General features: G+C 42.1%; 1 protein-coding gene across 1 annotated transcript; it reads left to right on the top strand.

The window, feature by feature from the left end:
- The first annotated feature begins 15,641 nt into the window (after positions 1-15,641).
- BCHE (butyrylcholinesterase) lies at positions 15,642-46,024 on the top strand. Its single transcript, XM_062499136.1, has 4 exons — positions 15,642-15,705; positions 22,818-24,339; positions 39,519-39,685; positions 45,903-46,024. The coding sequence occupies exons 1-4, from the start codon at positions 15,642-15,644 to the stop codon at positions 46,022-46,024; spliced, it is 1,875 nt and encodes a 624-aa protein (XP_062355120.1).
- The last annotated feature ends 26,065 nt before the right edge of the window (positions 46,025-72,089 follow it).

The raw sequence follows: 72,089 nt of genomic DNA, 5'->3' as shown, positions 1-72,089 counted from the left end.
TTTTTTGTTTTGTTTTGTTTTTAATTCTTTTTTCCATGAAACATGTTAACCATTTGGGGTGGTTTTGAAGAATAAGCAGATATTTTACTAAGTTGTTTATTTTTTTTTTTAATAATCACACATCCACCTCTGAATCCATTAGTATCTCTATTGGCAGACTCATAAATCTTCATCTGTGTGAAGGTTCCTCCACTGTTTTTTCCAGTTGGCTCCACTTGCTGGCTTATTTCCACACAGAACATCTGCACACGTGTTATTTAAACCTTCACAACAAAGTTCACTTTGGATTTAAAGAATCTTCTTGATGCCATTCATTCACACATAAGTGCAACATTTTCCACAGCACCGCACAGTTCCCTATTTTTATTTTTTTTTTTTAATATATATACGAGGGGAAAATATGTTTTATCTATCTTGCAGAGCTTCAGACTGGCAGGATGTTTAAAAGAAAAAAAATGTCTTTGCTCTGATTTATGAGAAATCACAAGTAATACAGATTCCCCCCCTCAGGATATTTCTGATGAAGTGGAACCACATTGAGATTGAGCTCCCTCCCCGTGTGCCCTGCCTGTCTTGTGGGTGCTGTTGCAATTTGAGGCACAGCAGCTCGCGAGCCTGAGCTGAAGAAAGCACAAGGATTTATTGCAGAAGGGAAGTGCAGAGTATTTGCTGAGTAAGCCAGGACTTCTTGCATTATGCCAGGAATTTAAAGGGACAAAAAAAATCCGTCCCAGCAGCAAATCTCGGGGCACTCCACATTAACCTCTCTGTATGTCAAGAATTAGATCTTTTTTCTTCTCCCTTGTTTTTCCTATCTCACTGATGTGTTTTAATCCAAATTTACCTTTTACTCCGCAGTTTTCAAATTCCCCTAATAGCTTTTGGGGATGGATTGGGACAAAAGCCTTCTAAAACCACCCCTGGATGATCTTCAGACTGCTTTTATTGTGTGGGTCTTCCTGATAGCACTCAGCAGATCTGTGGGGTAAGGTTTTGAACAAGTCCAAAGGGAGGGCGAGGATTACCCCCTCTGTCCCCACTTTGTGGATATTCTGGAGTTTAATATTCACATTTATCAGCCCGTCCGAGACTCTGAGCTCAACAGAGCAGGAGCTGCTTGTCGATAATTTAGACAGGAGGAAATCTGAGAGCGTCCAATGTATAATTACCCTCTTTGTGAAAGGACAGGTTCACATCTCGGTGAAATAGATGGACAGGAGCAGGCTCTGATGTGCTGCTGTGAATTTCAGTAGCTAAAAAATCTGGTTGTATCCTTTGGGAGATTATTTTAGGAAAGAAAACCACTGTGCAGTACATAATCTGCTACTGAAGTTGTGCTCTACAAGCCAGGACAGCCCCAGCTCCCACCTGGGAGCTGAATAACCTGAGTTGTGTTCCTTGTGTTCTAACAGCTCCTGATCTGCTGTATTCCCGCCGAGGTGCATGAAAGAAAAGGATTCTTCCTCCTTCTTCTTTTCAAGCTGAGCTAAAAGCTTTTTTCCTTGGAGTGCTTTGAGGGGAGGTAGGAGATGTGGGTGTTGCAACAGCTGAGGAGGAAAGCACACAGGGTGGAAAAGCTGCTCAGCACAAGGGGAAAAGTTCAAGGGTATTTGGGGAAGAATCCTAAAATCCTTGAGAGTATTAAGAGGAGAATAAACAATCAGATGCTTAGAGGTGTAAATTCGACTAAATCATCTCCAAATGTGCCTCTCAATTATTTGCTCTGAAACTAAAGATTTGGGGTCCTGGTTTGGGTTTGTGTGGTGGGGTGGTCTCATCTGTAGTGTCACAAACCCGTAAAACTGCTTTTATCCAATTACCTGCATTTCTGAGGGAAAGAATCAGGATCCAGCCTTGAATCTTTGCCGGGTTTGCTTTTTCCTTTATCACATGGGAGGCTGGCAGGTGGTGGGTTCAAAAGCAAGCCGAAAGGAAGTTTTTCACGGCTCATGGCATTTCTCAGAAATGCAATGGATCTGGCGCCAGATGTTCCTGATGCTGAATGTTTACAAGGTTGCAAAAAAGTGCTCGGATGAATTCAAGGAAAAAAAAAAAAACTTCTGTGTGGCAGTAGGAGACAAAAACTTTACCTCTTACTGAGAGACAGGTTTTTGTTGGCTAAAAGGTTTTACTTGTGTGGCTCTGTGCTTGGCCTGCTCTTCTACTTCATTCTGCAAATTTCTCCAATATTTGGAGCAAGCCCAGGATGATCAGAGGGATGGAGCAGCTCTGCTGGGAGGAAGGGCTGGGAGAGCTGGGGTTGTTCATCCTGGAGAAGAGAAGACTCTGGGGAGACTTTATGTGGCCTTTCAGTCTCTGAAGTAGGACCTAAAATAAGGGTGGAAAGGGAATTTTCGTAAGGGCATGGAGTGACAGAACAAAGGGGGATGGCTTTAAAGCAAGAGAGGGGAGGTTTAGATGGGATTTGGGAAGGAATTGTTCCCTGGGAGGATGGGGAGGGCTGGCACAGAGCAGCTGTGGCTGCCCCTGGATCCCTGGAAGTGTCCCAGGCCAGGCTGGACATGGCTTGGACAGTGGGAGGTGTCCCTGCCCATGGCAGGGGATGGAACTGGAGGAGCTCTAAGGTCCCTTCCAACCCAAACCATTCTGTGACATTATGATTTGTTGATTTACCTTTGTTCAGATTCTGCATGGCCATTCTTGAATATCCTTTATTTAATGAAAAGTGTTGTTACTCCTCTGCAATTAACACATCATTTTAGTCACAAGGAGAGGGAAAGCAACTCTGGGTCACTCCACTACCTGAGGTGCTCAGTCTGTAGAAACAAAGCTGCTCAGTTTAGCTGTGGCTTACTTAGAAAACGTGCAATGGGAAACCTGAAAAGATTGATTTTGTTTACAAGTTTGCAAGAAAAATAAATAGGTTGGGTATAAACTATCATAAAACCTGCCAGTTTTTGGGTCAGCTGTGCAGTGTTTACATTCTAAGGCTATGCTTATGGCTGATTTATTTTTTATTATTTTTATTGTTTATTTTCGTTGTTTTAATACTTTTAATTTTAGTGTTTACTTTTATTCCATCCCCTACCTGAATTTCACGGCCAGCAAACACTGCTGGTAGCTTTCAAAGCGAGACAAAATCCGGAGGAAAATACTGAGCTGAATAATCACAAGTGAAAATGAGTCTGAGAGAATTGGTTTTCCAGGATTTCAGGGTCTTCCCAGACAAACTGCAGCCAGGAGCTGAGCACAGCATTGCTTAAGGGCAACAGCACAACCTGGTGGTTTCTGGTTATTCCAATGCATCGGGATCTGCGCAGGAATTTCCCTTCCCCAGGACCCAGCTCGGTGCCTGCACAGAACTGAAGACTGTTTTCATGAATTCGTTTGTAAGATTCCATTTTACCCGAGGTTTTCAGAATAAATAGAAAATAGCAGACTGCAAGGGCATATGCAAAAAAGATGAAGTAACAGGTCCTTCCCAATATCCCTGATTCTGAAACCTCAAGGTGCTGGGTGTGTCTGAATTTTAATATTTAAGATTTATTATTTAAGATAATAACTAGAGGGATGTAACTGGAGAAAAAAAATCAATATGTACTATGCAAAATTTGGGGGAAAAAGAAAAAAAGGACAAAAGGAAAGTGTGAGCAAAAAAAATGGAATTTTGCCTTGCTCTTTCTATTATGACAAAACCAAGCAAAGTATATAATGCATTTACATAGACTGAATATTCAGACACCCATAATAATATTTATTCTCTTTCTTGTGTGTCTTCAGGGTAAGTGATATTGGTCAGAGTGTAACTTCTGAGATGGCAATGAAATTAAACAGGTAGAAATGTGCTCAGAGAGAATTCTCAAATAAAATTAATTACACTTTCTGTTTTGCTTGGTTGTGAAGCACAGGCTGTGTGATTGCCAGCAATGCAGATGTGGGTGCTGAACAAAATAGCTTGCAAACGACATCTTGAGTTCATTTTCTGATTATGTAGGACAGGACAAAAGGCGCTGACTGTGACTAGAGAGGGGTTTCCAGCCCAGTGCTGGAGCTGCTCCTGACACTGGGCAAGGCTTTTCCATGAAATAACAGAGTTATAGAATGGTTTGGGTTTGAAGGCACCTTCAATTCCATCCAGTGCCACCCCTGCCTTGGGCAGAGACATTTTCCACCCTCCCAGGTTGCTCCAAACCCCATCCAGCCTGGCCTTGGACATTTCCAGGGCCTGGGAGTCCACACCTGTCTGGATATTCATCTAAACCAGAGGCTGCTCAGTCCTGCTTAACCTGCTAAAAAGAACCTTTGATTTTGCCTGTGTGACCCTGGAGCTGAGAGCAAAGGGATTTTCAAAGCCACTGGAGGACTGGAGTGCTTTGGGGCAAAAGGCTCATTATTTTTATGCAGCGAGCATTCCTATAGGATTGTGTCCCCACGGGAATGCTGAGGGGTCTCATTGCTTCCTGCAGTCCCTGGCTGAGGAATGACTCACAATCACTCTCCAGAAAGCACTGGAGCCTCCTGGAGGTGTGACTCATGCATTTCAACTGACTCTTAAGCTTTCTCTTAAGTTTCTCTAATGTTATTGTGACCCAATGCTATGAATTCTGCTGAAATTCATGAAAGCACTTATTATTCTGCTTTGCTTTATTACAGAAGAAATACATTGTTACATAAATAGGACAAAATACCCTAAGCACCAGTGAGGATATTTCTGAAAAAATTGTACAAAGAGCTTTGGAAAAGTGTAGAATGGGGAGGGAAGGAAGGAAGGAAGGAAGGAAGGAAGGAAGGAAGGAAGGAAGGAAGGAAGGAAGGAAGGAAGGAAGGAAGGAAGGAAGGAAGGAAGGAAGGAAGGAAGGAAGGAAGGAAGGAAGGAAGGAAGGAAGGAAGGAAGGAAGGAAGGAAGGAAGGAAGGAAGGAAGGAAGGAAGGAGTGAGAAAGAATTGTCTTCTTTTCCTTGAGTGCAGAATTAGAGAACAAAGTGATCAAAGACCGGGTGCTGCTGTTCACAGGCTTTCCCTGTATCCCAGTGAGGCACAGGGAGGTGATGCAGCTCCTGAATCCCTCAGGAGCAGCCATGGGAAGGATGTTGAGGAGTGCCTCAGCTAACCATAGCCACGGACACAAACCAAACCCCTGAGATGGAAGCTGTCCCAGATCCCACACGCCCTGCTGCAGACGGGAGGAACCAGAGTACATTTCAGATCTCTAAAAATCCTTGGCAAGCACAGGGATGTCAGGGCTCCCTGCCTGATGTGCTTTGATCACTCTGTAATTATTGCCCATCCGTTCAGACGCTGATTTGTGCTTTGCTCAGAAGCAGGAGACAGTGTTGATGCCTGGATGGAGAAGCTCAGATCAGCTGGGTTGAGCTGACATCTCCTCCTGCCTTGGCTGCTGCCTGGGGCAGCACTGACAGGGTTAATTCTCTACTCTCCTTCCCCTGCTGTTTCACAAAGTTATTCCGTATTTTCGTGTTAGCACAAAGGATTTGGCAGCAATAATTTAAGGTGCTACCAGGAACATCTTCCTATCATGGAATCGCTGAGGCTGGAAAAACCCTTCAGGACCCTGGAGTCCAGCCATTCCCTCAGCACTGCCAAGGCCACCACCAAACCATGTCCCCAGGTGCCCCACCCACACATTTTCTGAACATTTCCAGGGATGGTTCCATCGCCTTTCACCCCTTCAGTGAGGAAATCTTCCCTGCTACCCAGTCAAGCCTCCCCTGGGGCCACTGGAGGTCCTTCCCTCTGGTCCTGTCGCTTCTCACCTGGAAGACAAGGCTCACCTGGGTGTGACCCCCCCCTTTCAGGTACCTGTAGAGAGCAAAATGTTGACAAATGAGTGTCAAACACCCACTCAGAAAACAATCCCAGTTTTCCTGCTGTGATAAAAGAAAATTCTCCTCTTTCCTTGTTAAATTGAGGAATCATGGAGAGGGTCTGCACTGAGTTTGCCCCCAGACTGAAAGCTGCTTGCAGCACAAACAGAGGGTGAATCATCTTTTACCCAGAGGAGTACAAATTCCGTCGTACAAATGCACTGTGTTCCCATATTTGTCCCCCAAATTGTGTTCTCGCTGCTGTAAATTTTGTATTAAATTATTTAGGTCAGCTTAAATTTGGAAAGCTACAAAACGAGCACCGTTTTTTGCCTCATTTGCATGTCTGTGGTTGTTGTAACATGGTTTGCTTCCTAAATTAAAGTGATGCAAGCAGTCTGCCAGGGAAATGAGAAGCAATATTTTTTGGTTATATTTTTGAAAAGCTGGTTGTAGCACTCAGTCATTAACCCAAGAATAGGTGGACACGTGGAGGATAAAAATTCAGATTTCTTCCATCATGCAATGGATCTGTGGATGTTCTGTGTTGGAAGTTTCGTGATTTTCCTGTGAATGAAGAACATTTTGAGTCTTTGCTTAATGGTTTAAGCATATCAGTATCTGTGACCCTGTGATTAAGACCTGCCTAATGGCAGGTATTGTCAGGATCCAGGGGATCACATTAAAATCCATTAATAGCTCTGACATGATGCAGTCCAGCAGCTGCCCCGTGGAGAAACACTCCAGGCATGGTGTCAAAGGGACACAATGCTAATAACTGGGTTAGGAGGGCTTTATTTCATCCTGATGGATCCAGAGTCCTTCCTGTGCCTTCGTCAAGACTCCTCCTCAAGGTCTGCCCTCATCCCACCCCTTGTTCTCCCTGCTGCGAGATTCCAGCTGCTGACAAAAACTCCAGACCCCATTTCTGGCTGGCTCTGTCCCACCTCTCTGTTCCTCAGTGCTTCCCATGAACATTTCCACACAGCCCTGTCAGCTGCTGACCTTCCTGTGGGGGTACCCTGGGTTTCCCTGGGTGGGTCCCACCAGATGCCACTTGTCATAAGTGGGAAGGTGGTTTTTTTTTTCTTTTTTTTTTTTTTTTTTTTTTACTGAGGCTGCATGTAGCTGATCTTCCTTGCATGAATCCAGCCATGGGGTGACCAAGCTGGCCAAGAAAAATGTTCTGGTGGTGTTAGCACTGCAGGCTTTCTGCTTTCTTTTTGTTTATTTGTATATTTTTTAATTTTTTTCCTCCCACTCTGGAGAACCTCTGTGTTGATCCCAAAGACTGAATCCCCATTTCCCATGCACCAGATGCTCAGCACAAACTAAATTCCCCCAGCCCAGGCACCTGTCATGGTAAACCTGTCTCAGCATTAGCTGAAAATCATTTGCATGGTGGCACTCTGGGATCACCTAAGCCCAGAAGGGCCGTGATTTGGGAAACAGAGAAAGAGATGGATCCATTCACTTACGTTCCCTTTGGTCAAACAACTTGTTTCCTGTCTGTTCTGGTTTAATTATCCCTGCAACATTTGATAAATTTTACTCTTTGCCCATCTTCTCTGGAATAGCTTCCAGGTTTCTCTATAAAACATTCAGATTCAGGCCCTTTCCTATCTTGTGCACCAATACTTATTTTTTTGTACAGATTTTTATTGATTGCTTTCCTTGGTGTTATTTTGCTGTTTTACAGCTGCTGTTAACATTTACTAGAGGAATTACTTTACACTCTGCATGGAAGGACATCACTGCAGATATTCTGGCAACACGAAGAGTGGGTAAAATTTGGGGAGGGGCGTGCGGAATAAAAGGAGGAGGAGAGGAGAAAGGCAACATAGGAGAGTGAGAAAATTGCTTTTCCCTTTTCAGTGGTTAAGTCCTACCACTGGTAAATGCCCCTTCAGTGGGTAGGGCAGCTCATTTGTGCTACAGGTACAAATGGGCTTAATCAGAGGAGCAACCCCACAGGCACTTCCAATTCTTTGTGTGACATTCAAAACCTCCAGTGTTTTCAGCAGCTGGTGATGGGATTTACTCTTCTTCTTTTCTTTTTTTTTTTTTCCACTTTTCCTTTTTTGTGAACAGGAGAATTAAAATCACTTGAATGTTTTCACTGAGCAAGTCCTTGCCATCACGCTTTATTCCTCCAGGGGCACTGGGAAACAGACTGAGAGCCTTTGCCAGCCTTAATGATGCTGTGATTTTTATGGAAGCTGTGGGAAGACAATCCATGTGAAACTCAGCAGCACCCACCCACCCCCCCTGTGGGCTTTCTCCAGCGTGAGCAAGTTGTTGCTTTGGCAAAAATGAAGGCACAGGGGTTTGTGCCACGAGGTTCCATCTGGGCTTTCCTAATCCATGTCCAGGCAGAATCCTCACTGCAACCTTCGCTGGGATTGATTATTGTGCACACAAGATTCACAGCTGTGCTGGTGGCTCCAAGAAGCACTGGCAGCTCCTGGGCAGGCTGATCCTAAGGGATTTTCCTTCCCCAGGGGTGGCTGCCAGCTAAGGAAAATTCTGGAGAACATTTTTTGGTTATTGCCTGTAGTGATTTCTAGAAAATGCAGCCTCTGAATCCTAAGGGCTGACTTCTGTTTACTGTGGAGAATGGATGGAAATGATACTTTTATTCAAGATTACCATCAAAAGGTCCTTATTTTTGGTGATATATTGAGAGAAAATCTAGAAAACTGCAGCTATAAAAGTGGGGTATTTGAAACAAACCAAAAAAGATGGTGGTGTCCTGAAGTTCTGGGTGTCTGAATGCAATCCAGTCTTTTCTTATGGTCTCAGGCACATCTTTCAATTTCCCAGTCTCCTTGGTCTGACAACTTAAACAGAAAGTCTTTCAGGCCCTGGACTGTCTTCATGCATTTTGTACTGAACCTGCCTCCAGGCAAAAGGGAGAAAATGAGCAGAGAATCAGAACATTCCTGCAGCCACTAAAACTCCTCTCCCCACCTGAGGTCCGTGAGCTCTGCCAGGTTCTCCGGCACTGCACTGAAGTTTTCCTTTCCTGCTTTGACCTCTTGCCACTCCTGCTAAGGGAAAAACACTCAAAGATCATTTTTGGAGTTAAAATTCTGTGACATGATAGAGGGCAAGGGACTGGAAAAAATGGTGGTTTAGGTTTGTACGGTTTCCATCGTGCAAACAGAAGTTGGAGGAAGGAAAGAGAAGTTTATGGGGTGCATGAACCATCAGGGATCTTCATAGGGCAGGATAATTATGAGCAGAATGTGCTGTTATTAAGCTGATGAAAGACAACTCTAACTCCTCTAAAATAAAATATTTCCCAATAGCTCCCCATGGATAAGCTTTGGGATCAATGTGGCCTCAATATTTTGATTTTTACCCTCAAAATCCATACCAAGCAACATATTTTACACATCAGCTTACCTTTCACTTAATGTTGTGTACTCAATATATAAACATCCAGCAACACCTGAGGGAGTCTCCTGTACTTTAGCAGGAAGCCACCTGTTCTGACAGGGCTGGTTTTTCAAGCAGATGGCCCCGTGATGGATTATCAGCTCCTAGCCCATCGCGGCATCTTCCAGAACAATTTACACAGATGTTTATAATGAGATTTTCCTGCTTACACAACACTTGCACATCCACAGGACCAAGTGGCCTTCTCTTGAAAAGTCACCCAGCCTGAGAAGTTTGTTTTTCTGCGGGGAAAGAGGCTTTCCAAGCCCGTTTCCCAATGGGGTCTGGGCATGACTGTTTGGAAAAGGTCGACATGTGGTGCCCCATGAGGTAACAAAATAAGTGCAACCTCTTCCAGGCTCATCTCTTACACCCAAAGTTATATTTCTTTCACGAAACAAAAATGCCAAAAAGATCAAATCTGCTGGGAATTATAGAAAACAAAGGGGAAAATGGCTCTGGAATATTTTTTGTAATGAAGAGGAAAAATAAAGTGTGTGTTGCTATTGACCAACATATCACAGGATCATTCACATTGGAAAAGCCCTGTGAGATCAAGTCCAACCACAAACCCAGCATTGCCAAGCCCCCCACTAAACCATCCCCAAATCCCACATCCACACTTCTTTTAAATCCCTCCATCCCTGCTGTTTTCCTCCTGCTGGAGCACAGCTTTTGGGAATGTGCAGCCTGGCTGCATGGGGGCTGCAGTGACCTCTCAAACCTCCTCACCACAAACTTCACATCTACAGCAGGGGACCTGAGGCTTTATGTCACGACAGACACCCAATTATTCCCACTAAAATCCGTTGTTGGGACATATTCAGGATCCCTTTTATGGGGTCATGGATTGGGACACGCTGAACTTGTTCCCCCTGTAACTTCCCACCTGCAGGTCCCAGTCCTGGGAGTCAGGAACAATTTTTTCATTCCTATTTTCATCGTGCTGGATGAAATGGGAGTCTGAAAACTGCAGTGGCCTAGGCTGAACCTTTGAACATCCTTATGGCATTTCCAGCAGAGACTCTCTTGTTTCTCTTGTGGGTGCAGAAACTGAAAGGCAGAGGATCATGTTAGACAAAGCCTAAAATAGCGAGAATTGGGAGGACTGGGAAGAATTCCCACTTTTCAGATGCAAATTCTACTTAAGAGATTCAAATGAGCTCACTGATCCACCAAAGTTCTTAGTTATTCCCAGAGTTTTGGTATGAGAGGACATAAAATAGTGAATTTCAAGCTGCTGTGGTTAGGCGATCATAAGAATTCAAATATCTTTATTTTAAACAATTAGAGCTTTACTATCTATAAGAAAGAAACAGGAAACAGAAAGGGGAAAAGTTATACAGTCAGTTAATTAATGGTCTGCAGAAATCTGTGGAACCCAACTTATAATTTAATTAGTGTTTTTCTTGCAAGCTAAACACAAGGCTTCAGTAATGGTGTGCAAGTCCAATATTGAGTGCATACTAATAATTTTTTATTTTCTTCACTGAACCTGATCCCTATATGAGACAAAATACATAATTATGTAATACCACAAGGAATTAAGAACATGTGAACATTCAAAATAATAATAATAATAATAATAATAATAATAATAATAATATTGCCTTTAACTTTTCATTGGCTATATTTTCTCAGTGGCTCTGATTTCTCCAAGACATTTATACAAATACAGACCATAATTGTTCTAATAAAGAGGAAATTATACCGATCTATAATTAGAGTAATAAGCAGAAAGGTACAGCAGATCATAACTGAACCAATAAAGGAAAAATATAATCATGTTTAATGGCTTACATGAGTGTTAGTGTCTTCTGTACACTTAATAAATAGGTACCCATTTTCATGGCATGTGTCTGAAGCACCTTCCCTGATATTTTCAGATTACCCTTCAGATATATTGGTGGGTGCTTCTGCTGGTCCTGGAAGCCCCTCTGGCGTGAGTCCTTTTGGAATAAGCAGAATAACAGCAGAATTTCAGATGGGTTTGGCCATCAGCTACAATCATCAGTAGCAGCCCTTCATCCCTGTCCAGGGTTATTTAGGGTGTCCCTGGTTCAAATCCATGGATATGCAGATGGACAACCTCATAACAAGGGTGGGATTTGGAAAAAGAAATACAGAAATGGTTGAGAGGTGTAACCCTTCGGGGTCACAGTGGCAGGGCATGAAAAGATGCTCTGCAAGCAGGAAATGCTCAGAGGTCAAGGCAATGATTTATTTCCTAATATTCACAGCAGAATAACGTGGCTGCAAGCCCCGGAGCTGAGCATCAGTAATTCCTTGCTGCTGCTGCTGAGCTCCCACCTTCTGTGGGCTTTTTTGTTTTTAACCTGAAAATTTCACAGCTCACAGCTTTGACGTGTTTCCCCACGAGTCCTTGAGCTGCTAACTGTCCCCTTCTCAGCAATCTTCCCCCTGTCTGCAGTTTGACCTTCTGGAGCTTGTAGAGCTCAGGTTTACTTGTTTCCCTCACAGCTTTTTCTCACAACGTGGTGGTTTGCTCAGAGGTTCGAGCCAAGGTCACGCAGATGCTCGGAGTGGAAATCCAGCCAGGGATCAGAGAGAGAGCTGAGCCCTCCCAGGGGAGTTTAGCAAGGCTGAAGTTCAAAACAGCCTCTCCACATCTTCACAGAAATGACATCAAATATAGTTTGGATATAATTTGCCTTTTGATTTCCCTCTCAGCCATTAAAAAAATAAGGATGTTTCCTACTTTTACATAATGTGAGCATGTAAATATTTCCTCAGTGAGGTATGCTCACTCTTGATGTGTGACGTCCTATACTTTGAAGTGACACCTGCAAAGATTTTCAGCCCAGTTATCCTGGCAGGAGCCTCGGTGCTGTTTCTGAGCTGTGGATGGCTTGGAAAGGCAGGACCAAATCTGGTGAATGGAACTCTTCATGTGCAAGGTCAGAGAACACCTTGGGAGGGAGGCTCATGTCTTCCACAAGAAACATCTGACATATGTATTTTTCCAAACTTTTTTGTTCCGCAAAGATTTCTCAGCTTTGCTAAGTCCTGAAGATAAATGGAGAGAATTTGCAAGAGCACAGACAGGACAAGGGGGGATGGCCTCAAACTGAGAAAGAAGAGTTTTAGATGGGATTTGGGAAGGAATTTTCCCTGGGAGGATGGGCAGGCCCTAGCACAGAACAGCTGTGGCTGGCCCTGGATCCCTGGCAGTGCCCAAGGCCAGGTTGGACATTGGGCTTGGAGCAGCCCTGGGATGGTGGAAGGTTGTCCCTGCCATGGCAGGGGTGGCACTGGGTGGGATTTAAGGTCTCTTCCAACCCAAACCGTTCTGGGATTCCATGATTCTGTGATACTATGGAATGTGTGGCACTTAGGATATTAATAATATTTAGGTGACATCCTGAAGGGCAGTTAATAGTGAACTAAATCCTAACAATTCCTAAAATAATCCTAAAATATTATATTTTATAGTACATATTTTTATGTATTTCCATATATATTTATGTATGATACCTATTGTTCTCTGAGCTTCTTAGACTAACAAATATAAATTTTCTCTAGAGGTGAACTTAGCTTTCATTTCTACAGACACTTGAACATTTCTTTGATCAAAGCCCCTATGTCAACGTGGCAATGTTGTCACATGTACACATGAAATAACAAAAAGACACTTTTCTATTTTGTGGTGGTTTTTAAGAACTTTGCCCTAAATTTTAAAAATGACACAACCTTGTAAAACCTCATTAGATAGGTGAATAGAGATATTTTTATAAAGAAGGCAAAACTCATAAAAGTAGGAGTATAAGTACATATATGTATGTAGGTGTACAGCAAATATATATATATATATGTGTGTGTGTGTAAAAATATTTCACCCACTGCTCTGCACCTCCTTTTCTTCCCCTATCCCATAGGATCACTGAGAAAATTACGACTCTCCACACAATTACTGAGGGCATTAAATGTATTTAATCTCTAATTTTCGCACAGGTATTTTTAGCAAGCTAAGTAATAACTAAAAGAAGTGTTTCCTCTCACAGCACACAGTCGTGAAACTTTAATTTATATGTTAATTTTTTTAATTAAAGGGGGAGAAATATAGAATTTGGCTTAGTTTTCTTTAAAAGTACAGCATAATAGTCTAACATTAGGCTGAAGGACAATAGTGGAGAGGTCTGACAATTACCTGAAGACATCCAGGTAACCCCAAGGCTGGGGTTTCCTGGTGCCTTGGAAACAGCCTGAGACAGTGGATTCACTATCCCAGGGTCACCTTGTCAGAAACCTCCACATTCTGCATTTAGCAAAGCAGTGCCTTGGAGCAGAAGGCAGCTCCGGGTGCCTTGAGCTCTCTGAAGAGGAGCAGGGAGGGGAAGGCACAGCCTGGACAGCAAACGAAGGACAAAAACCACAATGTCTGAAAACAGATGAAGCCAGAGCAGCATTTTTAACGTTTGAATCTCCTGCTGCTTCTCTACTGCTCAAGGCAAAGAGGTTGAGAGCACAAGCATGGTCATAAGCATCTGAAATTTACTTTGAAGTGGCCTCTAACAAGATTTGGGGGTCATGATTCATCCCTCTGATGTCACAGAAATGGAGTGTGTGTCACCTGGCCATGTCCCCAAATGGGCTGAGACGGCAGCAGAGAAAAGCAGCAAAAGCTCAAACACTGAGGACTGCCTCAGTCTGAGTGGCACCATTTAGTATTTCCTGCGCGTGAAAGGTCTTGATCAGCAAGAGCTGTCTCCAGAAATAATTCTGAACAAATCCTATTTTATTATTAAATATTTCTATTGCACTGCTGAGTTAACAATCTTGGTGAGGAATTCTGAAATCCCACTGTATTGGACAGTTCTGTGCTGAAAGTCTAGGGACTTTTTCATAGAAATATGGAATACTCAAAAAGCTTGGGTTGAAGGGATCCTAAAAGTCAGCCAGTTCCAATTACTGCCATTGTGGTTTAGGTTTGGAGTGGGACATATTCTTTCCAGCGAACATATCCATGCAAAATACTTGTGGGAGGTCTGATCCTAAAGGATGCAGTAAAATTACCAGGAGAAATTAAATAATCCCGCTTTCTTGAACTTTCCTCTGCTAAAACACTAATTCCCACGCTGGTTTTAAAAACCCCACTTGTAATCTCCATACTAAGGTCTATAAACTTCATCCTTAACTTTTTATTTCTGCTTTATTCCTGTTCTTTGCGTTGCCAAATATTGCTTCTGTGTAATTGAAAGAGAGCTGTAGTTTGATTATTAAGCAGGACAGGTAATTGTGTTCAGCTCTAAAGGGGGAAGGAATTGTGGACAGCAGGGGGGGAAAAAAAGCTCAAATTGTGTGAAAAAAATGTGGGTTTTTTTCAGAGCAGAGCTAGAGAGCAGATGCTGCTGGGGTACAGCAGTCCCAGCTCCAAGGGCTGACTTTTTGGTTCCATGGAGTGCCTCAGGGGAGGGGGTTTGACAACAAAGTTTGTAAGGGTGTGGAAGTATTTTCATTTCCCCACCCCGCTGTTTTCATCTGCACCTTGCAGAATATTTGCATTTTATTGTTGTGTTGTCGGACACGTCCCCCAGCTGCTGCTCAGCCTGGCTTTGCACCTGCAGCGTGGAATTCTGGTGGGAACAGTGCCTGGGGATCTCAGGAAAGAGAAGGATATCAGGTGTGCTCGGCACCATGAGGGATTTCCTGTTTGAAGCCTAAGAAAAGAGAGCAATCAGCATGTGACACCACATGGGGCCCATTTTTAACCCTAAAATCAGAAGGGCACAATGCAGATCTGTGCCATGGCCTGGGTGGGCAGGAGCCAAGGGATGCAGCTGGTGCTTGCCAGTTGTTGACATGTCCAGGCAGGGCACATTCCTGTTTTATCTGCCACAGCTGCTAAAACCAAAAATAAGTACTTATTTACAATGAAAATCTGAGGTTTGAGTATTTAAAAAAAAAAAAAAAATACAGGTGAGAGAGCGGTCTAAGCAAGACAAAGGAGAGGCTTGAATTATTATATTTACGTTTCTATTTATTTTTATGAAATAGATGCCCCGTGCACGGGACAAATCCGTGTGCTGCCCCAGCCCTGTGCCTGGTTTTGCCCAGCCTGGGGTTGTCCCTGTCCCTGGAGCAGTTCCAGGGCTGCTCCGGGAGCAGATGCGGGATGGGAGGCAGAGGCTGCCTGCAGATCGAGTGGCTGCTGCCAGCTCTCGCGAGCTCCATGTCAGAAAGAGTTGATTATAATGTCAGCACTGGCCAATTTACGGGCTTAAAGCAGCAGCTGCAGCACTGCATCTCCCCCGAGGGATCCCAAGAACCCGACTTTAAGAAACTTGGTTGTTTCTTGTAATAGAAGTGGGGTAAGTGATTCTCCCTTTGCGCGTCTCTGCCTGCCAGGGTAATTCGCGGTTCAGCTTGATTTGCACGGGGATGGGGATCTCTGGAAATGCGCTGCTCTGCCCATTTGTTGCTCTCCGGGGGAAGCTGCCTCTGCTCTGCAAATGGAACAAGTGAGCAGCGTGTGTAGCAGACCTTGGCATTATTCAAGGGGTCCTGGGCTAAGTAAATTAAGCTGAGCTAGAAATCACTTACTAATTCAACCAGCTTTCCTATTTAAATAGTGATTATGTAGTCCGGTGTATAGATTTTTTTTTTTTTTTTTTGGCTGGGTAAAGATTAACAAAGGGGGAGGAAACGGGCATTGAAATGGTGTTCCCTCACTGAATAAGAATGCAAAACTAGAGACTGTTTCACTTTTGCTGGGGGAAACTACTACAGCAGCAGCAGCTTTTTAAAATATGCAAATACACTGTACGATATAACTCTGCTAGGTTGGTGTTGATGAGCTAAAGCAATCTTCTGACCTTTTTACTCTCATTGTAATAATCAAGTAATGTTTGTTTTGCTCGGTGTGCTTCACGTTGCTGAGTTTGGCTTAAAGCAGCATTAAAATCCTTATTAAATGTAATATTTGCCAGGCATTCAAGTTGTAAAAATAATCCTCTGTAACTTGCTACTTTTGTTAATATTGCAGAGTGACCTGAGAGTAGATGACTCCTCTCATTCAGTAGCACAAAACTTCTGTGTTTTCCAAGCTTGATACACTTTTTTCTTTGAAATGCCAGAGCTAATTTTAAAGGTACAAAACTGAATGTTTTGTTTTGCTTTGTTTTATTTTGTTTTTTTCACTAATACTATGGTGGAAAACAATTGCCTCTATATTTTGAAATGCTACATTGTTTTCCTCCCATATCTTTTTAATTGACAGGAAAGTGCAGGAGGAGAAGCAATTTTAATTACTATTTAGATGGATTAATCTTGATGAACTTTAAAGTGTCTTGCTTTTCTTAGAGTCATTTTCTCTTCCTAATGATGGTATTTTAAATATCTTATTAATTCCAGCTTGTTGTAGTTTGGTCATGATCAAATTCAACAAACAGTGTCACAAAAACAAGACTTAGAGAAATAACTTCTCCCATCTCATAGCATTACTGGGTCCTCCAAACCCTAACTGGATCCCTCCTCCATCCCTTCTCCATCATTATCCTTCTCCCAGCTCAAGTGGCTTTTCAGGATTTTGGTTTTGCTTTTGCAGGGGGCCTGAGAGAAGCCCTGGGATGTTGAACACTAATGATTTTTAAGCATAGATTTGGAGAGCAAACCAAATCATTCTTCTTACTTTTCCTTTCATGGCCTCTCTTAATTCTTCTGAAAGTTTTAAAATGAGATGTGCTGTGTTAAAAAAATAATCCCAAGTCTGTGTTAGTTTAGCATCTGGAAATATTCAGCAAACTGGGTAAGTTATGCCCAGTTCTCTCAAAGACAGTGGGACTTAAGCTTGAGTGTTTTAGCAAAGCGGGGTAAATACAGGCTCTTGTTTTGGTCTTTGTGGAGGTTTGGGGTGGATATCAGGAAAGGTTCTTTCCCCAGAGGGTGCTGGGCACTGCCCAGGCTCCCCAGGGAATGGGCACAGCCCTGAGGCTGCCAGAGCTCCTGAAGGTTTGGATAACGCTGTCAGGGATGCACAGGGTGGGATTGTTGGGATGTCTGTGTGTAGCAATAGGAAACAAAGCACGTGGACCCCCTTAGGCATCCAGAGGTCCCTTTATTGTAGAAAACACAGTCTTTTATATCTTTAATCTCCACCTGACAAAACTGAAACCAAACTGAGACCTAACAGAACTGAAGAGAAGGGCACCCCCTGGCTGGCACAGCTGCCATGCTGCTGTCCACACCTCCTTCCACACAGTCAGCTCCTTGCTCCTGCTCTGTCCATGCACAAAGCTGGACTTTTACTTGCAGCTAAATAAATGGTGTGTGGCTCTTGGCCTTTGAGAGTTTGTAGTCGCTCTCTGCCTCTCTTAACTAAACACGTGTATGCATCATTAACAGTCCACACAGTACTTGTTGCTGTGCGAGGCAAGAATAACTAACCACTCTAACACATGCAAAGGGTCTTTATCAGTAACAAACCATTGAAACAGAACAGGAAAAAGCTGAAATCTGCTAGCAGCTATGGCAAGGTGCACAGATTTATCAGGATCCCATCTCCAGTTTTGGAGGTTTTCTAGTGCTTGAGGGCAGTTTTACCTTCTGAGGTCAGCTGTTGAACCAAATGCAGGTGGGGTTTCCTCTGAGTAAGCCAAATAAAGGGTGTAAAAGTTCTGCAGATAAACCCAAAACAGGGCACAACTAATTCAAGGAACCTAGCAGTTTCTGTAATCCATTTAAAGTTAGGTGTCTTTAACATAAAGCCTTAAATGCTGAGGGCTGATGGTCTGCTGAGTATTTCTCCACCCCAGATAATGCCACAGGGACTCACACTGCATCTCTTCAGGTGCCACGATGAGTCCTGCATTTTGAATTGCCTCCATGACAGCTACCTGAATAGAACATAAGATGGATTGATGGTGAGCTGTGAGTAGAATGTCATCCATACCATGATATATGGTTGCAGCAGGAAATTCACGACGAACAGGATGCAGGGCAAGATCCACTACCCTTCAGGACATAGTTACACATGTCCTGTGGCAACACTGTCCAGTGAAATCTCTTCATTGGTTCTGTGTGATTTAAGGGAGGCGCCTAAAAAGCAAAGTGAGGTGCATCATCATGGTGTAGAGGGATGGTGAAAAAATCTTTTAGGTTTAAAATTACTAAGGGCCAACTGAGGGGAATCCTTGCGGGTGATTGAAGCCCAGGCTGCAGAGCCCTCATAGGTTCAATAATTACATTTATTGCCTGTAGATCCTGCAATAATCACCACTTGGCATTTTGTTTAGGTATACAGAATATTGGGGAGTTCCAGGGGCTAGAAGATGGGCAAATATGGCCCCAGGATAATTGCTCTTCCACAAGATGTCTTAAATTCAGTAGCCATTCTTTTCATAGGGACTATTGGTCCACCCACACAGGGTCTTCAGTCTACCATGTGAGTTTACATATGTACAGTATTTGATTTTGGAGCAGATGAGCAATGGCCCCTATGAAAAAGGCCCTCAAGTGACGTTGAGTCTATTTGTGTGGTTGTCCCAAATTGTTCCAGAACACCTCTTCCCCATAGTGTGCACGGTATAGAGGCAATGAACAGGGAAATCCAGGCAGTTTTCCCAAGGACAAGCTGGAGGTGAGTGTTTTGCCTAGGGTGCTGCATTCCTCCAACCCCAGTTAGGGAAAATGTAGGGCTAATTGTGGGCCAATCACTTGGCCATTCATTGCTTTTAATAATACAGACATCAGCTCCAGAGTCAACAAGCCCTTTACATTTTTTGCCATCTATAGTGTATGTTAAAGTTGGCTGAGCTGTTGTAATGGGATTTGTCCAGAAAATCTGTAGCTGACCTGTGTAATACCAAAGTTATTTGTGCCATGTTTGCCCTTGCCACTAGGGGTTTTGTTGGCAAAGGGAATCAGTTGTACTGTATGTTGACCTGCTGGTACAAAGTGGGGTGGCACGGGAGTCCATAACATAATTTGTATCTTACCCTCATAATCTAAATTAATAACTCCAAGCAGTACAAAAAGTCCCAGCCTAGTGGCAGAGGAGCGCCCTATTAGCAAAGTGTGAGTGTTATTACCAAGGAGTCCCCACACTCCAGTAGGAACTAAAGGTACTGAAGATGTTGTAAGAGTTATTGATTCTCTGGAGGTAAGGTCCAGCCTCACAATGCCTGTGGTAGCAGGCCGGAGCTCGCTTGCCAAATGTTTTGTCTCACATTCTTTTTCTTCTATGGGGTGCATGGACCTGTCTCCTGCCAGATGTTTCCCAGCTGTGTAGCCTTCCCTTTTACAGGGTGCAAGTATAGCAGTCAGCAGCCCAACAACACTTTCCCCTTCTACACTGGAGACAATCTCTAGGTGGTATTTTTATCCCATCCCCTTGTTGAGAGTAACCCTTTATAAAATGACCCATTGAACCACATTTAAAACAATTCTCCTCCTGTGTGTCCAAAACCCAGAAGTGATCTGCTAAAGCCGCTGCCAGAGAATTAGTATCATCTTCATTTTGGCATGCCCTAGCCATATCTGCTATATCACAGCAGCAAGCAGTGCTTTTCCACAATCTTCATTCGTGTTTGTGAAAGCAAGCTGCCACAACACAATATCTCTGGCCTTATTGTTATCAGCTTACCAGGAGAGCACGGCTTGTAGTCTGTCCAGGAACTGCACAAATGACTCTGCTGGACCCTGCAAAATCTTAGTGAAAGACATGTTAGAATCAACATGTTAGAATCGTCCCCGGGCATCACTGCGGGGCCTGCAGGGCTAGGTGAGTGGTGATATCATACACACAATGTGGGTAGCCTGCCTGGCTGTAGGGACTGAAAGCACCCTCTCTGGCCTCCTGTGCAACGATGACTGCTGGATTTCTGTCTTGCAGCACTTCCACCTGGGTCATACACAGTTCTCTCTTACCCAGACTGCAAGCTGCGTCGCTGTTAGAATCATTTTCATGCTTTTCTGTTGTGGGGTGTGAGGATGTACATGGTACTGATAGACTCTAGATAGCTTAGGCCGTGATGGGAGGATATGCTGCTTTCTTTAACCAGCATCCTCAGTGCTTTAATTACTTTATATCTAATTCTCTGTACAGCAGCCGTTGTTTTGGCACATATGGTACTGGGAGGCTGTAATCACCACCAAGTCACCCTCCTTCATGGTGGACTCCAGGCATTTTTGCCAATGCTGGACTACTGTGCTGCCATTTAGGGCAGGGAACAAGCCCATCGCCCGCTCGTGATGTGAGAGTTCTGTGCTGAGGGGTCCCCACACGCAGGGATTTTTATAGGTTTAAGGCAATTCCATGAGGCTGGGTTAATCTCAGGATAAGGCAATTCCACAGGGTTTGGGTCAATCTCAGGGTTGTACACGGGTTCTGGTGGTGCTGAGGGTTCAGGGGAATTAATTTCCAAAGCCACGAAATGATTGCCATTGGCACGACTTCCTATAACGGCCACCATGATTGTCCCCCATGCAGCAAGGTGCCCACGAGCTTTGCCACCGCTCTCCCCAGCAATATCAAAAAGTCTCTGCCCTACCACTTGCCAGACTTCTAATTGAAGGGGCCTGCTAAAGGGAAAATATGTAACTTGATTAGACACCCAGTCCAGCAGGGTACTTAGTTTCACTTCAGCCATATTAATAGATTGCTGATGTAGGAGCTACCATACCTGGCCCAAGCTTCTGCTTTGCTCAGAGGATATTCCACCTCCCGTATTTGCTCCCACTGGTGAGGTGCATGCACTTTTGGATTCCTGAGTTCCTTCCTGAACTCTTCCTGAATCCTTCCCTCGATCTTTTTTCCCAGACTCTTCCCAGCCAGTTCCTTGACCTAGTGGGAGTTGCTACCAGAGCCACCTTACAGGCCCCACTTTGGGCCAGCCATTTATAGCAATGGGAACAAAGTGACACAGACCCCCTTGTGCATCCGAAGGAGATCCCTTTATTGTAGAAATCACAGCTTTTTATACCTTTAACCTCTATCTGACACAACTGAAACCAACCGGAAGCCGAACAGAATTTAAAGAAACAGGGCACCCATTGGCTGGCACAGCTGCTGTGCTGGGGTCCGTGTGTTCTTCCATCCATCAGCTTCTGCTCTTGCGCTGTCCACGCGTTCCTCCAGCCAATCACAACCTCACTCCCTTCTGTCACTAACTGGCTCTCTCCTCACTCATAACTACCTCCCACCCTGCGGCAGAATTCCAACCATCCCTCCTGCAGCTGTGCCTTTACCACTTCCACAGTTGTAGCCCCATATCCTACATCTGTGCAGGGCCAGGAACTGGACTGGATGATCCTTGGGGGATCTGTCAGAATAGTCCATGATTCCATGCCTGGCACAGAGAGAGGGGAGCCAAAAAACACTGGATGTGTGACTGCGCCAGGGCGAGTTGCGCTGACCCAAACTCCTTGGGAGCTGCTAGACCCTGTGAGCTGACAAATCACATCTCTAATGTTTTACAAAAAAAAGTGGGCAATTGCACATTTCTGTTGGTCAAGATGAAGACTTGGTGGAGTGTAAGACCAACTCCGAAGTCTATCACCCCCATTTGCCACCTCATCTATTTTATTTTAACATAACAACCAGAGTGTAAATGTTTATGTTTTCTAAAATTTATTTATTTTCTGTCTTTAGATGAATGCTGAAAATATTGTCCCTGAAGACTTCTCCCTGCTCCTTTGATTCTGTCTCAAAGTTAGGAACCCCTTAGCACAAAACCTTCCCTGCCTCTCCTCTGCTGCATTTTCTTTCCAAGAACAGGCAAAAAAACCAGGAGGAGTTCAAATTAGGCCACAGCTGTATTTTCCAGAGAAATTGTCCTCATTCCTTCTACGGACAGGAGTGCTCCTCATTAACAAAGAATGGCCTGTTTAAAGGGATGGGACAGAGCATGCAATGTGTGACAGGGAAACAGGCAAAAAAAATAGAAGGGAGCTTTGTTGAGCATTTTTAGATATGTAAACCACAGAAATAGGTTTATGTAAAGAGGCTCTTTGTGAATTTTCAGTTTCAAGGGGATGGTGCTGAAAAGGTTGGGGTAAAGAAGATTGTTAGGGTGCTTAAATGTGGTACATAATCAACATTTATATACTTAGCTTTAAGGTAATACTGATTATGACTTGGAAAAATTCTCAGGAAGGAAAGAGCGATCCAAATTATTAGACATTATATATTCAAAAATCCTTGATGTTTTAGCATCTTAGTATTAAATCTAAATAGTAGAAGTATGACTGCTTCATATGAGTCTGCTGGTTGTAAATTTGGTTAAGATGCTCTAGAAGAACAAGATCTTAGAAAAAATTATTTTTAGATTTTGGTTGGTGGGTAAATCATCCACAGTGGTCAGAGCCTGTTTGTATGATTTCATCTCTCTTGGTTTGTTTTCCTCTGTTCTGCAGTTTTTAACGAGAGAATTTTTCTGATCAAATACTGAATACCGAACACAATCTTTGCAGCACAAATAACCAAGAAGAACTTACAGTTCAAAACTTCTGTGCTTTATGCAGCAGCACCTTATTTTCAGTGCCCCTGGGATGACCTACTCTTATTTAACAGACCATTTTGGTACTTATATATTGCAACGCTAATTCTGAATTTATTTTTTGTCCTGTCTTCCAGGCATCATGATTTGGATAAATGGTTTAAGTCTCTCCACCATATTCCTGATGGGGTTTCTTCTCCTGTCCATGTTCACCAGGAAGGTGGTACCTGAAGAGAACACCATTGAAACCAAGAAGGGCAAAGTCAGAGGGACCAGCCTGCAGGTGCTGGGGGGAACAGTCACAGCCTTCCTGGGAATCCCTTATGGGCAGCCCCCCATCGGGAGGCTGAGGTTCCAAAAGCCAGAACCTCGGGAGGAGTGGGCGGATGTTTGGGATGCCACCAAACACGCAAACTCCTGTTACCAGCCCATAGACACAACTTACCCAGGCTTTGCTGGGTCAGAGATGTGGAACCCAAAAACCAACCTGAGTGAGGACTGCTTATACCTGAATGTGTGGATTCCTTCTCCCAAGCCCAAGAACGCCACTGTCATGGTGTGGATTTACGGCGGCGGCTTCGAGTCTGGGTCCACTTCCCTGCCTGTCTACGATGGGAAGTTTCTGGCCAGGGTGGAAAGAGTGGTCGTGGTTTCCATGAACTACAGGGTTGGTGCTTTGGGATTTCTGTCCTTGCCAGGAAACCAGAAAGCTCCTGGAAATGCAGGTTTATTTGATCAAAGGTTGGCGCTTCAGTGGGTCCAGGAGAACATAGCAGCCTTTGGAGGCAATCCCAAAAGCGTGACTCTGTTTGGAGAGAGCGCTGGCTCGGCCTCTGTCACCTATCACCTCCTTTCTCCTGCAAGCCACCCTTTATTCACCAGGGCCATCCTGCAGAGTGGCTCTGCAAATGCCCCCTGGGCTGCAATTACATCTTCTGAAGCCAGGAACAGAGCAGTGGCTTTGGCCAAACAGCTCCAGTGTCCCACCAGTAACGAGTCAGAACTCATTTTCTGCCTCCAAGACAAGGACCCGAAGGAAATACTGGAGAATGAAATTTTTGTCGTTCCACATGGCTCTCTTCTACAAGTATATTTCTGTCCAAGCATAGATGGTGATTTTTTGGTGGACATGCCAGAAGTATTGATGGAGAATGGTCTTTTCAAACAGACCCAGGTTTTGGTGGGCGTTAATAAAGATGAAGGGTTATCATTTCTGGCATATGGAGTCCCTGGCCTTGACAAGGATAGCGATGGCTTGATCAATAAAACTCAGTTTGAAGCAGCTTTAACTCTGGCCTTCCCAGGAGTGAGCAAACTGGCGATAGAATCGATCATCTTCCACTACACAGACTGGGAAAACATGGCAAAGCCGGAGCACTACCGGGATGCCATCGATGACGTTATCGGGGACTACAACATCATCTGTCCTGTGGTGGAGTTCAGCACCAGCTTCGCCCGGCTGGGCCACCACGTGTTCTTTTATTTCTTTGAGCATCGCTCCTCCAAGCTGCCCTGGCCAGAGTGGATGGGGGTCATGCATGGCTACGAGATCGAGTTTGTTTTCGGGCTGCCCCTGGAGAGGAGAGTGAATTACACCAAAGCTGAGGAACTCCTGAGCCGCTCTATGATGAGATACTGGGCAACTTTCGCCAAAACTGGGTAAGTTTACTCTGCAAATTTGGTTGGTTTGTTGTTGCTTCACCAGGGGAAAAAGCTTGACTGGTCCAGTGCTGCTTGGAGCCTGGCTGGAACGATGGATACAGATTAATTGTTCAGTTATCCAGAATTCCTATTTTAGTTCTCACAAAAACACTGTATTAATAAAATAAACAGTTGATGTGTTGCTCCCTGTATTGGACAAGCTTAAGGGAACAGTGTTTATCCACCCATAAAAGCAAACACAAAACATTTCTTTGCCAGGGCAACAATTGTTCCAAAGGCAGGTAATGGTTTCAAGTGTTAGAAACAAAATATTTCAAGCCCTAGAAAGGACTCCCAGCAGTAGAAGTAGGAGGAAAAAAGCCCAATTTCCTTGAGGATGTAATTTTCTCAGAACATTCAGGTGTATAACAGGGAGGTGTGTTATGTTCACATGATGGAGAGATTGGGATTTCAGAAAGCCTTTCCTCCCTCTGTGCTGTGAGTGCAAGCCCGTGACAAATCACTCTCCAGTTCTAGTCCACTCATCTTCAGGTGAAATATGGCCCGGCCTGCACAAGGAGCAAATAAGAATATTTCATTTGGGTGTTTGGAATGGAATAAATCCAACCCCTCTCCAGCTGGAGTCAGGAAAAGTGAGGAGCCCTTGCTCCTCTCAGCAGGGCTGGGGGCTCTCAATGAGACTCTCAGTTGGAAATGAAAACATTTCAGAGCAGTAACAGAAACAGCCCCCACCACAACAATCACATAGGATTAGTCCCAAGCCTGGTGGGAAGGGGAGGTGTCTTTTTCCAGAAGTTTGGTTTGTGTTCTCTCCTGAGAAAATTATATATACAAAATTCTGTGCCTCAGAGAACACACAACCGAACAGGCAATTCACACTCTAAAAACATTTCTTTAACTTTAATATTAAAATCTTGCATTAATTCTGCTTCTAAGGTGGACCTTTTGTTTGATTTGTCAAGGATATATAGATTTGTAAAGGCTGAAATCAACATTGGAACAAGATCTAATTAATTTTTTGAATAGTTTAGAAACCAGAGGGGACCACTGTGTTCATTTAGTCCACCCAACCTTGTACATAACACAGAACACAGGTAGGACTGAAATGTTCCCACTGATTAAAAATGTTTCCACTGATTAAAAATCCAGAACAAACATTGTTGTTTTAGATCTTAATTCCACTTAAAAGGTTACATTATAAAAGTAAGTGTTTCTAGATTGTATTTGCCTCATCCTCCATGGTAAACTCACTGCTTATTTTTATGTGCATTCATTTTTCAACAGATTTCCTTATCAATGGGTGGGATTGATTAATTGATTGATTGATTGATTGATTGATTGATTATCTGGTTGATTGATTGATTGATTGATTGATTGATTGATTGATTGTCTTGATTTTCAGGGTGATTAATTACCTTAACAAGTCCCATACCCTTTATATGCTGGAGCTTGTAATATTTCTCTTACCAGAGAAGATGAGCATATTAAAACTAGGAAAATAATTGTACCAATAGCTGCACTCATCAATGCACAATGCTTTTAAACAGCTTTAATTATTGTAAAATTTAACCTAAAATTTAATCCACGAGCTCTTCCTGCTCAGAGCCTGAGCACACCCCTCGGTGTGAGTTTGGTGGGGAGGGCTGTGGTGCAGAGCAAAGCTTTCAGTGGGATTCACAGTCTGGAACTGGGCTGTGAGGTTGATTAATCAATGCCAAAAATGCATCTGATTGAATCCCAGGATGAGTTCTGAAAAGCTTGGGAACACTTCCTGCACCATGAAGATGTGCTGGGACGCCGTTCCCTGGGGCTGGTGTTGTTAGATCCTTGGTGGAGAGCAACTGAGTCCGGGTTCCTTGTTCCACCCTGCAGCTCCCCATCCTGCCCTAAAGGACCTTGCAGCCAGGATATTCCACCAGAGACAGCACATCCTGCCATTACACAGAACTACTTCTTAGTGGAAAAAGAGAAATTCAGGTCGATGTTTGATTTTGCAGAGCAATATTTAAATTTCTTTGAACTATCGGTTTCCACTGGATTATGTATATATTTACCTCTCATGTATATAACTTTTAGGTGTATGTATGTATAAATCTCAATAACCTGCTCTGCAAAACACTGCTCCTGTCACCGCAGCCCCTAAAATTAGACAACATAAGGTACACTCAGGTTTAAGTTTGTGGAAGACAGTCCTGTCACCTACTCTGATCATCATTCACACTCTAATTAGATTACCCCACAGATTGAATTTTAAGTGGTTTCTACAGCAAACAGCAAATAATCTCTCCCTCTGCTCCCACCACGAGGATCCAAACCATGACTACAGGGGGAAAACAATATCATCCAGCATTTTCTGTGTTAGTAAAAAACCAGTATTTGACCATTTACTCGTTATTCGGAGCAGCGACACCTAAAGCTCTGCATCCCGTTATTCAAAGCATGCAAGGAGTGGGGAAGTTATAAAAATTCCTCATAATTCCAAGATTAATAAGTGATCCTTTTCTTTTTCCTGGCACATTTGAGCACAGCAAACATTTTTGAGGAGCTGGGGAAGCCCTGTTTTGACACAATATTTATAGGAAACTCTGGCATGATCAAAGGGCAAACCTCTGAGGGGGAAATTACCATTGATGTCTCCAGCAGATGAAGAGAAAATCAAGCAAAAATGAGAAATATTGTACAGCATATTTTTTAGTGAGGGTGTTTGACCTAATATTCTAATGTGCTGAAGTACAAAAGCACAAGGGAGGGGAGAGCTGCCTGCAGAGGAAAGGAGATGAAGTAGAGTCAACAAAACTGGAGGAAATCTTGCTTTTCCTGTTTTTTTCTGTCTGGGAGGGACTGAGAGGTGCCAGAGCTGCTTCTCACAAGGGACCTTCAAGCCCAAACTTTGACTTTAGTGATCTCTGGGTTTTGTTACCACGTGAGGAATAAAAATGCTGATAAGAAAATTAAAAATATGCACATAGGAGCATTTTCTGTTTCTGTCATGGTTTAACCCCAGCCAAGAAGCTAAACCCCAAAAACTGCTTCCCTCTTCCCCCACAGAGGGATGGGAGAGAGAACCAGGGGTATAAAAGCTAAGAAAACTTGTGAGAAATCCTTAGTGTTATGTAAGGACAAAAGAAAAGATGTTAGGGACAGAAAGTGACTCCTTCAAACATCCCAAGAGTGTGAAATCCTTGATTTCTGCATTTCCCAGCACCTAAAATGATGCTGTCAGCCAGCCCAGGGGTTCCCCAGTCTGCCACCACCCCCAGCAGGAGTGGATGCAATTTTCCAAATCTCTGGGCACTTCCTATTTCACATCCTGGCTGAAAATAAACATCAGCGATTACTGACCATTTTTCCTGGAAAATTGCAGGCATTTCTATTTTTGAACACAAACAGGGAAGGGAGATGCAGAGGATTCAGTAGGATACAGGAACACACATTTCTGCTGGGAGCCTTGGAGCCGGTGCTGCTGTTAAGACTCCAGTTTCTCTTCTGGATCCCAGGGAATCATGTCATTCTTAGGAATCTGCCATAAATTTACATAGTCTGTGAAGATCCTGCTCAAAAAGTCATTTTCATGGCTGAGTTTGGGTATCAAGTAAATCTGACCAGATATCCCAGCCATTCCTAGCGCTGTTAAGAGATTCCATAAAATATTTTTTTTTTTCATACATTTGAGCCTTGGAAGAGGAATATTTCCACCATACCCTGAAAAATCCTTGTTCTACCAGCAAGGGAATAAAGAGACTTCTTACTCCTGCTGTCTGAATAAATCAAGACTAATAAAATATTTGGGTTATAAGAAAGAACAGATTCCAAATTCAAAGTTCTTGGTTTACAATTTGAGGTTAAATTCCTCTCTTCACCTTGACCTGGGGTTTTCTCAGCTCGTTCTTGCATTTAGGAGTATTGGCAGTTGAATATCAATTAATAGCCTCCAAATCACTTGATAAAATCACTTGATAAAATACCAGCTATCACCACTGTTAGACAAAGAGAGATGGGCAGGTTGGATTCAGCAGGAAACTGCAGTGTGGTGTCATGAAAAGCGCTGGATCAGGGCTGGTATGATTACGTTTGTGTGAAAAGAACTTTTATTTTAACAATATTGTTAATTTTCAGTGCCCTTCTCCTAAATTCTTCCCAGCACATTTGATTTTAAGCCACACTCGTGAAAAGACATAAAGATCTCTCTTTTTAAACATTTTTGAAATTCCTTTTTCTACCACACTTTCGTTATTCTTCAGAAAGCTTTTGAAAGCAGGCAGGTGACACTAACAGGTCCTACAAATCCCAAACCCCACGATGCCCTGCCAGCTCTGGGAAGGTGGAAATTTTATTTATCCCAAAAAACTAGATGGGATCCCAAATCCGTGGGTGACTTTTCCATTCCTTTATCCGTTAGATTTGGGAGCTGTGCTCTTTAGTCATGAGAGATGCAAAGTGAGAAGAGCCAGACAAATCAGATGAGCTGAAAACTCAAGAAGATAACGGAGCACACAAAGATAATATTTTTTAAGGCTTTGTGAAAAATGCTTTGGATAAAAGGAAACGGGCAAAACTTGTCTCCATGCCAGTTTTACAACTGCTGAAACAAATCTTTGCAGCTTTTTCTATAAAGTGAAGCCTTTGAAATATTCCCTCCTATGTTTTAGGGGAATTTGTGAGGCTTTGATTGTCCCACTAAAGCTGTGAAGCACTTTGTCTGGTTATTATTTCCTTTCCCTGATGTTCCACTGCTAGACACATAATAAATTTCAGTGCTTTTGTTACCAACTTATCACAACCTGTTTATAGAGAGTAGTTTCAGAGCAGTGAGAACAAAAGCAACAGCCTCATATAGAGTCCAGGCAGCACTTGAACTGGGGACCTATATACTCTGGGCATGGGAAGGACTGAAGATACCAGGAAAAAAATAAAAATAAAAAACCCCAACCACTTTTAATTTCCTTATACTTCAGGAAGTTGGAAGTTTTATGTCCCTCTGAGCCATTTCAAGGGAAGGAATTTACAATGGGCTGTATTTCTGTCAGAGATTCGCTGGTGTTCACAGGGATAGAGGAAAGTTCTTGGGTTGGAGTCGCTTTGATCCTCACAGGGTCTTCAAACACTCCAGAGCCAGAGCTCAGGGGCCCCAGAGGAGCCTTTCCCTGAGGCTGCTGCTCCTGACGTCTCACACCCGTCCAGAAAAATTAATTTTTTGTTTTAACAAGTGATGTTTCCTGATCAGGTCAAGCATACAGAAGAAAAGTTTTCTAGATTAAAAAAAAAAAAAAAAACAAAAAAAAAACAAAAAAAACACCAAAAAAACCAGAAATGTATATGGAAAGTCTTTCTTCCACAGGCTAGGAAAAATCAGAGTTTTCATTTTGATCCAAAATGACACATTTACTCTCTCATTCATTGTCTTTCATGTGAGTAACTTTTGAGCCATGCAAAGAAATCGCAGAAATTATAGTCTTGAAAAAAGAAAAAAAGAAAAAAAGTTTAATTTTGAAGAAAATTTACTCCTATTTTTCCACCTTCAGTTTTGAGTTCTTAAAAGTGACTCATCATCTTTCCCAGAGTTTACATCCGTTGTTATATTCAGAAACAGTAATGGAAACACCTTTTTAGCAAACTAGTGGAAAACGGTGGATCATGGAAAATATCAGTAACCAGAGACTCACCTTGGCAGGCAATCGTCTCTCCAGCTTGCAAGCTAACAAGCTGTCATTGAATTGCAAAACTGAAAACAGAAGTATTTGATTCAGATGTCTTTTGAAAATAAGCCTGGGATACAAATTGTTGATATTGGTTTAATTTTACTGCAAACACTGCAGATTACAAGAAGGTGTCTCGTTCCTTTCCATATGTGCAGCAAACACAATTCTGTCCACACAGCTTTCACTCCCTCCAGCAGATGAGTCAAACCATTATTTTCAAACAGGAGATGAGAACTTCTATTAAGGAAATGTCCAAATATTGTAGGAGTCTTTGAGTGAGAGTAAAACTCAAACCTAGAGCTGTAATGCAGAGGATTGCCTGGAAGAGAGCACAGGCAGTGCTCACATTCAGTTGTCATTGATCACAAAACCATGGTGGGGCTGAGCAAGGTGAACAGCTGAGCTCTGGAAGAGAGGGAGAGCTGAGGGCTGGAGAGTCTGGAGATGGAAAGGGGCTCATCCTGGAGAAAAGGGGGACCAGGGGGATCCTTCTGGCTCTGAAAACCTCCCAGACAGGAGGGGACAGACAGGGGGGTTCAGGCTCTTCTCCCAGGGAACAGGACAAGTGGAGCTGGCCTCAAGTTGCACCAAGGGAGGTTTAGGTTGGATAGTAGGAAAAATTTCTCCTGGAAAGGGATGTCCTGCCCTGCTAAAATCTGCCCAGGACTGTGGTGCAGCCCCCGTCACTTGAGGGATTTAAAATCCGTGTGGATGTGACACTTGGGGACATGGGACAGTGGTGGCCTTGGCACTGCTGGGTGAGCAGTTGCACTTAAAGACCCTGGAGGTCTTTTCCAACCTAATTCAGTGATTCTATGGATCTAAGTCAATTCTAATTCTAATTCTAATTCAAGATTCTATGGAAATCTTGGATGTGGCTCTACCTTTCCTCACAACTGAGAGGTTGAAGAGCCTGGACTGGACAGGGCTCCCTGATGTCCCAAGGGACAGCAAGGAGTCTGCACAGAAGCATTCTGAGGAAAGGAGAGGCATGGAAAGAAATAAACATTTCAAGAGTGAAATAAAACCATGGTGTGATTGCCACCTCAAATTTGGGAGTGGGTGTAAGAAGTCTGGATGGAAATAATTTAGTGTTTGGTGGGAAGTAAGGAAAATGGAAAAGCAAGAGAGGGAAATGTAACTGCTGCAAGACATCAGGTGACCAGAACATGCACAAAGAAAGAACAAAAAAAAGAGATTGATATATGAAAGTGGAAAATGTCTGAAAGACTTGCAAACTATTTGAGGGGGAGAACAACTCTGAGAACAGAGAAATGAAGGAAGGGCACACATGGACTTATTATGTGTTGTATCTGAGGCAGGTTCACATATAAAGCCAGGCACTTCAGAGAGAATGTATTTTACAGGCATGTAACACATGGTTCCAAAAGGCACTGAGAAATTCTAATTAAAGTTCACCCACAGTTCATCCCCTTTTGAAGGGCCACTCTTCTTCCATGCTGCTTTTCTGCAGCTTAGTCCTCATTTCATCATCAGAAGGCAGAAATGGACGTTTGAAAGGTCTGCGAACCCCATTTTTCCAGGTGGTTCTGGAACACTAATCTGAAGTGTTGCTGAGAAGTTTCGTGGGAGGAATGGAAACCTTTCAGTACACATTTTAATTTCCTCCCCAGCGCCAGAGATTGGCTGTTCCAGGGAAGTGGCAAAGGCGAGGGGAGAGGAAATGAGGAGCAGCAGAGGTGACCTAACACCACATTTTTGAAAGGAGCTCAATATGGTGTTTAATTCTGTTTTCAATCAGCTGCAGTGGAAGGCAGAAGTGGGGAAATGCAGTTAGAGATTCAGTATTGGGATTTGGGAGATTCTCTCCCCAAGAATATGAAGACATGTTGTTAGAAATTGGGTGCTCTGTGCTCACAGTTGGTGATGTTACCCAATTCTGTAAGAATATAAAACTGAAAGCTGACATTTTCTGATTTCCCAGACACCTCTGGCCACCATCTGTGTCCTCTACCTTTCCTTGCAGGAATGTAAGAGAACTTATTAATTTCATAAAATACAAACCCTAAAGAGCATTGCCTCAAATTTACACCTGAGAGAGCCTTTTCCTTCAGGAACAGCTGTTTAAACACAGTGATTTTTTAAATTCTATCAAAGTTTTTAATTTTAATGAACTTCTAAATATCTGCCTCTCACGGATCTTATTCATGGTGCAGCCTCAAAGTGAATTTTACATACAGCTGGAAATTCTCAGATGTTTAACAGTTGGGTTTTTTTCCTAGTAATAAAGCAGTCTTCATACCATAATTTCCACAAAACCCCCCCTCAATTTTGAAAGAAAAGAACTTTAAACAGGTTCCTCTTCTCTTTTCAAATTGTTTCTTCTTAAGAGCAACCCTTATATGGCTCCCAGTCCATCTGCTGGTATTTGGAGATCTCCCTCTTGCTGCAGTTCAAAACAGAGACTCAGAAGAATTTACAAGAATGGGACATAATTCAAATTCCTTTATCAAAGGAAGTCGTATGTAACTTCCATTTGTAAATGTCAAACCTACAATGAATTTATACTGTAATAAATTATTATTATTATTATTATTATTATTATTATTATTATTATTATTATTATTATATATTTGAGGAGGGAGTTGAGAGCACTCTATGTTCTTGTTTACATTTCCCAGCATGAAGCAGCTCCTGTTTCTGATGAAGCAGTAACACAAATTTCCCCTCCTGAAAGCTACCCAATAGTTTCATTTTTAGGAATGCTCAATTTGGCCTAGATTACATGGTCGTGAAAGTTTGTGACTCATGCACTTCCTCCCACTCACAGAAATAAAACAGTAGTAGAAAATATAAAGAAAAATGCCACTGTGATGGAATCCATCAGGACACGACGAAACCAGAGGATTTTGGTTGGTGCAGGGCTCTGTGGAACATCCATCCTGAAAATAAATCATGATTAGGGCAATTTCCATTGAAAACAAATCTCAAATATCATATCCTGGCATAGTATCAACTACACAGTCTCAATTGCAAATTTAGTCTCTAGAGATAAGAAAAGCATTGAACACATTTATCCAACAATTTCTGAGTGCCTGGGATGCACTTTATTAATGGCAGAGAAAGAAAGGAATAGAACCAGCAATAATATCCATGAGCACAGTATTTACTCTTTCTCAGAACCAGCTGGGCTTACAAATTTTACCAAAGACACGGGGAATTTAAAACACAGTATTAATAGTTCCATGGATATAAAAATATTTTTCTCTCCCTTCACGCCCTCTTTTTTTTTGTTTCTGATGAAGCCCTGGTTTGTTTCAGGGAGTAATTCTGGTTAAGATATTGTGTAAGTTTGTGTTTTTCTACGTCATGAGGAGGAAGAAGGGTTACAGAGGAGATAAAACAGCTTCAATGGATGACTAAAAGGGCAAGTTCCTTGTGCCTTCCTGTCTACTTATTCTTTTACTTACCTGTTATGGAAGGTATTTCCTCCTTCAAGGTCTCCGTGGGGTTCAGGACCTTCTTCCATTTCCAAGTATCTCCCTTCAACAAGTTAAGACTGAAAGCTATAGTTCCATTTGATTTCTTCCTGCAGCCAAGACTGTTAAGAAATAACAGCTTTGAAAAGTGGCCCTTGAAAGCTGAAATTGATACCACACAAAAGGGCAGAAGGATCTTACAAAATACTTTACAGGGACATTGGGGGAAAAAAAAGGTAAAGCTGTTCCTTCAGCATCAAGAAGGACTAAGCTGCAGGGTTGCCTCTCTCATGTCTGTCCAAAGGTGATGTAAACATGGAATGTGAATATTCATACCAGAACCTGAGTCCTGGAGAAGGTGTGAAATCTTCACTGTGACTCTCACACAGAGCACTGGGACAGTTCCAGACCTGGTATGATGGAATCCCATCTCATCCATGCTCTGTGTGGAGTTTGGGGTTCCCCCAAACTCGGCTGGAACATTTCGGAGTGAAGGAGACCCAGAGGGCCAGAAATGCAGGCTGGGTTTGAAGGGCTCATTAGCCCTGTGTCAAACTCATTATTTCTCCTGACACCAGAGCAGGTTCCTGTCCAGGAGCCAGGGGTTGGAAGCACCCAGCTCTTCAGTGCTCAGCAAAGAGCTGAGGCAGAACATCCTGCATCTAAATATCTCAAATGCTCCATTTCTTATTTTCGATACCTTGAGGCCTGCCTTGTATACAGCAGGGATTTATGATACGCATGAGCAAGAACTGTTTCAACTCAATGGGTGCTCCACAAGGCTGTTTGGAGCAGAGCACAAGACAAAAAACATGTTAACAAAGAGCACAAATAGCACACACAAAATAAAAAAATAAAAATTAAAAAAAAAAAAAAAAGAAGAGAAAAAGGAATAACAGCTCGTTGCTTCATTTCCTGAAACTGATATTGGTTGTTAAAGCACATCCCATGATAATTTATAGTTAAAGGCATTTCAACAGGCAGCTGCTGTGTCCAGGCTGGAATCTGGAAGGAATATCCTGAGCTTTATTTAGCCTGTGAATGTGAAAGAAAGCCTGGCTGCAAAGGTTCTTCTCCAGTTTCTCTCCGTTAAGGACTCTGCCAGCTGGATGCTGCTGCTTTCTTCAAGGATCAGCAGAAGGAATAATATTTACCCAGGCTGGGACTTGCAAAGCAGTTTCCCTTCGCTCTGGCTCAGGGACACTTTGCACTCACTGGATTATGGACTTGTGTGTGTGATCTGGGAGTGAGAACTGAGCACAGCAGGCTATAATGAACTTCCCAGAACCAGCTGATTAAAAAGGGACTTTGAAGGATTCAGGTCTGCACATCCCTCATACTCGCAGTGCTCATCAGAGGAGCCCTTTCTTTCCTTACTGTGGGAATCTCAGTAAGGCTCAAATGCCACAAAATCAGGGGGTTTGTACCTTATTAAGGAACAATTTTATGATTTTTAAAAAAAATTTCAATTGTATGATAATTTAAGTAGATTATAAGAAAAATGTCTAATTACCTATATTTTCAGAAACTGGTCACTGTTTTCTCACATCCATGGTGCCATCCAAGCAAAGCCTTACAAAACCTTCAGCTGTCACTACCCCATCATTCCCCTGGGGAGCCACACCAGCTCCCCAAATTGAGATTAACCTGAAAGCCAGCGTGCTGCAATGGGAAAATGAGGATAGATATAAATATCACCCATCCTGGCCTTCAGGAATCATGTGAGACATCTGCTGTGCTGGCCTGACTAATGCCACAAACACTTCCCATCCCTCTGGAGCAGGGCTGGGGTAGCACAGGAGGGCCTGGCGCTCCTCATCAACATTCCTGATAATTAGGAGTGTCTTCTGTCCAAGTGGGAAAGAGGAAAAACAACTAAAAGTTTTCTTCCAAAATATGAGGGGGAAAACAAAGAGAAAAGCTTCACCTGTTTGGTTTGGACCTTTAAGATCATCCAACCACCAGACGTGCAGAAGCACCCCTGACTCCCAGAGCTACCCTTGGGCTGAAACTTTTAGGTTTTCCTTCTTGTTTGATGCTGAGCTGACTGTTTCCATAATTCTCAGGGGTTTTGTACTGCAGCTGCAGAAAGTCTGCAAAAGTTGGTGTTATTTTTGCTGTTACATTCCCTCCAAGGCCATTCCCCTCCTGGTTTTCTTGTGCTCATGGTAACACTCCGTAAAACATTTCCATCCCATGGAAACCAGCTGATTGCCAATGCTGCCCAACAGCCACCTGGAACCACAAAAACCAATAAAAAGGACTCACATTCCCTCTTTCCTGCCTTTAAACCAGCTTTTAAAAGAGAAGGGGCCAAATGGGAGATGAGCATCAGCAGTTCCAACCAGGGTGAAGGAAACCCAACCCAACCCACTCACACTGGGAGCGACAGCACTCCCTTGGATTTCTATTCCTCCTGCACAGGGGAAGCAGAGGATGCAGCAGAACTACCAGTAATTTTCATGAATCTGAGTGGGCACTGAGATGTGGGTTGTTTTTCTTGTCCTCTGGAGAAGCGCACACCCTAAGTCACAAACAGAGCATCTAAACAGGAACATGGTGAAAGCTTGGGACAGTCTAAGCTAGACTGTAGGACACTTGTTTTACAAAGGTAAATCCTAAAGCACCCTAAATGTGTTTTCAGGAGGGGCAGCAGAGAATATTTTCCATTCTGGACTTCTTCAAAATATAACTTAACACTACAAAAGAAATACCTGTGTAGTAATGATGGAATTCACTCTCTTGAGTTTTCACTCTGCTACTCAGAACTTGCTCACAAAAATAAAGGGAATATTTTCAAGGTACTTTAAATCCTGAATGTTTACTAAAACCACTCAGATGATGAATTACATTTTTTTGTGCCTATCTGTATGATAAACCATTTGTAAAGGTAATGCTGTGTGAATATTAATAAAAATGCAGTGAGCTGGTATTGTTTCTCAGGCTATATTGATCATATTAATGAGAATGGTAATGTATGTATGTTTATTATGATTAACAGAGCTCTGTTCATGTTGCGTTTTCCATTTCAATGAAATTAACTTTCTCCTTCTAAAGTTGCTGAAGATGAATATTAAATACAGGGAAATAATTGGTGAATAAGCTCTTCCAGAATCCTCTTCACGCCTATATCAAATTTAGTACATTTGCTATAAATTAATCTTGAAAACTAAAAGTAATTGGCAATTGTGGATGGAAAAACCCAAAGGGGGAAGAACATGATCTAAGTAACAGCAAGTACAGCCAAAAAACTTCCACTTAAAGATATCTCTTAACAAAATAATTTACTATAAATGAGCTGTTGTGCCACTACCAGAGTAGAGAGAATCCAGCCCATAATTTCAGGGCATATCCAACATAGCTGCAGGAATGAGACAAATTCTATTTACACCAGAGTTTAAACACAGGTGGTTTGAGTTTGTTTTTTGTTTTGTTCTGTTTTGTTCTGTTTTGTTTTTCTGTCTCGCATTTCTTTTCTGGGAGCAGTTCAAAGAATTGTGTTTCTTCATTGCCTAAGAATTGCTCCTGCAAATGGTAAAAAGGGTAGAAAAGGAAAAAGATTCTTTCTAAGATCTTCAGTGAAGCTCATATTCCTGGTAGAGCTGAAGATGTCCCTGCTAATTTCAGAAGGTTGGATCTTCCAAGGTCCCTTCCAAGTTATATTATTTGATGATTTTCTCCAAACAAAATTAAGGCGTTCTCTGAATAACCTTGTGCGGGAGAGGTGATTTGCCAAGATAAAACCACGGATTCGAGGCCTGTTCTGAAGATGCACAGCCCAAACCCTTTTCAGGACACACCATCAGGCCCCAATGCCAGCACTGAAGTAGCAAAACTGGAATTACTGGATTAAACAGTACCAGAAGGTGAAAGAAGAGAGGTTCAAGGAATTGATAAAAGATGATAGAATTGAGGTTTCCATGTAAATGACTCAGTTTATTTCCATGTTTATTTTTCAGTACAAACAAGTCTCTGTAATCAATTAGCAAAGATTGTCCATCCAGACCTTAATGAGCAGCGACAAGTTTGTGCAGGGTATTGGATTCCTGTCTGCCCACTGAAGATATTCCCACTGTTCTGTATGAATATTATTAGACTGAATTTGGTGCAAAGAACAGGGAATTTTACAGCCTGTTCTGGGCACTGCAATTCTCATCATGAAGTTATTAGTAAGAAGGAATGAACAGTAATTGTGAGGGAACAACAAGGTTATAATCATAACTTGTTCCAAATTATACTCCTGTGATCTCCCTTCTGCTCCGACTGGGAGCTGCTTTTTAACTTGGGAAATTGTCAATAATAAAGCCAAGAAGGAAATTACTGGGCATTTCTTTAAACAGTAAACTTCCTAGAAATGCAGAGATTGTCATAATCAGCAGGTTCATGGGCTTCAAAGTGCTGTGTTCACCTGACAGTTCTTTCAATCATTTTTTAGTAAAATACATCTGTAGCCATCGAGGCATTGTGTAATCCCCCCACACACCTGTAAATTATAATGTGGGATGTCATGATTTATTTCATAGCATAAAAGCTGTTAAATGAATACTGACAGCACCATTAGCATCCTGATCTTGAACTGAAGTGCAAGTCAGCTCTGCTTAAGTCATCATTCTCAGGAGCCACAAGTAAATGTGCATTTTAAGAAGTTGCCATGGGTTAACTAGAGCTGAATTAGGCAAGAAAAATCAGGGAAGAAGGGAGCAGTCCAGGAAATGACAGCCTGAAGCTCCAATTCCAGCACTGGCTCTTGAAGCAGCCAATGACAAAGACCCCAGAGCACAAAAACATGGGCTGAAAACTTGATTAATTCGGAATTAACTGAGAGATATTGATATTGCTTCAGCATCCTGTGCTCTGAGTGCTCCCACCCACACCTCTTGCCTTGTTCCCTCTCCTGGAAAGCAGAACCCAAATGGGCTCCACTCCCAGGACTCCTCTTTGCCTTCTGCATTCCAGGAAGAGTTCTGGTGAAAAGTAAAGTAGAGAGAACAAAATGAACTCAGCTCAGAGTTAATTTATCCCACCAAGAATCATCAATTACAGTTGCTCTGCCCTAAATCCCAGATTCCTTGACATCAGCTTCCAGGAAAAAAAATGGCTCCTTGTGCTTGCACTGAAATAAAATGTTTAATTTCTAGTCTTAACCTCTTCTGAGCTAATGATGATCTGTGACTGTTTAAAATACAAATCTACATATTTCCCTAAAATTCATGTTCTGTTTTTTGTTCCCTAATGTAACACTGCCCATTTTGTTGCTCTCCTACACATTTAAACCACTTTTCCCCCTCATACAGATACTGCTATTTCTGGAGGTGAAATCTGGATGCCTGTCCTTTGAGCCTTATGAATTCTGTTGTATTATAAATATTTATCACAACTCCTTTAGTACCAACAGCTGTGCTCCTTTCACATGCAGAGCTGGTTTTAGAAAGGGTCAAGCCCTCTGTACCTCTTCCCAGTTTCCGCAAGATTTCAGATTGTTCCCATTTGGCCCTCCACAAACAGGACTCAACATGCCTCCAGGATGACAGCTCCTTCTTAACGAGGAATAATTGTTCTCTCTCCCAATACAGATCTTATCCCAGTTCAGGCATTATTTCTACCTTTATTTGCATGTTTATCCCAGTCATTTATTCCAATCTCTTTGTCCTCCTAAAGGGATCAAAGGCATTCAAACTAAGACACAAACCACTCAGCCTCTCAGACTGGCAGGCCGGTTAGTTCTAGAGTCATCCCTAATAATTCACAGCTTCTGTGAGGATCTCCAGATTCATAAAATTGTTTGAACATGATCATTTATTAAGTTTTCCCCTTTGATAACTCCAGAACACCACAAAAGAGGATTATTTTTTTTTCTTCAGATAAGGGTAAATTAAATTTATCTGGCTTTTTTCCCCCTGTTACTTCTAGAAGGACACGTCCGTCATTCCAAACTTAACTCACTTAAGCTGAACAACTATTAAATAAACCCAAATCATACTTTATTGTGTGCTGAGGTGGTTTCTCATTCTAAACAAAGTGCTTTTTTCTCATTTAGAGCTCCAAATGGTACCTTGACTAACGGAATAAGGTGGCCAATCTTCACTAGTACCGACCAAAAATATTTGACACTGAACACCAACACTTCTGAGGTACTGACAAAACTACGAGCCCAGCAGTGTCGATTCTGGAAACACTTTTTCCCCAGAGTCGTGGAAATGACAGGTAACAATTATTTTCCAGATGCTTTTATATAAAACTTTTATGCAAGGATCATTTGCTGGATGTTAATGTGACAACTGAGTTCAGATTTTTACATTCCTGTTTGTAACCGAGATGTTCAGTTGGGTAAAACTGAACTGGTCTGATCCCCTGAGGATATGAAGTGCACTGCCACTGCCAAGAGGGGATTCTGGTTTCCAGCTCACGTGAGAGCCCTGAGTTTTATTTCTGGAATGTCACTGTTGACAACCCAGAGGCTGCAGGATTTGCCTGTAGAAAACAGAATTGATTTGTGTCTGGCCATGTATACAATGGCTTTATGAGATTTCACTACCAAGAAAAGTATAAACGTTTGAAACTTTAAGGTCAGTTGAACACATAAGACCCAAACTCGTTGAAGACCGATGGCACTGTTTTACCAAAGAGCAGCAACAGATGAAGCCTCTGTGCTCTGGATTTCAAAAGGAATTGATTTTGTAAAGTGATTTTGCATCTCTGGAATCACATACTGCAGCTTGACTGAGGGAAAGTCTCATTTCAAAAATGAGATACACTTTTAAGATGTTAATTAGCAATTTAAAATCTTTCTCTAAGACTCAGTTTGAGTGCTCATCTTAAAAAACATGTAAGCTTTAAAAATATGTAAACTGTCATGGTGCACAGATGATTCCTTCTGAAATAATTTATTCCTTCCTCATTTGAGTCTGTGACTGTATTATGGCTCAACTTTTATCCCCTCTCAATTCAACAGATGCTTTTCAATTAAATCAAGAGACGTGAAATCAGTAGGTAAAATGAATAATTTATGAAGCCCACTGTGTGATTTTAAAATCACAGCGTTCCCAATTACAGGTGGATTTCAGGGAGGTTTCAAAGACTGAGACAACTTTGTGCTGAGCCAGGAGAACTGAACTCTTTTACATATTCCTCTAAGCTGGCTGGGAAACCCTAGGGGAAAAATGTGGATCCTACAAATGGGCTGAGCTTAACTAAGTCAGGTTGGAGCAGGAGGGAGCAGATCACCAGAGCTCAGCAGATCCTGGAGGAGAGAAGAGCTGCTCTGCCTGGTCCTGTGGGGTGAGGGATGATGAAGCAACACTCAGGATCTGCCAGCAGACATAAATGCATCACTGTGCCACATTCGGTAACTCCAAGATAAATTTACATAATTTAATTAAAAGAAATTCACGAGCGTATTCTTAGCAAAAAGAGAAGAATGGTCGTGTCTGGGTCCAAATATAGAACTGAGACAAGAATGCTGTCAACAAGTGGCACTGCCTTGTTTTGTATCGTCTGTCAGTCCTTGAAACATTACAATAATAAAAGCAGAGTATTTCCATTATGTTCCCCATACACTATTATCCAATTCTGACAGAAAACCCTTAAAAATCCTGTGTACAAATGTGATATAATAGCTTCTATTGCAATAACTCTCTTCACTGAAATATCATTTTGCATTTTTTCCTGCTTTTAAGCCCGAAGGACAGTGCACACCATTAATGCAGAGATTTCCTCTTGTTCTGAGGTTCTCTCGTTTCTGTTATTCCTTTCATGAAATATTGGTAGGGAAAGAAAGTTGCTTTAACGTGAGGTGATATAGGATGACAGGGAACAAGTAAAGAATTTTTATGTTCTCATTGTTACAAGTTCAAGTAGGGTTCAGATAGGCAAAGCAGAATTCTATCGGAATCAGAACCCAAAGAGGATAATGAAAACAACTCATTTTGCAGAAATTACAATTGTTCAGCATCCAGTGATCAGGATTTGCCATGGATGTGCTTGGTAACCCCTTGCTTAATTTTTGACCCACTCCCAGCCCAAGCCTTGCCACCCACTGAGGGATTTTAAAGCCTTTAAAGGCCAGGTCCAAATGTGTCCTGGAACTGAACCAGCTTGTTCCCATCACAGGCTGGGTCAGACAAGTCCCCTGAGGCAGTTAAATATATGAGAAACACATATCTTTACTGTTAGATAATTCACATTTTATTTAAGCAACCATATAGATATTTTTTAAAAAGTTATTATGGTTGTGGGGTAGGAAAATAATAAGGAAAAATAAGGCTCTCACAGTAACCCAAGAATAACAGCCATATATAAAATATGGCCTTGATACCTCTAGAACAATTTGTATGATTTTGGAATATTTCTAATGTCTTCCCCTCAAGTTTCAATTCATGAATCCATAAGTAAAGACACAAGTCAGAACCTGTAGTTTTGTGTCCAGCTTGATAACAACCACTGGACCCGGGTTCTCAGTTCCAACCAGACATAATTCCTGCATGGATTTTAACCCAATTTCCACACCTGCACCTACCCAGCCCAGGACAAACTGGGAGCACTCAGCATTTCCCATTTCATGTTGACACCAGAAGGGTTTCTGCTGGCAGCTGCTGAGAGAATCGCACTGCAGGGACAGCAAGCAGTAAGCGACTTTTAAGTGGCTTTTAGAGCAATCATATGTTAATTGTAAAGGCCTCTGTGTTTGACTTCACCTCCTCAACACAACCTTTAATGCATCTAAAGCCCTTCCTATTTATATCAGCCCATTTCCTCTTGATTGTAGCACGCTGCAGGCAGCCAAACTTTCCATTTACTCTTCCATTACTATTTTAGTGTGCCTAATATGTACTTATTCTATTTTATTTGATATTACTGCATCATGTATCATCTATGAAGAAATCAAACTTGGTCATATGAATACATTACTTTGTAAAACCACCCTAAAAATATTTTTTTATGTGGAGGCAGAGAAATGTTCAACGTCTTGACCAAAGAGCAACAAAAATTATTGTGTTTGCTGTGATCCTCCAACCAGTATCTGGATTCTACAGAGATAAATACTCAAGGCAGTAAGAATATTTAAAAAAAAAATTACTAAATAGAAAATTCACCATCAGAATTAAACAAAATTTCCACAGAGTTGGATATGTGAAGAAATATTAATTAATCACAAGTAACCAATACTAACACACCTCCTAACAGTCTTTACTCACTGCACTTATGAGCAAGAAGCTTCTGTATCTAAACCATCTGATTTCTTTCCAACATTTCATTCCATGTCATTGGAAAGACAACAGCTCCTAGAATAATTCATCTCCCAGAGAGCTCTGCTGACTTCTGTAAGAACTAAAAAAAACAAAAGAAAGGATTTTGTATTCCTTAAAATCATGTGAAAATTAATATACTGCTATGGCTAACAAAGCTTTGATAGAGAGTGTGATTAAAGAATATTCAATATAGATATAATTTCTTTCCTCTTTTCTGGACATTTGTGAAGAAACTCTCACCATGAGAATCCACTGCATAAGCCTGTGTATTTTATCATACTACTGAACCTTGCAGGTACCTGCAATCATGAGCTCTTGAGGATGGAAAAATTAATTCTAACTTGTCATCCCTTATTAATTAACAGCTATATGGCCTTTATCCCAATCCTAAATGTATTTTTGTGTGTTAACATTAAGATTAGCACTTTATTGGCACATCCAACAGTTCAAAGGATGGGATGGTGATAAATTTAAATTTGTGTAACACCATTAAAGAAAGGCATAGATGGAATGAGAGGAAATTCCATCTGGTTGTGCTGGTGTTGCTGAAGAATCAAAAAAAAACCCCCAAAAGAATAAAAACTCTTTTAAAATTTTTGATCTGTTAAATTGGAACCTTTCAGAGCACTGATTCATTGCCTACAGAATCTCCCCGTTTCTCCTTCTCACTGGGCTTTGCACGAGGCTAACGGGAATTAAGGTAAAGTTTGGGATTGCCCCAGTGGTTCGTAGTAAATTCCCAGTTGTCACTGTCAGCTGGCTCCGTGGCTCTGCAGGCACCCAGTGCTCTGAGCTGTAATTACTGGTCAGCTTGGACTATCTAATCTTTTTCTTTTCTGCCTCCCAGCTGTCAGCTCATCTAAGTCATGGGTGGTTGCCTCCCAGAGATTGATGATGTTGTTGATAATGGGATGCATTGACTTGTGACTTCAATTTGGATCTTATCACTGGGGGGAAGAAAAGCAAGCAAATGGGAATCCAAGTTCTTATTTCAGTGTTTTTAGTCCCCCTTTTGTCTTTTAGATTCGTAATGGTGGCTGCTCTGAATTTTTTGATGTCTTCTTTCTCCAGCTGGCTCACTTGCTCACCATAACCTTTAAAAAGGACTGAAAAGCCCCGTAATTTATACTCCAGAATACTGACTTTTAATTCAAGATGTGTCTATAGTAAAGACTTTCCAGTGTCTTTGGGCAGACTTTAAACACCTCTACACCTGAATAATTGAAGAAGAGAGGTTTCTGAGTTTCCTTTTTAATTCATAAGTGGAGGTTTTGCCTGAATAAATAAAACTGAGCACCCAAAATCAAAGATGGAATGAGAAACACAATTCAGGCAGTTTTCTCCAAATAATACTGCTACTGCTTCGTGCACTAAATTATCAATCCATTTGACTTAATGTAAAAAATCTGGCTTTGCCCGAGACCCTGACTACACCTTTAAATTAAATATGTGCAAAGAAGTCAGGAAAGCAGAATGTTGTGCATGTTTTGTCCTCATGTTTCTGAGTTCTATCTGCATAGCTTAGCAATGAAAATGAGACTTTATTGTTACCAGCACTTCCAAATCATCTCTGAGTTAATAGCAGCTGTGGCCTGCAGAAAAAAAAAAAAAATTAAAAGTATCTGAAGTTTCCTTTGATCTCTGTTGTATCCAAGCTTATTTACAACTTTGAGCTGAGGGAGAGGGATGTGGTTAATTTATTGACATTTTTCCCCATATTTGTTCTTTACAATTTTCTTTTTGAGTGCATGTAAAAGTACAGGACTTCCCGGAGATAAAGTATCTTGGTTTTATTTCTGGTCTCACTGGAACCAAGAAGTAAATCTCATTTCAAAGTCTCATTAAATTGCCATCTGGATTTCCAAACCAAAAAGGTTTGGAAACATTGAGCTAAACTGCAGATAAGCAACCAAATTACTGGATGCTTCTCCAAGCTAAATCTCAGAATCAGTGAACTCTCTCTCCCGAATATTTTGTCCAGCGATGTGTAAAACACAGAAGTATTTCATTTTCACATCAGCAGTTATATTTGCAGTGCTATAAAAAAGGGGGAAGGGGTGTATTTATGGAGGGAGAGGGCCGGGGCTCTGCTGCAGAAGAACATAAAAGCCAAAGGAGCATAAAGAAACCACGGAGCCGTGAGCTCAGGAACAGCATCACCAAGTTATTCTGGAAGTGAGCTGTGCCAGTGTGGGACAGCACCAGGGCTGGGCCCAGAGTGAATAAAGCACTCACAGATCGTCCGTGGTTTCTGAACTCTTTCCTAAAGTCTACAGCTGGTACAAAATGATGGGCATCAGTGACTGATTCAGCCTGCAGGTTTTATCACCTTTTGAGTGGTGTCTGGGATGTTCCTGCAGGGCCACTGCCTTTCTCCATGGTGTTGATGATCTCTTGGGGCTGCAGGAAGGGATCCCTGTCCACAAAACACTCTGGGAACCCTGTGAAATGCTGGTTTTTTCATGACTTTTTTCATCCTCGCCCTCTGCTCCCATGCTTATAACAAATTTGGCAATAAATATTTCCTTGTGACTCAGGATTGCTCGGCAAATGCTTTAAAGGTGAGGCCAAAAAGAAAGGAGAAGATGGTTTCACGTGGACATAGTGCATGTTTGACAGTATCCTACTCCAAACCTCTGCCCTTTATGCTTTAAACTTGGGGATTTATTCCATGGCAGTTTGAGATCTTGGACATCCATTGAAACCCAATAAAACAATGGAAATCCTGTTGTTGCCTTAAACAGAGCTGTGATTTCACCTTAGCTTTACAAGCACCTCTCTCATTTTGCATTATTTAGTTTTCAGGTTGTGTGTGAGTCCATGTAGAGTATATTGAACCAAAGGAATATTTTGAGGATAAAAAAAAAGAAAAAAAGGTGACTTTAAAATTATTTTTAGAATTATCTAAAATGTATATTAAAATATATATTTTTAAAAAAATCCAAAGTATATTTATTACCCTGCCAGAATGATATCTTTGTACTCCTTCCTTTCTGATGTAAAGACAAAATGCTAATCACTGAATTTCCAGCCATTCCAGGTTTAAGAAAAGAAGCAAAAGATCATCCCATAATGTATTTGAAGCAGATGACATCGATAATCAAAATTATTTTTCAATTAGCATACAAAGAGATTCAAATTTAGATTAATGTAACCCATTTCATGTTTTACAGGAAATATTGATGAAGCAGAACAAGAGTGGAAAGCAGGATTCCATCGCTGGAACAATTACATGTCAGACTGGAAAAATCAATTTAATGATTACACCAGCAAGAAGGAGCTGTGCAGTCTCTAATTAATATGTTTACTCTTTCCAGTTTGTCCCTAGAACTGTTCATCAGGCAAATATCCCAACATGTCCAGCACTAAATATGTTATACAGATTAAAAGGAAATGTTACAGATACAATCCTGATTTCAGATCTCTAATTTATATTTTACCTCCTCTCTCAATAAAAATATAGAAGGCACCCACACCCTTTGAAGCTTCCCTGGGTTAAGTAGAACTGTAGAGATTAAAGGCTGGAGATTAATGATGTACAGGTTATTATAAATACTCGCTGCTGAAATTCACCCTTCAAAGAAACAATGCAATCTGTTAGAGGGAGATGGATTTTTTTTAAAAAAAAACCAGAAATAACAGTTTTACAGCATTGCCATGCAGAACACAATCAGATTTAATCTTTAACTGCAACGCCACCACACTCGAGCCTTATTTCAGACATAATTTCATCCTCGTAAACATAAAGATACAATAACTTTGCTGGAGGCACCAGGCAATATTTTACTTGTTAGACCAAAAAGTTTCAAGACTGCCATAAAAGTGTGAATCAGTGCTTCTTTCTGGCCAAATCTGTAGGACAAGCCACGGTCGGAGAGGATTTGAGCTGTGTATTGAAAGCCTACAGTGAAAAAAGCTGCAAAACCCCCAGTCCTCATCTTTCAAGGAGTGAAGAATTATGAACTCACAAATAATGAATTCACACCTTTCCAGCTCAGGCACCCTGGGAAAAGTCCCTCCTATGGAGACAAGCTCCAATTATGATTTTTTTTGTCCCCCTCAGTTGCCTCCTGGTTGAGGGACAACCCAGATTTACTGAAACATGAGGGGCAGGATTTTACACCTGCAGAAGAGCCTCAGTCCCTGTCAGCAGATTCCCAAAACCTGCCAGGGGAGTGGGGCCTGGCCAGAAATCTCCTGGATAGAAGGCTGGGAAGGGGATCCTTGCAAAGGGGTGGTGGTGGCAAGGACCCAAAGGACTCTTTGCCACAGCCAGGTGAGCTCCCTGCCCCGTGAGCTGGCATCTCCTTTCTACCTGCTTGAGCTGAACCTACTAAAAACTTCAAAAGCAACCCATGGATAATTCTTCCTGCTTCCCTGCTTCTGGATGGGGCTGGAATTTTTCTGCCTGAACACCACCTTAATTGGTTGCTTTCCACTGGCCCAACTGGGAAGGATAAATGCCAAGGACTTGATGAATGTAAGTAGTAGGTAAGAGCAACAAGCCATCTCGTAAATAAACGATCCTGAAGCTTTCTGTAAATGCAATAGCATCTCAGTGCATCTATTTTCTGTGCTAGTGATTGCAAAATGCCTCCTTGGATTGAGCTGAAGAACTCCAGATAATGAACTGAGAGTGTTCTCTTCCTGGCAATCAGTTTGACCACACAGGATCCCTGCACTGAAAGGATTTATTTATAAATGAAGGACAAATTCTGCAAGAGAAGATGGCTTATCATCTTTCCAGTTATTTCTAAGAGAACAAAATTATTTCCCTGACTACATTATGGAAAAACACATTTTAGCACAGGATTTTCAAAGGTTGCAGTCAAACCTGCACAGAGAAAAAAAAAAACCTGATCAGTTTTGAACATTCTGAACAAAACTTGAAACGATCTGGGATCCAAAAGCCCTGTTTATATAGCACTACATGTTTACACCCTAGGTACCTAGCCCACTGCATAGATTAGCATAGTATTTATCAAATGGTCTTCAGGTTAATGATGGGATACTGAAAACAAACACAGAAGGGGGAAATTTTTGTCCATCCCTGAGCAGTTCTGTCACTCCCCATTTTATTTCTGTGCTGTTCTTCACGGATATGGGTGCTGCTCTGCCACAGTGAGCCTTGACAGCACCATCAAAGCAGCATTTACTCCTTTAGCCATCCTCTTCACAGCAGCATTTCCTTATCCATCTGTCTGATCAGCCTCATCAATGGGGGAAAGATATCTGAGCCAATTAAAATGCAAAATAACCTTTGGAAAGGTGGTGGAGGAGCTTATAAAACATTTGGTTGCAAAGGTGGCTTTTGTTTGAGTAAAACAAAGGTTAAACCACTTTTTGAAGGTTTTACTCATTTCCTTGGTGTGACTTGCTAGCTTTGTATTCATTCACCTGTTGGGAAATAATTTCTCCGTTTATCATTCAAATGAAATCAATATATCATGTAGTCATTCATGGCTCATGCCTGCAAAAAAAGGGGGAGAAAAACAAACAAGGAAAGCCTGAAGTACTTGGATGCAAATGGTTAAGGTAATGAAGAGTGAAAAAAAGACTGTGATTGCTGAAAATGATGATTATATATTAGAGGGATATCTCACCCAGACCTTCCTGAAGATGGAATGTTTTTAATTGATGCTTTATTTTCCCTCCTGAGAGCCAAGAAACACAGGTTTTTCTGTGAAACCTGAGAAAATGTGTTGATTCTTTCTTACCATCCTTGATGCCCAAAGCAAGAATTCTGAATTTAGTCACAGAGCTGATGAAAGATCAGAACAAAATGAACTGCAGTGCCAACAAAAATGTTGGCATTAAACCAGTTGTCATTTGGTTTATAATCTCCCAGGTTTTATGACAAATATTTCACACTTATTTTAGATATTGGCATTGGAAGACTGAAGTCAGACATTTCCCAGCAATTAAACCCACCCTTTTTTTTCATATTTTAAATGTTTTGTCTGAAGAAATTTTTGTTAGTTAAGCTTTCAGTAAAGTTAAGCATTATTTATGTGTGATCCAATCTGTTGTCCTGCTGAAGTGTCAAACTCAGGATGTTTGTTAAAACATGGGATGTTCATGGTACCTGATCCAGATCTGGTCTGCAAAGCTGGACCAACCAAAATTTAAGATTTCTGGCTTTCAGCAGAGGCCAAAATCATCTCCAATACAACCTTGAACCTCCCAAAATTTCCTCACAGCTGCAGAGATTACCCTCATGACTTTTAACCCCTCAAAGCTTTTTACCCCTCATAGCTTAGGTTTTTGGAATGGAAGTTGAGGCTTTGCCATCTCAAACCTTGGCTGTCACCCCGATGGTAGCACACTAAAAAAGGCAAATTTCTGTTGAAGTGCAAGGCTGGGGTTTGGCCTTCTTTGGTCAGTAGAGGCTCAGTGTGTTTATAGTGCAGAGATTTCTGCTCTATAAACACATGGATATATGTACCCAGTTAAATCCTCACAAAGAGACAGCTCATCCCCACCAGCTCGGAGCCACAGGGGTGTCTTGTCAACAGAAGGAATGTAAGCTGTGGGGCTTTTTTTTGAACAGAAAGATTTTTATTTGAATTAGAGGTTTGGAGAGAAAATTAGCTTATAAAAGAGTAGGCCCTTCTAATATATTCCTGTCCCAGATCTTTACCAATGGTTTGGCTTCTATAACACACAGATAGCAAATGGATTAATCTGAACATAACACAGAGGAGGGATATAAATTTGTCTCTATCAACATCACAACGTCGTCTTCTGGGGCTTGATTATGTTTTAGCATTTCTCCTGGCTCAGCACCAGTTCTGCACCATCAGCAAAGCTATTTAGAGGGACATAACAAACGTCACCGTGCTTGAGTTACACCTGCAGCGTGTCCAGAGAGTGGAGAGCAGCCTGGGCTGTCACTGCCCCCTGACACTGCCACTGTCCTCCTCAGCTGCAAGGGGGGGAATCTCACAAGGGAGAAAATAAACACCCCCAGGAGAAAAAACAACAACAAAAACAACAAACAAAAAGAAAAAAACAAGGAGAGGAAAATAAATAAGGAGTGGGGGAAAAAAAGGAGGAAGAAAAGTAGGGGAAAAATGAAAACTGAACAAAACCCACACCAAACCAACCAAAAAGCTCCCGGAAGGAAGGAAGGAAGGAAGGAAGGAAGGAAGGAAGGAAGGAAGGACTCAAAGAGGACAAATGGAAAAAAATCCCATAACCAAGGTGAGGGAGCAAGTGGCAGAAAATGGGAGTGATCAAAAAAAAGTGTGAAAAGAGCCCAAACCAATAAGGGGGAAGGAATTAAAAGACCTCACACAAGAGCATCTGCCCAGGATGAACAACCACGGAAGGGTTTAACACCATCCACAGAGCCACTAAGGATCCCAGTGTCTCTGTTCCAATAACTCCAGCCAAAAGTTCCTCCCCCTGAACTGCCAAATAAGTTTAGGAATCTGGCAGTGATTCGGAGCACGGGGTGAGGATTGAACCGGGCATGTTTGGCTCAGGTTTGGGGGCTGCTCTGGAAGATGCTGCTGCCAGCTGACTCCTTTCTCCCTGTCTTTTCTCTTCCAGCCCCTGGAATTCTGGGCATGTGCCAAAGCCCCAGTGCCCTTGGGCAGGCAGAGCCTGAAGCCAGCACCTGTGTAACAGATCTGTGCAGCTGGAGGTGTTTGCCATGCCTGCTCCATCTGTTCCACGTGCTACAGGTGTGCTGATTTTATCGGGTGAATTGGGAGCAAGAATCCTTTAGGAAAAAAAAAAAAAATTCCTGGCTGAATTACAAGTGTTTCTCTATTTCTCCATGCTCTATTTTTATTTATCCTCATCTACAGCTCTAGGTGGGTTTTCCATTGCTGCTGGATGAGCATAAAGAGACTCCTTACAAAAAAAAAAAAAAAAATCTCTGCTAAAACATAGAAGTTTGGATACTGCAGCTTTGGGATCTACAACAGGAATTTGGGAACAGGGTTCATATTTGACAACCTTGACTCTGTGAGGTGGGAGAATCACGCTGTGTGTTTCTTAGGGAATGTGCATCCCTGCACACAGACATCCATAGAAATATGGGTCCAGCCGTATGGAGATGGGATTTCATCTGCTGCACTTTGGAAACAGAACCCCAGGATCTTGTTTTTTTGCTGAAGAATAAAACAATCACAGAACTTTCTGATATAAATCAACACTTCAGCCAAATGAGTTATTCGCAGTTAAAAGTTCCAAAGCTTTTCCTTCTGATTTCAGTTGTTTTAGGTCCAACTTTTATGAACAAACATAATTAGCCATTTTGAAATGCTTGGCGAGACAAGATAATTCCTGCCTGACCCCTGCTGATTATCCTGGTTTAGCACGGGAACCTTGCAGCACTTTGTTGATAAACCAGATTAGCTGCACTCATCAAAACTTTAACTCATGGACTTAATGACTGCAAAGCAGTGATGTGAATCTACAATTAGTGCAGGTGCAGAGTTTTGAGAGGCTTTTAATTGGATTGCAGGTGAGATTAACTAAGGCTTCCAGGCATGCTGTAAGAAGTGCAGGGCTGGGGAGGCTTTAGCCACGTGATGGTTTGGGGAGCAGGAGAAAAAAATAAAAATGAACTTTAATTCCTGCACAAGGTTTTCTACACAAAGTGAACAATGATAAGAGTTCCCTCCCTGACAGCTTGAGGACACTTCCAGAGGCTGTGGGCACTGTTTTCTGGGATGTTCTGAGTTTGGCCATTATGTGTATCACTTCTTAAAAACCCTGGTGTTCTTTTCAGAGATCTCGAGCTAGCCAGAAAATTATTATTGTACTAAATCATCGTTGTACTGCAAATTATCCATCTATTCCTTCCAAATCCATGTATTTGCCTGGAAAAGAACACCAGCTCCTGATCTTTCCAACTCTGTTCCATTTTAATATATGCCCTTATTGCAGGAGTTAATGCTTTATCCACTATTAATAGAACCATGTGTGAGAGATGTAAGTCTGGGAATGCTGAGGTTATTTTTTTAAATTTATAAACTCTTTATAAGTCTTCAGTTAGAGTGAGAAGTGGTAAAAGTGTGTAGGCAGAGAGGAGTTCTCACCAGAGCTCTCAATCTTCCAAATGAAATTCCGCCTTGCAGGATGTTTAATCACCTCACCAGCCTCTCTCCAGCACAGCCTGAGCAGCACCTTTTCTTACAAAATTGTTACGTTTCAACTGCATTTTAATACTGATCTGATTTTATCATCTCACACGTGAGAAAATTAAGGTTTTAACCCAGAAAAAGCAACAAAAGATGTGACTGATCATTTATCCGGAATTGTTCAGGAGGTAATTCAAAGGACCTTATTCAGGACTGTGAGAACCAGATGAAATTACACATCCAAAGGGATACTTATGAAATATTAAACTTTTCTCACTCACTAATTACAGAGATATAAATTTTATAGGTACTGTTAGCAGAAGTTACATCATTAAATTACCCCAACCCTGCCTCATTTTTTTCATGACCTAGAGCAAATATATTTTAATTATTTTATTTTTTAATTACGAGTTATAACTAAAGAAAAGAAAAGGAAATAGCTCCTATTTTATTTTTCAGCATATTTTTCTCTAGACCTTTATCTTATTTCCTGTCTCATTTTCAGTGTAGCAGTGATGAGCACAGTTAGAATTTTCTCCATCTCTGCTCTTAAAAAGATCTTGACCCTGGAGTTCTCACTGCAGGTAGAATTCTGGTTGCAAAAATGATTATTACAAACCAAATCACAATTTTATCCACAAACACAACTGCCTCCATTCCACAAAACTTCCCTATTCATCTACGGCTGGGAATGACACAGCACTCCCACTTCTTGATCATTGGGTGACTTTCAGTTAATTAAAATTTTGTCATTGCCTTCAGCAGAGGCACAAGAGCTCCTGTGAGTGACTTTTTCAATCTTCCCTATCACTTAATAATCTGGGATTTATTTACTATTTAACAAAAGAAATTCCACACCTCAGAATGTGCATTTTTCCCCCCTCGGAGATTTCTCTTAATGATGAGTTAATGGGAAAGTAAAGATGTGAACAAATTGTGTTTATTTCCTCTTTTCAGAAGAAAATCCATTAGGTGCTAACTGCAAATGCCATTTCCTTTACATAGTCCATGCTGTTGTTATTTCTGAGTAAATGGACTCTGAAAAAATGGAAGCAGAAACCAAAATTATCCTCTTGCCAATCCTTGGAGAAACTGGCAGTGCCTGCAGCCCACCTGAGGATCCTCTGTTCACCAAGGCTTTGACAGGTTTTTGCCCTGGTCACAAAAACCTGATCCACTCTGGCATTTCCCATCCTCATCCACACTCAGAGGAGGTATTATTTCAAATATTAGGACCAACACATCTAAAAATTCCTTCCTAGAGAGAGGTCTTGACAACAAATCTCAACAGGATCTCCCAAGCCTGGGACTTGTTAGTCCAGAGTGCGAAGAGGGATCTCAGACAAAACTCAGCCTGCAGGGAAGGGAATAAAACTCAGAGCAGTGGAGGCTTTAACCCAACATTTCCCCCACTGCAGAATAAACTCTGGAATTTCTGATTATTCAAGAAAAATGCCAAAATCCCTGAAAATCCCACTCTGGGTTATTTCTCCATTTTCTCCAAAGGAAGATTCCTTGACCACACGTCCAACCCCTGCAGCCTGAATTCCTTTTCTTTCCCACTGGCATTGGTTACAAACTCCTAAAAACCAGGTTACAGTCAGAGCTCTGCAGTGAATTCATGGCATTTGACACCCATAACTCCACTTTCATAAAAGCAGATTAGTGCATTAAAAACCTCCTTAATAACAGCTCTAGCAAAGCACACATTGCCCAAAGCAATACAATTATTGGTCAATAATTCCTCTTTAGCTGTTTCTATTACCACCACTTTATTTGAAGACTTGCCTTCTTACCCTTTGATCTGCTAATTATCTTTTTACCCTCTGATCCTCTCTACAATTCCCTGGCAATTTGATCCATTAATTACAGTGCCCGCGTTCCCCATTTTCCACAGAATGTGCAATTTTTGTGACCTTCTTCACCTTCCTTCATGCAAACACTTGCCATCTTTCTCTAGGGTACAGCTCCTTCTGTAAATATACAGATAATGGTACAAAATGCTGTAATTAAAAGTGTTGTTACATTTTCCTTGCAATCCTTTGGGCTTTATGAAAACGTCTTAATAGTTTGTCATTGACTTAGATTTCAGTGGGAATGGACAGTCTGGTAAATTCTTTTGATGCCATCTTTAATAACATAAACACTTGGATTTTCCCCCCAATATTAAACACTGATTGTATTTCCACGCTGGGGGTTGCATTAAAAGTGTAATTTCTGCTATAATTTGCCTAAATATTACAAAAATTATTTGCTGGTATAATGCTTTTCTTGCTTTATGAGCACATGACCCATAAATTGTTGAATATTCTTCATTTCCAATTTCTTACTTCCTTCTAAGCCAGATTCAGACTTGCAGTGCAACCTGAAGAAGTTCTAGAGTTGAAGAATTTTGGGAAGATAAACCTGAGCTTTTTACTTGTACAATTCAGAAATGATGGTGCTATGGAAGGGGGGAATTTCTGGGACTGGGGAGAGAAAGTTTGGCAGCTGGAACTGAACCTGAGTGCTTTAAAGCTGGATTTAATGAATTTATTGTGACCAGGATATCCCATAAGAATTCCAAAAGTCTCTTGTTCTACCGGGAAGTCTCTGACACTTCTGGGTTTCTCCAGAGTTGTGCAAAAGAAGGACATTTAATTTAAATGGACATTTAAAGGACATCTCATTTAAATCTCCAGTGCCTCACTTGGTGCTGAGGGAATTCTTCTGCTAATATTTACATTTTTAACCACGGATTCAGTTCATAACTGAGGACTTGGTAAATCCCCATCAATAAAATGCAACAAAACACAGGCATTGCAGTTAATTTTATTCAGTTTTTCTGTGCAAATGCTCACTTAGTCCTTTGGCCAAAATTATCAGCTGCTTAAATTAATGACTTTGTGCTCTGTCCACTCAAATGAATTCAACAACTTCTCATTCCAGAGAAACATGTGCAGAGTTGCCAAAGAATGATCATTAATGCAAGATTTTTCTTTTTGACAGCTTTTCTGTTTGGAAAATGATTGATTGGGCACTTCTTGTATAAATAATCTTTGCATTTTTTAATATAGAGAATCCATTTTAATATCTACATGGTAAAAACCAAGAAATTCTCATTTCTGTGCATCCAGTTCTTTTCAATCAGGTAATTTTTATAAATATGAGGCTTGGAAAAGCAAAATATGTCTTGCAGAGCAGAGGTATCTTCTATAATCCAAAGGAAAATCTGCAAAGGAATAAAATTCTTCCACAATTTCAAACCAAAATTGTGCTTATTGAATATAGTCCTGTCTAATCATATTGACTTATTCCTCCTTTTTTTCCCTTTCAGACCTAGCTGGTAGCATATAATTTGCCATTTTTCACATTAGTTCTTAAATAGCTCACACTTCCTTGCATCACGAGGCACTTAACAGCTTCTCAGTAATCTGATTGTTCAATTGTCTGAAGATTTCTCGACACAGGAAAGCCAAGTACAGGATCAGCCTGAAATGCTTTGAAATACAGGAGGCCATTTCGGCGTAACTGAAGCAAGTAATGGAGAATTTGTAAAATAAAACACAAAGAAATGAGTTGTCGTTGGCAATAAATACGTGCTCTGCTCCAAGGGTGTTTCTGTTCGAGTTATGGAACTTCTCAAGAGCTGTTTGGGGACCAGGACTGGTCTGCTTGGCTTCACTTTATGGTCCCCCAGCCAGGTGTCCTGGCTGCTGCTGAGACCTGGAGTGGTTCAAAGTCCTGGCTGATGGCACCTCCCAGACCTGCCAGGCACCACCACTGAGCTTTTCCTTCTCTTCCACCTCCTTTGTGCAGGAAAACATTTTGCTGCTTCCTTGGCTGGTCCCGTCAAATATTCCAACCTGAGCTGTGCCATCTCCAACGACCACATCGAAGAGCTCCTGAGCTCCAACCTGAAATGTGCAGTAGAAAGGAAAAATCCTGTTTATCAAGAAAATCTTCAGAGAGAAGAGCCATTCCCTTGAATCAAACAGCTTTTCTTGTGTGTGTGTGTGTGTGTGTGTGTGTGTGTGTAATAGTTGTCCTGGTCAATATTTAGATTATTAGAGTCCAGCAAGCTACGCAATATGAACACATACCATTTTTTCTACATCAGAATCCAGAGTTCAGCTGTTGTGGCATGTTTTAATCTCCGGTTTCAATCCAAATTCACATAAGAAAAACACTTAGGTAATTTTTGTTTTGACATTAATTAATATATCTTTCTAATCACCGTGTAATCTATTTTTCTTTTGAATTGCTGTAGCAAATTGCATCAGGTAGGCTTCAGTTACTCATATATTTTTTACCCTTTCCTTTCTGTTTCTTGCTTTTCTTCTCTGTGTTGCCTGGGCTGTTATTCAGTGTTACAGAATTTTGAAAAATCAATTCTTCTCTATCCTTTATGATAGAAATGATGAAAAAAGACAAGGTGATTTTCTGTAGAGGTTGTCAACCAAGGTGTTCCCATACACAGAATTCAGCTGCAACAATTTCTTCATCCTGCCTCTCCTACCACTCCAAGTAGTTTACAACTCTTAAAGCTTCAGCCTGGAAGAGCTATCCCTTTCCCCAGTTCTTGTGTTTGTCCTTTGAGCTATGAAAGCCCAAGATTTAAGAAAACTTTATGGTTTTATTTCCTGTCATCTTCTGATTTCATTCTCTAAGATTTTTTTGCTTCCAGCTGCTGCAATATTTTGCACTAAAAACCTCATCTAAATGTGTTTGAAGCCTGCAAGCCTTGCAGTTGGGGTGTGTGGGCTTTAAAGTGAACCCTGAATTACCAGCTGAGCCAGCCCCAGCCCTTTCAGCAGTGGGTCCATGGGCTGTGCTTGGACTCAGGCACACACAAACTCCAGCACAATTAAGCATTTATTTATAGCTGAAGTTGAATGTATGAGCAAGTCACACACGCTCAGGAATTGCAATGCTTTGTTGACCATAACATTCCCCAGGAAGATTTAGAAAGGACTGAGGTGCCAACTTCCCTTTAGCAGCAGTTGCCTCTCCTGTTTCTGCTGGGAGAGGCAGAGCCTTAAACCTGGTTCACCACTGAAATATTTACCTCTCTTTCCTCTCTTTTCTCCCTGTGATATTTAAGCAAGAAATTTTATTTGAACAAGAGCCCTTTAACCTCATCACAGGAAGGTGTTTTTTGGTTTTTTTTCCCCCACATTTCAAAGTGGTGATTAATTAATACAAATCCCAGCGATCCTGCTGCCCCTTCCTGGCAAGGAGCTGACAAATTTGCCTTTTGATGAGAAGACAGCAGTCTCCTAAGAGAGCTGGGGCTGCTCAGCCTGGAGGAGGAAAGGCTGAGGTGGGATCAGTTTGCAAATCACTGAAGGGAGGATGAGCCAGGCTTGTTCCAGTGATGTTCCAGGAGAGGAGTCAGTGGGCTAAACCTGGAACATCAGGGACATCAGGAAACACAAATTTACCGTGAGGTGACCAAACACACATTTACACACATTTACACACATTTACTACAAGGATAGCTAAACCAGCTGCCCAGGGAGGTTCTGGAGTCTCTGTTCTTGAAATTGTTCAAAAAGTGTCTGGACACAGTAATGGAATTATGGAATGTTTGGGGTTGGAAGGCATCTTAAAGATCATCTTGTTCCAACCCCACTGCCCTGGGTTGCCTGGGTCACTCACTAGGACCCAGTTCCCTGAGTTCCCATCCAAGCTGACCTTGGCAATTGGCTCTGGGTGGTCCTGCTCGAGCAGAAGGGTTGTACCAAGTGATCTGTGGAGGTTCCTTCCAACCTGAACCATCCTCAGATACTGTGTCCATTAATCCAGAGCCTCAGTGTGAAGCACATCAGGCATGAGATGTGAGGATGTCAAGTGCCTCAGAGGCCACCCTGGAATGAAAATGCACTGCCAAGAGCAGAAAAAATAAAATAAAACAAATCATAGTAGATTAGGCTCCCCACACCCAATGGGGTTCCTAAACTGCAGAGCACCCCAAATATTGTAATATTTAGATCAATACTTTTGGTGTCTTTGTTCATTTATGAAGCTTCTTGGCTCTTTCTTCCTTGCTCTCCTATTTCTGTAATAAGAAATAAATGTTTCTTCGCCAGGCCAACTTTTTTGAACTGAAAAATAAACCTGTAACTTGGGGCATGCTTGGGAGTGTTTACAGATGCTCAGTAACCCCGTGAAGACTCTCCTGTCCCTTTGAATTTAATGGAAGCTGACACTGAATTCAATGAAGTGCGAATTTCCCTCTCGATTTCAGGAGCTCTTTCCCTGGATTTATTATGCCTGATTCCACACGGTGTCTGTAAATGGTGTTATAATACAGCCACCAACTCAGCCAGGGAATTCCAATTGAGAATTCAGAGACCAAAATCTCTTGTCATCAGCTGCCTCCAGTCCTCATCTGGGGTGGATAATCTGGATTTAACACTCTTGAGATCTGCCTTTTATTACTAATTGGTTTCATTTATTTTGGAGCTGTTTCTTATTAAAAAGGATGAGTCCTCTCTTTTTAAGGACACACCAAAATCTTTATGGCCCATCCCTGCAAGTGTCCAAGGCCAGGCTGGAAGGGGCTTGGAGCAACCTGGGGTGGTGGAAGGTGCCCATGGCAGGGGTGGAATGAGATGAACTTTCAAGCCCCTTCCAACACAAATCATTCCATGATATCAATAATGTATTATGAGATGATGCAGAAGGGTCTCACAAAGCAGAGAGACCTCAGCAATTCCATCCTCCTCCTGAGGATTCGTGTCAGGAGTGATGGAGGTAACAAACCCCATGGTGGGACAATCCAGATTTCTCCCCATCTCACAGGCAGGGATGTGTGACACTGCCAAGCCCAGCGTGCCAGCTGGGGAGCCTGTGGAGATCACCTGCTGGGCTATGACTTCAAAATATGGATTTTTGTTTATTCGTTTATTTATCTTATGTGTGTGAGTTAATTGCCATGGGCAGGATCACCGCAATCCCGGATCGTGCGTGGGACAGAATACTTGTCCTGGCAGGGGAAGGTTTAGCTTGTTATCTTTCTAATCCTGCTTCAAGCAGGTGCCTGGAAGGAAATGGAGTCAGAGATCTGATTTCTGTGCCCTCTGTGCTCCGAGGAGTGATGACAGAGTTATCCTGGGGCGGGGGTGAGCAGGAAATGGAAGGGAATGGCAGAAATGCCACGCTCGGGTCACGTACCACAGAATTTCCCTGGCAGAAACGTCTCCTCCCCAGGCTGGAACAGTGACAGACCTGTGCCTTGGCCAGCAAATGAGCTGAGGGCTCAGAGGGAGGCAGAGGTGCTGTGCTGGCAGGGAGCAGAATCTCATCTCTGAGAATGTGAGAGCTGATGCCTCTGCCAGGAGAGCTGGGTGGCCTTTACTAAACTCTTCCCCTGTTTTTAGTTTCAATAAACATCTAAGCAGCAAAGCCCTCTTAAAATCAACTGAGAGCTGCCCCCAGAAATGAGTTCTTTGCTGGGAAAGGCTGGGCTTGAGCTGGAGCCCTTTGCTGCACAAATATCTGAGTCAGTATTTTAACTGGGCTGTGCAATTTGCCATCATTTAATTGGAGACACCTCCTCGTGCCTTCGGTTCCAAGCAGTCCTGCACATATCAGGAATTCTATGCTCATCCCGTGGCTTATTATGAAATTATAATGCCACTCTCTAACCTTGCTGGAGGGAGAGTTCCAAGCTGAGGCAGGAGAGCTGGCCTCCCATACTGATGAACAGAGATTTTTAAAGGAGATATCCCTGAATCTCCACCTTGGTGCAGACAGCTGCAGTGGATTTCTCTTGGTTATCTTAAGAGAGCTGGAGTTCCTAGCTTTAAATATCACCAGCCCCAAAGTCGGCTCAGAATATTAGGAACTTGGTTTTTGGGGGTTTTATCTTATGCGGCATTTCTTATATTGCCTAATCACATTGTTTGCACATTTCAGCCCCAAAATGATATCAAATTATGAGCATTCGAGCAGTCTCTGGGAAATATTTTGCTTCTTTGTTTGCTTCTGATGAAAACCTGCCAAAAAACCCCTTCAGCCCCACCAGTCAAAAAGCATTAAAATATAAAATTCAAGAATCAGGGCTTTTGAAAAGTCTAATCTGGCCTGAGCTGTTGGAGGCAGAACTACCCCAGTGCAATAAACAGTGGGAACATTCCCTGTGAGCCTGATAAAACCTGCTGATGTCTGCAGGGAGTTGTGCTGCTGGTGAAATATTGTAGCTACTCCATCACTGCTCGTGTTGCATATACAGAGCTGGAGCCAGCTTGGAAACGTTCAGGCAAGTTATTCCCAGTCTCGTTGACAATAACCACTTGTCTCATGTAAAATATCCACTCCTGCAGGCACAGCAGTTGCTTTTCCTAGGCTGGGATATTCAGGATGTCGTGCTGCCTGAGTGATTTCCAAACATGTGCAAGTGGAGAGAGAAGGAAAATCTATGGAAAGCTGTAAAAATATTGCGTGCAGTCCCTGAAGTCGCAGAAATAATTCTGTGAAAATTATTCCCCCTTCCTTCGTGCAGTCCCAACCTTTCTATTTCAGTACCAAAAAAAAAAAAAAAAAAGTATGTTTGGAAAGCAGACTGGCATAATTACAGCACAGAGAAACTTGTGAGAAATGGCAAAATAGCACTAAGAAAAGCTGCTGGGAATAACAAGCAACAGAAAAAAAAAAGAAGAAAAAAAAAGATATTTGCACAGGGTTTGTGTGTAAAAAATGTAGAAAGGAGAACTCTGCTGAGTAAATTCAGAATTGTCCTGCTGGCCTGTGCTGTGCAGTAGGCAGAGTTTAGTGAGGACACTCACAATGTGAGCCATGGTGTTGGCTCTGTAACTGCTCTCAGGGTGTGTAAAATTTATGGAAGAGTTTGGATTTTGCCCAGAGGTTGGTTAAAATAATCTGGGATATTTGCAGGGATGAGCACGATGACAGTGTCAGGTTTGGATGTTGGTGTTGGAAAGGTGCTCCCAAAGCACATCAGCAAATGGGCTTTAAAATCCTTGGAGTTTGTAGAGCTCCACCTTTCATTCCATTCTTCCCCTTACTTAAGCAACAGGAAACACCAGAGAAGAGAAGAAATGTTTTCCAGTGCTGGTAATGTGTGTACCTGGGTGATTCCCATGCCGTTTTCCAAGGATTTGCCGTGGCATGGAGCAGAAGAGCCGCTCTCCTCTCCGGCACTCCCGACCCCGTAACTCGAGCAGCTGTGAGTTCTCTCTGAGTCCTTTCAAGTGGAGCTCAGTTCTCCTCACACCTCATTCCTGGAGTGGCTCCTGCTCCCTCCACGTGCGCCTGGGAAGCAGCTGCAGCATTCCTGCTCCTGTCCCAGGGACTCCCTGGGTGCCCTCCCTCTGTGCCAGGGTGTTTGACAAGGGACACTGGGACACAGGGATGGCACGTCCAAGCTGCAGCAGAAATCCGGGCGTGCTGAAGCTCCTGTTTGATCTGTCACATCATCCCTGCTGACATCCCCTGCTCTGACCCAGAGGGAGGAGTGGAAGGATAAAAATCCCATTTATTCTTGCGGGGAGGAATGCTGTGCATACAGCTGGAGCACAGCAGGTTCAGCCCCAGCCTCCTGAATTTCACCATCAGAGAGAACAGTGAGCTGAACAAGTTCATTATTGGAGATGTTGTAAGCTGGGCTTTGCAATTAATTTTCCTTTTTCCTCACACAAACCCTGGCTTACTTGACCTGTGTTACACTGCACTTTCTCTGACAGAAACACCACAGATAAGCCTCTCATCAGCAGTGGCCATCGTTATCTGGGTCTGCTTGGGAACAGAAATGTGTTATCAGGATCTAAAAAAAAGTAAGGTCTGCTTAATGTCAGGGTCTATGCCAAATTATGGCATGAAGAAATGAGAACATTTCTGATATGATTTCCCTTTTTTTAAAATAAATTAATGCAGGAGATACAAAAAGCTGCTTCATGAAGATAAATGCATAAATAAAAATTCGCTGGCCATGAAGATCACAAAATAACAGAATCATTAAGGGTGGAAAAACCCTCCAAGATCACGGAGCCCAAGCTGTGCCTGATCCCCACCTTATCCCCAGCCCAGGGAACTGAGTGCCACATCCAGCCCTTCCCTGAACACCTCCAGGGATGGGGATCCAAACCTCCCTGTGCAGTTCCAATCCCTGACCACCCTTTCCATGGGGAAATTCCTGCTGGTGTCCACCCTGACCCTCCCCTGGCCCAGCCTGAGGCCGTTCCCTCTGCTCCTGTCCCTGTTCCCTGGAGCAGATCCCAAATCCCCCCCGGCTGTCCCCTCCTGTCAGGGAGCTGTGCAGAGCCACAAGGACCCCCCCTGATCCCCCTTTTCTCCAGGCTGAGCCCCTTCCCAGCTCCCTCAGGAATTCTCCAGCCCCTTCCCAGCTCCCTCAACCACTGCCCATAGGACCATGAATGGTCTGGACCCAAAAGCCCAAGACCTGGTGCTTTCTTTGTCCTTGTGCTCTGTGCAGGGCTGGTTTTGAGAGGGTAAATATGGCCCAAGCTGCAGAGAGAGGGGAGCAGAACAAGGAGGGCTTTGCCCTTTCAAATGTGCATCAAATTGAACTTTCTGTAACATTTTCCATATGGGCAGATTCTTCGTTGTTCACAATTTACCCCTGTGTTTTCTGGGCCCAATTCCCCTGACAAATTCCTGTTTCCATGCATCCTGAGAGACCTGTTCCTGTCTCCCCTTCACGCATTTCAATTTCTATAAGATTTTTACATTACATATGAGATAACTGTAATCTGTGAAGGGATAGCGAGATCAAGAGGAGAACGAGATTATTCTCTTTGCTTGTCAAAACAAACAGAAATAGCATTTCTTCTTCTCTGCAATGGCTGATAGAAAGAGAAACACAGCAAATATATTCATTTTTCTGCCTCTTGACGCTGGATATGCTTCTTATGAAAAGTTCTCAGTGGCTAGTAGATGGTAGAAGAGTTTGACCTAAAATATATTAGACTCACTTGTAACTATTAAAAGGAAAAAAAAAATAAAGCAGTGGCAGCAATAAAAATGCTGACAATAACATAGTGTCTTAGTCCACGGAGATTTAGCAATAATCAATACATGATGCCCTCTCTAAAAATACTTTGGCTTTTGGCAGTTTTAAAAGTTTTCCTCCCCCTAGGTAGAGATCAGACAAGTTGAAAAAAAACTCAGGGAAACTTTGAGAAATTACTGAAAGTGCAATAAATATTTAAATCTTGGAAATTCAGCTAACACCTCCAGCTGGGCAGGAGCAGACAGTATTCCTGATCTGCAGCAGCATTTTCCATGGATAGAGGAATCAATAGGATAGAGGCCATGGCTGTTCCTGCTGCAAAGGGAATACTGGCTGCTTTATCTTCAGGCAAAAAGCAAAATTTATGCAAACACCGTGGGCCTTCCTTTGTCTAAAGTGTATGAATAAAGAGTGTCTTCACTGAACCCGAGACAATTATCCCAGTTAGTGGGAAATCAACTCCTGTTTTTGCAGGAATGAGGTGCCTCCAACTTGTGTGCTCAACTCCACTGAAGCACAACACGACATCATTTTTGTTACATGGTCCATGGTACAAAAGGTCAGAGAGCACCACCAGAGATGTCTAAAGTCCTCTAGTAAGGGAAACTACCAAGAGAAATCAAATATTTGGTTTCTTTCCTTACTGTAATTTAATCAGTGTCTACAAAGCAGGGTTGTTTGAAGTATTTGGAATAATTTGTCAAAAATACTTTTCTTCATCCTGCAGAGCCTCAATGTAATCCTCACTTTTGGAGCATCAGAACATTTTCCTCACAGGATTTTTCCTATGGATTTTCACTTAAGACCTCAACTATCACGACAAGAATCATAAGACTCTCAGTCCATCTAAAACCAAATCCTGTGCCAGAGGCAGAAGTCCAAGTCCAAATCTTTGACAAATTGGAGCTCATTTTCTTCAGAATTATGATCCCCGAAATATTGTGGTCATTCATGCCTGTGTTTGACTAACTGTAGTTACCTTCACCATGTTAACCAGCTCATAAAAACCATTTTCTTTAGCACGTGGACCACCCAACCTTGGGGATCTCTCTTCCTTTAGAGAACAGATTATTTTTAATAATTCCCCTGCACCGTGTGAAGATCTCTTGTGAAGAGAAAATTGTTTTCCAGGGCAGTGGCAAAGTGTTCATGAGAATGTTTTGCTGCATAGCTTCAACAGGTCTTCAGGAATTGCCCAAAAATAGAGTTTGGTGCAGGGATCACTAGTGAAGAGATGGCTTTGTGTCTTCCCGTATTTAAGAAACAAATATCATGTTCAAGTAAATAATGAGGACGTAAAAGAGGAAATTAAGGAAATTATTTAGGAAATTAATTCAAATATTTCTTAGTGTGATACTGGATTTTAGATTCCAAAATGATGACTGTAGAAGAGATGTGACTGTTTGTTCCTATTAAATATGTCAATCTTTTCCATGGTAAGGTGGAACAGGAGAAGCTTTTATATTCAGCAAATCTCTTGGTGGCTGTAGAGCATTCATGACTAATCAAAAGTTCCTTAATGAAGCATTTGTGTGAAGCTCTTTAGTGCGTGGTTAGTCACAAAAATACACCATATGAGGGGAAAGCAGGGTGTGTTGGCAATAACTGCAACCCGTGTGGTGGAAATGGTTCCACTGTGGGCCAGGCACCAGCACTGTGCCTCAGATCCTGTTGTTTTACATTTTGTTTTACATTTACAGCCAGTGTTTGTTTTCATCAGATAAATGTAAGTAACACAATCATGAAGCAGTGAAGGCAGCAGCTTGGAATTTTCCACCTTTTTATTTTTTTTTAATATATATATATTTTTTTTATTGCAACAGTTTTCTACCCCTTTTTGCTGTCTCAGAGAATCAGCTCGGGAATTCTGACTGAGGAATTTTCTCCTCTCCCTGACTAATGGCACTAGTGGTTAATAAAGATCTGAAAAGCTTTTATTAATGAAATATCTTTTATTGCACAACTTTTGTTCATTTTTCATGCACACATAAAAGACAGCAAAGAGGGAAAAAAAGCTACCAAAACCTACAAGCACACAGAAATAACCAGCAAAGCCTTAAAAGAAGATTGTTGAGGTAATAGAGATAACATTTTTAGACTGCAAGGATGGAAGGTGAAGAAACATAGATCCTTTGGGAAAGCAAAGATCCCTTTAAACCTTTTCCCACACTTCCTGTAGCACAATGAACTTTGGGTTGTAACATTATTCAGCTGTAACATAACTTACCCTGGCAGGAACACCAGCTTTGCTGCCTCAGGGGCCATATAATTCCTGGGATACTACATCCAATAAATGTTTTGGGCCAGGTGTAGTTGTACCAAGCACAGAAGAGGAACCATATGGATGCTCTGCAATCATCCTCTACATGACTGAGGTACAAGAAAACAGCTCCTTGCTCATATCTTGATATGTCCCCTATTTATAAAGGTGACCAGACAACGCTTGGAATTAACACAAATCCTGGAGGAGTCTGGTAAAAAAATCATGGAGTGGTTTGGGTTAGAAGGGACTTGAAAAATCATCTCATTCCAGCCTCCTGACACAGGCAGGGAATGTGGTTTGGCTTCCCTTTTTCAAACACAAGTTCCCTGCAGGGATTCCCCCTCATGGCTCCATCCCAGTGCATTTAGGAGAAATTTTGGATCACGTCCTACCTGCAGCCCACCTCTCCTGAAGAGCTTGGGAGATTTACAGCTGTACTGGGCACCTGAAGTGCCCGCAGCTCATTTGGGGAAGCAAATGAGGAGGGCAAGCAATGCATCACTCCCTTGGGGATTGTGTGCTCCTGCTCAGGCAAGTTAATGTGAAGGGAAATTAATTGGCCAGCAGTTATGCAAAGCAAAGTGAACAGTGACAGGATTTATGAGGCCAAAAACTCCGAGTGGCAACGGCTGTGTGTCGACATTTCCCAAAAACTTCCACAATCAGGTGTTTCATTGCAAGCTGAAGTGCAGGAGATACCATAATTGCTACTTTTAAAATAAGTATGGGAAACGCTTTGCCACCACTTTGTCAGAAACGTGGGCTGTGAAACTCTGCAGCTCCAGGGTTTCTGTGGATACCATCTTTGCAGGGATGTTCCTGGGCTCTGGGCTGCAGGAGAGGGACAGGCTGCCATGGGCAATCTGTTCCCCACTTCCAGACACCTGTGATGGAGCAGGGACATCATCTGTGGGGTGCAGGTGGTGGGGACAGGAACAAAGGGATGCTGCCCGTGGGTCATGGTGCCCCTGGGCATTGGAGGAGCTGAAATTTGGGATCTGCATGTAGCCTGGAGGCTGGGCATCTCCTGCAGGTCCCTTGGAGAGCAGCCCCAGCCTGGATAGCCTCCATCCAAGCTTTTTTTTATATATATGTTCACATATAAAATCAGTGAGTTTTTAATGTTTCATTGCATTCAACTCAGTGTTTTGGTCATGTCTTGCATCTGTATTAGGTAAAAAAACAACACCTTCCCTCGAGATGCTGTAAAATCTTTCCATTTTCCACTTGCCAACCTTGTTTTCCTTCTCCTGCTCCTCAATTTACCTGCAGGGTGTGCACCTATGGATCTGATCCAGTATTCCACGTGTTTTAAAAACATATAATAAATCAGAAAGGATTCCATAAATACACCCCTTTCATCCCACCTCTTTTTGAAAAAGTGGTAGGAATGACAAGTGGGGAAAATAAGGTTCTGCAAGCAACTCAGAGCAAGAGGGAATAAATGAGGGCATAATCTCCTCCTGAATTTGAAAGTTCAACAAGAGGAACTGGTGCAAGAAATAGAAAAGAAATGGAGTAGAAGTAGGTCTCATTGAAAAGCACATTCCAGTCAAAAATACCTCCCAAGTTTCATGCCAGCCTTGTAGTTTTCCTCTAAAAAAAGAAATCAAGCAAGCAATAGTTATTTAATAACAGAGTGACCTATTTTGGAAGGAAAATTAATATGGAAGCATTCTTCTGAGAACAGGAGAAGTTTTTGTGAAGTTTTATCCACTATTTCATGGACCAGTTCTGTGATGAGTGTTTAAATAATTCTTACTTTGAATCTCTTTGTGTATCTCAGAATCCAAACTAAATTTCTGTTATTTGGGCTGAAACCCACTTGACTCTGTACTAAGAATTAAATTGCTATGAAAAACATTTCCATATAACATATATTATTTTTTTGAATGCATTTCTGCACACACTTCCCTTTCAGAACTTTAGAATGGAAGAAATGTTTAATTTTAATAAAAGTGGTGCAGCGTTAATGGATTTAATCAGGCAGACTGAGGAGAACTCCTGATTTAGCATGCCCAGATTTTGAGTGGTGGCATCAGAGAGTCTGTCCAGTGAAAACAAGCAAAAAATAAATTAATAATGATTGACTTCTATAAAAGGATGGTCTCATGGAATCTCCTAAGAGATTAATGACTGATTGGCTTTGTCAGATAATTAGCTGCTCTACCAAATTATTTGTAAGCTTTGCAGGAGAGATGCCAGCACCAAACGTTATTCTCATCCATTGCTGGAGGTCGTCTGTTTTCCAAAATAGAAGTGCAATTAATCATTATTAACATAAAGAAGCTGCTGATACTGTTCATTAATAATTTGATTTTAATGTTAATAAAACAATCACTGCAGTGTTGATAGATCGAGTGCAATGTGGGGGATATATTGTGCCTTGCATAAAAAATGCATATGATTTACTAATCTATGTGTACAGAAAAGTGTTTAGGGATAAAACTAACATGGTGAGAGAATGGAAAATGCTTTTCCGGAGGTGAAATTTCCAGCATTTCCTTTACCTGCTTTGAGCAAACAAAGAACAGACAAAGATTCAGGTTTTTTTGGTACTAAAAGATGGTTGGCAACAAGAAAAAGTGCAGCTGTGTTGTGTCTTTGCTGTCCAGCAATGCAGTGTTTCTCATAATAATTTTAAAAATGTACCTAGGACTGTTTATAAGGAAGATCCTGAATAAAAGGACTCTTTGTAATTGTTTTTCTTTATCTCTGCCTTTTTCTAGCCGTTGTATCCTCCTTCCTGATTCCTGAGTACACAAACTCATCTCGTCCCTGGGTAATCCCTCTTTTTATCTCCAAGCAGGTTTCCTGAACACCGGTAATTTAAAAATTGTTTCTTTGCATATTTGTCTTAATAAAACGTTGCTGAAACACCTCTAGCCTCACTCCAAAAAAATGAGTGCTGAGGCAAAGTGAGCTTTGTGTGCTGGAGTGTGACTCCAGCACTTGACAGAACATTTGCCACCCATTTAACACCGTTAGCAGGGCCCTGGTTCATGGCACTGCCCGGGCTCATCATTGCCACCTGTGGGGTTTAATGAGTGCAAACGGTGCCGAGGCTTTGCTTTGAACACGGGTCCTTCATCACAAGCACGGATTCAAGAGGAGGCACAGATGGGGCTGGAGATGCAGGAGAAGGAAGGGCCCAGAGGTGGAAACAGCAGACACTGAACCTCAATTTAGGTAGCTCTAAGTTTTGCTAAGTAGTTTCTTCAAATCTCATGTTTAAAATTGCTCCTTTCCCTTCTTCTCCCCAGTCATGCTTGTTTCAGATGATCATGAAATTATTTGGGTTGGAAAGGACCTTATACCCCACCTTGGACACCTTCCACTGTCCCAGGCTGCTCCAAGCCCAATGTCCAACCTGGCCTTGGGCACTGCCAGGGATCCAGGGGCAGCCACAATTGCTCTGTGCCAGGGCCTGCCCATCCTCCCAGGGAAGGATTTCTCCCCAGTATCCCATCCAAACCTCCTCTCTCAGTCAGAAGCCATTCCCCCTTGTCCTGTCACTCCGTGCTCTCATAAATTGTCCCTCTAAATTAATGTATAATAAAAATAATATAGAAAAACTGCATATCCTAAAAATCCAGAGCAAGCAAAAAAAAAAAAAAATTAATAAGTGGGTGGGCTCCGTTTTAGCAGTTTGTCCTTTGCTAATAAGGGTGAGAAATAGGATTTGCCAGATATGCTGCTGTAGGCTCACATTTGATTGCTGTGCTGCAAGTGATGTGGAAAGATTTGATCATTTTTTAGTAATCAGGTTTGTTAGAATTGTGTGGGGTCTCCAGCCCAACGTTGGTGAGTGCCAGGGATACCAAAGGGCTCTGGCTTTGCATCTATTACACTCAGAGACAATGTTTGGGTTCAAAATAATTTCTGTGTTTTGTGCAGAATCCCCTGACATGGAGAGGATGGAAGTTTAAAAGCCTCCATTCTCTAGCATTGTTTAGCCAAAAGATTCCTTAAAGCATAGTGGAGTCAGTGGATAAAAACATCTTGACAAACCCATCAATATTCCCCCAAGTTTTATAACACTCTTCCAAAATAGAAAATGTAAAAAACAAAAAGAAAATTAATTAGCTGATGGGCCAGATGAGGAATACCACATAAATATGTCTGTTTAAATCCGAGTGCTTGGACTGCAGAGGTTTCTGCTGCAAAACACGGGCATACGTCACCCCATGACATTTTGAGGAGTGTGGGGTGGAAAGCAGCCTCTGCGCCTGTGCCAGACTTTTCTTCATTGGGGCCCATTTCTGAGGGTGCTGACTATGGATTAAGCAGTGTTGACAGATAAATACTGGTGTTTTATTTTTGTGGAGATTAGAGAGTGGCATGCTCCAAAGTCTGGTGGAGTAGATTACTCAGCGCACTCATACTTCTCATGGATTTTGATTATTATTTGGATTTTCCAGAGTCATCATCTTGCGTCTGCTGTTCTCACCCCTCTGTCAGCTCTGGCAAAAGCTGATAGCCAGGTGATTTGTCTGAATAAAATATATTTTTTCACTTCCTAGGGTATCATTTCACTCCAGCCTCATGCTTGTGAAAAGCTGAGGAGTTTGAGCTATGGTTTTGGGCCATGGAAGCTGTTCTGGACTGTTTCAAGAATGTGTAGTTAAGAGGGACTATTTACATGAGCACATTGTGCTTTTCTTATAGACTGGTTTGGGCTGGAAGGGACCTTCATATCCCTCAAGTCCAACCCCCCTGCAACGAACACCTTCAACTACAGCAGGTTCTCAGTAGCAACAATTGTTTGGGTTTTCCCTTTCTAACCCCACCTGAAAAGAGAAAAAACACCATACTGAAATACTGTGATGAAAGGATTTCCCATGTTCTCTTTGATGGAAATGTTCACATTCTGAAGAAACCCTCCAGCTGAGATCCAGCTTTCAACCAAATGGATAAACACTGGTAATATTTTTATCTGTTTAAGGAAGCTTTGATTTAAATTTCGGTAAGGAAAAAGATAAAGTTCTGAATCTGTGCTCATGTCTTTGTTGTCATCACAAAATCAAATTTCCTTCCAAGTCTGGGGGAACCAAGGCTGTGCGGGCTCCTCAGTGTGTAACAGGCCCAGGATCTCACAGGTGCCTGTGGAGGTGTTTTGCTATTTTACTTCCCCTGAGCTCAGTTAAATTGATGGTTTGTGACGATATTGTCCCTTCCATCCAAGACTTAGCATTCAAGGACTGTGCTGAAGGACTTTTCTCCAAACCAGAGACTTATAGAGAGCCAAAAAAAAAAATGGTAAATACAATAGCAGATGGTTTATATCAGCTTGACAGCATCGTTTCTGGCCAGCACCCAAAGCTACAAACTTCTGAGCTGGAAGTTTGAGCTTTTGTTTGAAGTTGGGAGCGGAGGCTCAGGAATGCTCCAAAGCTGATCCACACGTACGTGGCTCTCCATGAGGTCAGAACAGTGCTCCAGGCAGGTCAGGGGCCAGAAAAAGGTGAAGAATGACCCAACAAAGCAAAATGTATTTACCCAAAGTGATTGCAGTGATTCTGAAAATTAAATAATGCTGTGCAAAATAAAAGGGGTGGGCTGATCATGCAGACATGGCCTGAGAGCCTTCATTTACACTGATCTTCTGAGGCAGGATGGTGAGAGACTCCAGCTCTAATCACACTTTTGCAGAGATGATTTTGCCTAGCTCCCAAAGGATTAAAATATGTTAGAAGGCAACAAGTATGAGTTGCTGGGGTTAGGAGTTTTTACAATCACAGCCGCGAGTGCGTTACATCGTTATGATTTATTGATGACCTGTCTGGTGGAGACCTGAAATTCTGACATTTCAGCTTCCCACAGATATAAAAACTAAACCCAGAATGCTCAAAAAAAACCCAAACCACAGGTCAAGGAAAAACAGCCCCCTTTTCCAGCTGTCTGCACAGGCAGGTCTTGTAAAGGCATTAAAAGGTTCTGAATCAGGCCCATGCCAGCAATTCAAATTTACTGGTGGTTGTTACTACAGCAGTGACAAACACAGCCTGGCTTTACTGGGCTTGCACATTTGTCATGCACACACTGAAAAATGTCCCTGAAATTCCTCAGCTGCCACAGGAGCAACATCTATCCCTTCCCTTCAGAAAGACGAGGCCATTAGAAATTAATGGGGCCTTCAGGAACTGGAGATCCCCTCATCCCTGATGTGTTCCTTCAGCCCCACCACCCCCAAAGGGGTTTTTCTCTGCTCTGCAAATTCATAATGTCCTTGTAAATGACATTCTGCTGCACAGCTGAAGCAAGCCACCTCAAGGAAAAGCTGTAGAAAACAAGATTTTTTTTCCTCGTGCAAGTCCATCGGAGCAGTCAGTCCCATAGGGATGGTCCAGCAGAAAGCCTGGGAAATGAGGATCCATCAGGTTCCCCACACGGGAGGAACTCTGAAAACTGTTCTTCTAATTGTCCTACTGTGAGCTCCACGTCACAGCCATGGGCTGGACAAATTGTCCACTTGATTTCAAGCATGTGGGATTAAGAATCCTGTGGATGATGTGGTCGAAAGACAAGGAAACTTTATGCTACCCACAGAATATTTTAGTATTTAATTTAGGAGCTGATGGGCTTTAATCATAGAGTGCTGGTCATCTCTAAGTGGACTTTTGGCCTTTTTTTGACTGTTAGATAAAACAAATACTGAATTTGGAATATGGGCAGACTCCAAGGATTCCTTGGTATCTTGGATTCAGTTTGTAGATCCTTTTGTGAGATACAGAGATTCACATCCTCTGGAGAGAAGGGAATTTCCCTTTCTGTCAGGTTTGATCTTTGTCCTTGGACAGTGCATGGTACCAGAGGGGGATTATCTTTCACTTAATTTCTCCTCCAGAACAGTTTTATCAGGATGGATGGTAAAACCATAGAGAAGAAATCCAGGGAATATATACAGAAAGGCAGTGGTTAATATCAAATGTATGAGCAAAGTGGTTTTCTGGTGGAAAATTAGGAATTTGTCTTTAATTCTGAGACCCTCTGTTGTTGAGTTACCTCATACAAACCTCATCAAAGC

The sequence above is a fragment of the Cinclus cinclus genome, chromosome 10 (assembly GCF_963662255.1).
Source record: "Cinclus cinclus chromosome 10, bCinCin1.1, whole genome shotgun sequence".
Classification (NCBI taxonomy): domain Eukaryota; kingdom Metazoa; phylum Chordata; class Aves; order Passeriformes; family Cinclidae; genus Cinclus; species Cinclus cinclus.
The sequence above is the reverse complement of the archived record's forward strand: the minus strand, read 5'-3'. Positions and strand labels throughout refer to the sequence as shown.

Excerpts from the sequence above, each read along its gene's own strand:
- BCHE (XM_062499136.1), top strand. The coding sequence starts at position 15,642 with ATGCGCTGCTCTGCCCATTTGTTGCTCTCCGGGGGAAGCTGCCTCTGC. Across the intron at positions 24,340-39,518 it reads GCAACTTTCGCCAAAACTGG|AGCTCCAAATGGTACCTTGA; the intron begins GTAAGTTTACTC and ends TTTCTCATTTAG. Across the intron at positions 39,686-45,902 it reads CAGAGTCGTGGAAATGACAG|GAAATATTGATGAAGCAGAA; the intron begins GTAACAATTATT and ends CATGTTTTACAG.